Source organism: Bombina bombina, chromosome 4 (assembly GCF_027579735.1).
Source record: "Bombina bombina isolate aBomBom1 chromosome 4, aBomBom1.pri, whole genome shotgun sequence".
In the NCBI taxonomy this organism is placed as follows: Eukaryota; Metazoa; Chordata; class Amphibia; order Anura; family Bombinatoridae; genus Bombina; species Bombina bombina.
In genome coordinates this window covers 960,025,615-960,097,703 of record NC_069502.1, presented here as the reverse complement: position 1 = coordinate 960,097,703, position 72,089 = coordinate 960,025,615, and the positions used below count along the sequence as shown (strand labels likewise).

Sequence of the window (72,089 nt, the reverse complement as noted above, 5' to 3'; positions counted from 1 at the left end):
CTGTCACAGTCTTTCTCTAGATGAAGAGCGCTGCATGTAAATTCGCTTATTTTTTTGTTTATTATTTTTAGGCGCTAAGCTCTCTTTAACTTGGCCATGATTACTGGGCAAAATGGCACTTCACTCTTGTTATGCTGTTCGGGAGCTGGGGCACTTTTAGTGACCCCACACGCTGCTATGGTCGACACCAGCCGCCCCTTCGGTATTAAGGGTGCTACTGCTGTGGGAGCAGTTTGAGCGGTTCTGATGGTGTTTATAGTCACCGTTTTGCCGGAGCTTACAGTCTTTGCTGCCTCTCAGTTGCTCCGCCTCCAAGAAGTCCCTCTTCGAGTATATGTTAATAATAACGTTTTTTTTGTTTGTTTGTTTTATACATAGCATGGAGAACCATTTCCTACTTCTTTAATGCCATAATAATAAACGGCAGATTATACACCTTTACATCCAGAATAAACATAGCTAATATATTTAGGCCTGTAATATGCATTGCATACCTGTAAATATGCCTTAAAAAAGAAAATTAAAAATTATATATTTGGTACATTAGTTCTTGTCTATTAGGCATAAAACACATTGAAAAGAGGGGGGCGGAGCTTCGCCATGCTGGGACATGGCAGCGATTTGAAATAGTTCTGTAGCTGTCAGAGCATTGCTCAATTAGAATGGCATAATAAGTTAGATTGATGGCCTAAAAAAGTTTACCTTACAGCCGTAACAGTTACCCAATGACCGGAAAAGCCCTCTAATTTAAATTTCACAAGCCAGCCAGAGAAACGGCACAGAAGAAAACTGAGATAGCGCCCGGAGTTAACAGTACCCAGATGCACGGCACAAAACGGATTTCACGTCATATCGATCTCTAAAGAGGATAAAGTGGGTGACAGATCCTTAGGCGGACCCCCCAAAGCGTCGCTGATAGCGATAACGCACAGCTTAGCTGGACGAGGAGAAGGTGGGAGGCAGCTTCGGTAGGTTTAATTTGAGCAAGCATACAGAGAGCCGCTGCACTTAACATATATTCAAAGTCCTGCTACAGCTAATAACCGACCACAGTAGCAGTTAGATCACAGTAGTGCAGAGCATCAATTACTTTATCAGCACCTCAGTAACTTAGACATTATAAAGAAGGGGATACAACAGGGCTTCATTCCAGAATATTTTATAAAACCTCCTTAAAACTTCCCATCACAATATATACAGACTGCCTTGGTTCCAAATCTAGCTTTAGCCAATTATCTCACATAAGGGCCCCATTCCCTCTGCAGTAGAGCCCACAATCAAAATATTTTATCATCACTCCTGGCCTCCTGTACATACTATTTTGGAGACAGGAAATAGTATTGCCACCCACATGGGATAACGGAGTACATTCCTTTGCATAAAAATAAGACCAGGTCAAAGACACTCAATGCTGAGGGTAATTCATGTAAAAAATTACCTGGAGACCTCCCTCACCCTTGTGGTGCCTATATAAGAACTGCCTACATTATATTGGGGAAAAACTTATAACCCTCGGAGGAGTCTGACTCCGGTGGGCACCTTTAAAATCTGCACTAAAACTTCTTGTTTCCCTGCCTTGCCAATATAACATCCTGACAACTACTAGTAGTGATATGGCAGCTAAAAAAGGGAACAAATAAGAGGCATAATAAATGCTTCTCTAGCTCCATTAGTTTCTACCTTTTTTCAATCGCAAGAACAGTTAGCAACAGACAAAATACAGACTCAGGAGGTGTACCCCTCAGATATGTCTAGAGACCACCAAGATTCGTTGATAACTATTCAATCGCAATTAGCGAGCTTGCCATCTAAAACAGATATTGAATCCCTTAAATCCTTCATAAAAGAGGAAATCAGAGATTTGAAGAAGGACCTGAACAAACTGGGATCCAGAATTGACTGTCTGGAAGATGGCCAAGATCATCTAAACAACCTAGTAAGCTCTAACACGCAGCAATTATCCATTCAGGATTCAATGATCCAAAATTTGCAAGAAAAAAAATTGAAGATCTCGATAATAGAGGGAGGAGGAAAAACCTTAGAATCAGGGGAATACCAGAAGAGGTCCCCCAGGATCAGCTCAGATCATATGTGAAATAACTATTCCAATCTTTAACACCAAGGTCCCCCCCCTCTACAAAACGAAGACATAGAAAGAGTTCACAGAGCCTTAAGACCTCCCGCTAAACCACCAGCTCCTCCCCGAGACGTAATTTTAAAGCTTTTGAAATGTACTACAAAAGAAGAGATATGGCAGGTCTCCAGGTCCAGACAATCCATCTCATTCTGGGGTCACACCCTGCAAATATATCAGGAATTATGCCCTAAAACAATCCAAAGGCAAAAGGAGGTTTGCTTTATCACCAAGACCCTACAAGAGAATAACATTAGGTATAGGTGGGGCTTCCCCTTTAGCTTCATCGTCAGTCATAACGGATCCCAAATAATCTACAAGAGCTACAAGAACCTGGATTCTTTAGCTGCAAAGCTCAATCTCTCCTTTGAACCACCACCTGAAAGAATCAAACTCTCCATCTCCCCCTGTGGACATGGACAAAGAGAACTCGAAAGAACAGCGCACAAATTGGAACAGAGTGCTCTCAAACAGACGCAAGACGGGACCCACGTCCTCCTCAACTGATACATGAGCCCAGTGGACACAATACCTTTTCCGGACTTTAAGATGTATGAAGGCAGTGGTATGATCCTATAACGATACGAAATCTGTAGACTGTATGTTATAAAATACTTACACTACCCACTATGCACACTAGCACAACTGTTATATGATATTGCTTAGATAATACATATTTATTGGTAAAAGGCTTTACCCCCATTTGGATGTGGTGTGAATAGTGGTGCTTCATTTATTGCCCCTAAGGTGCTTAAGCCATTTGAAAGCAATTCCCAAAGATTATAGCATACTACGGAGTGTCTACACTGACCACTGTGGTCATAATTGATTTAAGCCAGTAATATTGATAGGTTTACTCTTATAATGAATAGCTATCAGCTTATATGTCTAAATCTTACAATGATATGCCCGTAAATAAGCTCTAACACTGTTAGAACAATGAGAATGCTAACTGACAACATTCGTCCCCCCGTAGAAGGTGTAGTACATGCAAAAGTACACATATGACTGTCAATACATTCTTGTTTATTATGTTTTACTTTAACTGTTTGTTCTACTCGCTTTGCTTGTTTTGCATGTGCAGGTTGTTCAGCTATAATTGAAAGAGTTAAACTGTTGGTATGCCCATCCCCATCAGGCCTATCAAGAATTAAACTATCTCCTGTATTGCGTCACTAGTTTAGGCCCTAGTACAAAACACAGAATATCTCCCCTTTGACTGGTCAGATCATGCTAGGTCAGTTCACTCTTATATGGCCCATCTCACAAATACAAGGATAGACTGGAGAATTAGAGTGAAACTCTATTAAGAGACCCATTCATATGCACTCAGAAAACTAAATCCATAGAGGGCTATTTAAAAAACAACAGTACAATAGATGTAGAGCCACAGATTATTTGGGAGGCACATAAATGTGTGATGAGTTGGAAATTATAGCTCTAAAAGCAGCAAAAAAACAAACACTCCAATTTTTAAAAACACTCGAGAAGATTTTAAGTAGTATTCTGGAAATACATAAACACAATTTCACAAAAATTTACTCCCTTATGGGAAAATATCCAGCACAAAAGAAATCAAATCTATATTTAGGAACAGAGCAAGAGCGTAGAGCCCTATTTCTTAAGAAGACCGTATTATGAAGGTGCCAATAACAGGCAGGGCAAAGCCTGGCTCTACTACTAAGGCAGAGGGCTAACAAGATTTATTATGATGATTTAAAAAACATAAGTTAATCGCTTACCTGATAAATTTATTTCTCTTGTAGTGTTATCCAGTCCACGGATCATCCATTACTTATGGAATATATTCTCCTTCCCAACAGGAAGTTGCAAGAGTCCACCCACCAGCAAAGCTGCTATATAGCTCCTCCCCTAACTGCCATAGCTCAGTCATTCGACCGAAAGAACATACAGAGAAAAGGAAAACCCATAGGGTGCAGTGGAGACTGTAGTTCAAATGAAAAAATTACCTGCCTTAAAGTGACAGGGCGGGGCCGTGACTGGATACACACAAGAGAAATAAATTTATCAGGTAAGCATAAATTATGGTTTCTCTTGTTAGAGTGTATCCAGTCCACGGATCAGTCCATTACTTATGGAATACCCTAGTGACCAAAGCTGAAAGTACACGGATGATGGGAGTGACAAGGCAGGTACTTAAACGGAAGTTACCACTGCCTGTAAAAAAAACCTCTCTCCCAAAAATAGCCTCCGAAGAAGCAAGGTATCAAATTTGTTAAATTTGAAAAAGTATGAAGTGCAGACCAAGACTCCCGTCTTGTAAATCTGTTCAACAGAAGCCACATTTAAAAAAGCCCAAGTGAAACCACAGCTCTAGTAGAATGAGCTGCAATCCCTTCAGGAGGCTGCTGTCCAGCAGTCTCATAAGCTAAAATGAATTATGCTTTTTAAACAAAAAGACAGAGGCTGCTGAAGTCTTTTGACCTCTCCTCTGTCCAGAATAGACAACAAACAAGGGGAAACGTTTGAATGAAAACTGTAGTAGCTTGTAAGTAAAACTTTAAAGCACGAAACCACGTCCAATATTGTGTAATAGACGTTCCTTCTTTGAGGAAGGATTAGGATAGCAAGCATGGAACAACTATCTCTTGAGTGATGTTCTTGTTAGATACCACCTTAGAAAAATCCCAGGTTGGTAACGCAGGACTACCTTATCCGTACGAAGGACCAGATAAGAGAAACTCATTGTAACACAGAGTAACTTGGAGACTCTACGAGTCGAGGAAATAGCTACCCAAAAGGAACTTTCCAAGATAAAGATTGATATCTATGGAACAAAAAAAGGTTCAAACGGAACTTCTTGAAGAGCCTTAAGAACCAGGTTTAGAGCTCCATGGTGGAGCAACAGTTTTAAACACAGGCTTGGATCTAACCAAAGCCTGACCAAATGCCTGAACGTCTAGAATACCTGCCAGACGCTGGTGCAAAAAAATAGACAGAGTAAAAATCTGTCCCTTTTAAGGAATTAGCTGACAACCCTGTTTCTCAAAAACATCTTGGAGAAAAGATAATATCCTGGGAATCCAGGCTTTACTCCATGAGTAACCCTTGGATTCATATCAATCAGATATTTACACCATATCTATGTTCAATTTTCCTAGAGACAGGCTTTCATGTCTTATTAAGGTATCAATGACTGACTCCGGAGAAGCCATGCTTGATAACATCAAGCGTTCAGTCTCCAGGCAGTCCATCTCAGATTGATTCTATTTAGAGTGGTTGAAATAACCCTGAAGTAGAGGGGACCTGTCTCAGAAGCAGAGGCCGTGATGGGAAAGGATGACATGTCCACCAGATCTGCATACCAGGTCCTGCGTGGCTACGCAGGCGCTGTCAAAAACACCAAAGCCCTCTCCTGCTTGTCTTGACCTCCGAAGGAAATCCCACTCCCCCGGAAGAAAAGTCTGACCGACTTAGAAAATCCACCTCCCAGTTCTCAACACCTGGGATATGGATAGCTGATAGACAAGAGTGAGTCTCTATCCAGTGAATTATTGTAAGACTTCTAACTTCACTAGGGAACTTCTGTTAGCCCTTGATGGCTGATGTAAGCCACAGTCGTGTATAATTGTCCGACTGAGTATGATGTACCGCAAGTTGCTAACTGAGGCCAAGTCTGAAGAGCATGGAATATCACTCCCAGAATATTTATTAGAAGGAGGGTCTCCTCCTAAGTCCACTATCCCTGAGCCTTCAGGGGAGTTCCAGACTGCATCCCAACCTAAAAGACTGGCATCCATTGTAACAATTGTCCCATCTGACCTGCGGAAGGTCATACCCTTGGACAGATGGACCCGACATAGTCACCAGAGAAGAGAATCTCTGGGTCTCTTGGTCCAGGTTCAACAGGGGGACAAATCTGTGTAATCCCCATTCCTCTGACTGAGCATGCATAGTTGCAGCGGTCTGAAATGTAGACGTGCAAACGGTACTATGTCCCTTGCCGCTACCTATTAAGCCGATTTCATTCATGTACTGAGCCACCGAAGGGCGCGGATGGGATGAAAAACACGGCAGAAATTTAGAAACTTTGACAACCTGGACTCCGTCAGGTAAATTTTCATTTCTACAGAAGTCTATCAGAGTCCCCTAGGAAGGGAAACCCTTGGATATTGGGGAGAGAGAACTCTTTCCTTTTCACGTTTCCACCCATGTGATCTCAGAAATGCCAGTACTACGTCCGTATGAAACTTGCAATTTGGGATTTTTGACGCCTGTCTCAGGGATGTCGTGCTAACTAAGGGGGCCACTTCTAGGCGCCCCGGGGCCTAAGGACCGCCAAAGCGACCCCAGAACCCTCCATAAGATTCTTGGGGCTGTAGATATCCCAAAGGAAAGAGCTACAAACTGGTAATGCCTGTCTAGAAAGGCAAACCTGAAAAACGAAGGTGATCTTTATGCATCACCATGTGAGGATAAGCATCCTTCAAATCCATTGTAGTCCTCTATTGACTCTCCTCGGATCATAGTTAAGATGGTACGAATAGTTTCCATCTTAAATGAGCAAGTCTGAGGAATTATGGTTAAGAGCGTTACATCCAAAATAGGTCTGAAGGTTCCCTCACCGTGGGAACCACAAACAGATTGAGTAAAAACTCTGTCCCTGTTCCTCTCTTGGAACTGGATGGATCTCGTACACAATGTAAGAATGCCTCCTTCTTTACTGGTTTGCAGATAATTGTGAAAAGCGAAATCTCCCCTTTTTTTGGGGGGGAATCTTTGAAATCCAGAGATATCTCTGGGATATAAATTCCAATGCCTAGTGACTCCTGGGCATCTCTTGCCCCACGCCCAGAGCGAAGAATGAAAGTCTGCCCCCTATAGGATCCGTTACCGGATAGGGGGTCCCGTTCCTTCATGCTGCCTTAGAGGCAGCAGCAGGCTCCCTGGCCTGCTTATCCTTTGTTCCAGGTCCAATTGTCTCCAGACCCGCCTTGGACCTGAGCAAAAATTCCCTCTTGTTTTGCCTTAGAGGAAGTGGATGCCACACCTGCCCTGAAGTTTTAAAAGGCACGAAAATTGAACCTTTTTTGGCCCTTGATGGCCCAGATAGGGTCTGCCCCTTGAAGGGAAGTTAAGTAGCTTATTTATTAAAGTCACGACAGCTGACCATGATATAACGCATAGCGCTCTGCACGCTCGTAGTATAGTAAAAAACAGAATTCTAGCCGTTAGTCTAGTCAAATGAACAAAGCATCTAGAAAACAAAGGATTCTGGCTAGCAGATAAGCTTGTCAGAATATATTCATCCATTGGAGTCGCTAACTGTAAAGCTCATCAAGAGACTTCAACCCAGAACCGCGCAGCAGCAGTGACAGAAGCAATGTATGCAAGGGGCTGCAGGATAAAACCCTGTTGAATAAACATTTTTTATCTCATTGGATCTAAAAAGCACAACGTGTCCCTCGCCAGAGGTAGTGGTACGCTTAGCTAGAGTAGAAACTCTTCTCTCCTACCTTAGGAACCTGTCTGCCAGAAGTCCCGTGTGTGGTAACTATTAGAAAACATTCTTCTAAAAAAATAGAGGGGAAGAGAACGGCACACCTGGTCTATCCCATTCCTTATAATAAAAAAAAAAAAAAAAAAAAATTTTTAGTAAACCTCTTTAGGTATTGGAAAAAACATCAGTACACACCGGCACTGCATATTATTTATCCAGTCTACACAATTTCTCTGGCCCCTGCGAATTGTACACATTCATTCAGAGCAGCCAAAACCTCCCTGAGCAACAAGTGGATGGTTCCTCAAGCATAAATTTTAAATGTAGAAATATCAGAATCAGGTTAAATCATCTTCCCTGAGTCAAAAAAATCACCCACAGACTAAGCATATTGTGAGGTAGTATCATACATGGTTCTTAAAGCGTCTGTATGCTCTGTATCTACCCCCAGAGCATCTGCTTTCCTTTAATTTCAGGTAGTCTGACTAATAGCTGCTGCCAGAGTATTATTCACCACCTTTGCCATGTCTTGTAAAATGAAACGCTATGGAAGCCCCTTGATGGTACTTGGGCGCCATTTGAGCATGAGTCCCTGAAGCGGGAGTCGAAGGGTCTGACAAGTGGGGGAGAGTTAATCGGCATAAACTTATCCCCTCGACAGAATCCCCTGGTAAAATAACGCTATGGGTGGCCCTTGATGTACATGGCGCCATTTGAGCGTGAGTCCCTAAAGCGGGAGTCAAAAAGGTCTGACACGGGGGGAGAGTTAGTGCGCATAACTACCCCCACGACAGAATCCTCTGGTGATAATTGTTTTTAAGACCAAAAAAATGATCTTTATTGTTTAACATGAATCAGTAGCATCTGGTACATCATTCTAAGATGGGGTTCCACCATGGCTTTAAAACATAATGAACACAGAGCTTCCTCTATGTCAGACATGTTAGAACAGACTAATAATGAGACTAATAAGCTGGAAAACACTTAAATCAAGTTAACAAGCAAATATATAAAACGTTACTGTGCCTTTAAGAGAAACAAATTTTGTCAAAATTTGAAAAAACAGTGAAAAAAGGCAGTAAAACAAACGAAATTTTTACAGTACATGAATAAGGTAACAGAGCATTGCACCCACTTGCAAATGGATGATTAACCCCTTAAATGCAAAAAACAGATCAAAAAAAACGACAGACGTTTTTAAAAACAGACACAACAAAACTGCCACAGCAGAGCTGTGGATTACCTTCCCTATAACGATTTTGGAAGTCTTTTTAGCCTTTAGAAATGTCCTGTAGTATTCATGGGACTGCTGAGGGAATCTGGATAATTCATTTTGTAATTTTAACTGCGCAAAAAAGCGCTAAATTAGGCCCCTCCCACTCATATTACAACAGTGGGAAGCTTCAGTTAACTGTTTCTATGCAAAAATTTAAGCCAGCCATGTGGAAAAAACTTAGGCCCCAATAAGTTTTATCACCAAACATATGTTAAAAAACGATTAAACATGCCAGCAAACGTTTTTAAAACACATTTTTTACAAGAGTATGTATCTCTATTAATAAGCTGATACCAGTCGCTTTTACTGCATTTAAGGCTATACCCAACATTACAGTGTTATCACCAATGTACGTTAAAAAACGATTTAAAGCATGCCAGCAAACGTTTTAAAACACATTTTTATAAGAGTATGTATCTCTATTAACATAGCCCCGTACCAGTCGCTATCGCTGCATTTAAGGCTTTAACTTACATTATTTCCGGTATCAGCAGAGTATATTTTTAGTCAATTCCATTCCTAGACAAAGTATTTTACTGCACATACCTTATCTGCAGGAAAACCCTGCACTCCATTCCACTTCCCCCCTCTGAAGTACCTCACTCTTCAGAATGTGTGAGAACAGCAAATGGATCTCAGTTACGCTTGCTAAGATCATAGAAAACGCAGGCAGATTCTTCTTCCAAATACTGACTGCCGAGAAAAACAGCACACTCCGGTGCCATTATAAAAATAACAAACTTTTGATTGAAGAATAAACTAAGTATAATCACCACAGACTCTCACGACCTCCTATCTATGTTGAGGCTTGCAAGAGAATGACTGAATATGGCAGTTAGGGGAGGAGCTATATAGCAGCTTTGCTGTGGGTGGACTCTTGCAACTTCCTGTTGGGAAGGAGAATATATTCCCATAAGTAATGGATGATCCGTGGACTGGATACACTTAACAAGAGAAATTATAAAGGTAAAACTTGGTCCTCTTCCAGAGACCTAGCTGACAAGTTTAGCCTCTACTATGAAAAAATTATATAATCTATATGAAATCATCAGCCCTCCAGTCAGAATGATATATCAAATTGCCTTTTCCAACTACGCCTCCGCTCCATCACTAAAGAACAGAAGAGAGAGTTGGAATCACACCCTTTCACTGAGGGAGCTCAAAAATGCAATACTGTCGTTCCTTGCAGGGAAAGCCCCAGGACCAGATGGATTTAGAAATGCTTATTATTCCAAATTTAGTAATATCCTAGCAACCCATCTTCTTTCCTACTATCAAGACATATACAATAATAAATCCTTTTCCCCCTCTGCCCCTACAGGCCCACATAACGTTATACCCAAACCAAATAAAACCCCAGACCTAATACCCAACTATCGCCCCATTTCCCTGTTGAACTCTGATGTTAAGATATATGCCAAGATATATTGACACAGACTTAATTCGATTTTGCCCCTGATAATACACCATGACCAAGTTTGGTTTGTACCTAACAGAGAGGCCAAGATAACAGTACGCAAACCTACATTTACTTTGGCACACTAAGGCAACAGGAACCCTGACCGTATGGCTTTCTACTGACGTGGAGAAAGCTTTTGATAGGGTCAACTGATCATTCCTAAAAGCAACGTTTGGGATATTCGGCTTAGGGAGCATAATGTTACACAGAATATTTGCGTTATATGACTCTCCTAGTGCCCGTATATCTCTTAATGGCATTCTTTCACCCCCCTTTTGTATCACCAATGGAACAAGACAGGGGTGCCCCCTGTTCCCCATTACTATTCATATGCTTGCTAGAAGCTCTAGCCACCAAAATAAGAACTAATCAAGAAATATCGGGTATAATAATCACAGGGAATAAAAAAAATTTCTTGTTTGCCGATGATGTCCTGTTCACGCTCACCAATCCTGATAAATCGATCCCTATATTGTTAAGGGAACTTGATCTATTTAACAATCTCACAAACTTTTCGATCAATCAGACCAAATCTGAGATTCTCAGAGTCTCTTTGCCCCCTCATATAGAAACATCAGATTAAGAACAACTGTCCGTTTCGATGCTGCAGGAACTCCTTGAGGTATCTTGGCATATATCTGGCAGAAGATCTTGACGCAGTCTTTAAGTTAAATTATGTTCCGATAAAGATTACTTTAACTTGTTATTTGGCTTCATGGAACTCCAGACATCTATCATGGATAGGTAGAATTAACGTTGTTTAAAATGAATGCCTTTCCCAGACTCCTTTATATCCTACAAGCTCTCCCCATCCCTCTTCCACCCAGATACACAGCACAAGTCCAACAGTTAATCAGTTCCTTTATCTGGAAAGGAAAACATCCAAGAATTAATAGATTAATAATGATGTGCTCAAAAAGTCAGGAAGGTCCTAGGGTTACTCGACAGATTCTTATAGGACAGCTATATTCCTCCAGCGTATTCTAGACTGGAAAATCCACGGAAACCAGAAGCGCTGGATTGAATTGGAAGAAAATTTAAACTTGAGGACAAATCTATCCGGCTTATGCTGGCATCTAAATTTTGGCCAAATAATCAAGTCTATAGCGAACCCCATCACAAAAGAAACAGCTCTCCAATGGGAGACAGCAAACAGATGAAATCCTTATATATCCTCAAGACCATCTCCTCTGACTTCCCTAGTTCATAATGACAAATTTTCTCTTTCCAATTTGGGAATACCTCATGACCCGAAGGGGCCGACTTCAGATGTGGTTATTCATAAACTAATAAATGAAGAACGCATTTGCTTCTCAATCACAATCAAGAAAAGGGACTTACGTGGACTCAGAATTCGTTTTACTTATAGGAAAATTCACCATTACCCAACGACACACAAATACAGTAACAAATATGTCCAGACCTCTTACCAATCTAGAGAGACTATTTGTTTAAAAAAAAACAATTAAGCATACGTTAACCAAGCTACACAGGACTCATGACCACACCCCCACCAGGCAATCTACCACAGTCTATAGAATCATGGGAAAGGGATTTGGGGGTTATTATACTCCCTCAAACAGCTACCAACATATTTAATAATACAAAATCATCCTCCTGCTCAGCCTCCATACTGGAATTAAACTACAAAATACTTCATAATTGGTACCTCACTCCCCAAAGAATACACAAAATATATCCTTTAACCAATGACAAATGTGGAAGAGGTGGTCATGTGGGTAGTGGCATGGGACACACGTGGTGGTGATGTAATAGTCTAAATCAATTCTGGAGGAACATAATCAAGGAAATTGAAATAGCCTTCCAAATACCCATCCCCCTAGACCCTTTAATAATGTTGCTTAATAAACATACAAAACTCCCTTCCAAAGCCCATCAAATTTTATTTAGATATTTACTAACAGTGCAAAAACACTCATAGCTTAGAACTGGAAGTCAGATGCACCCCATTCTCTCGATATGTGGCGACATAAGGTTACAGATTTGATAGAGCTAGAAGAATATAGATCTTATAAATTTGACACAAGGGACTCTTATTGAATCTCAAGCTATCTGGGAAAGACAACCTCAGGAGGATACATCTTTAATATGATCCACACCAGGGCCCAGGGATTAATGTCCGCCAGCAGGGGAGAGTACTTAGTTTTATTTAAGATTGCATAGACACACTCTAAACGGACACCTTTTATACACATTGAACACAACCCATATTCAACAGACTAACCCAAATACCTGTTTAGGCGAAACGGGAACAAGCCATTTTCTTTTCTTATATGTTTACATGTTAAAAGTTTATTTTGATGTTACAAAATTGAGAATCTCCAGTTATATGGACTAATTTGTTAAGATTCAATTTAATTTGTTTTATTCTGTATTACAAAGTACTGAAATATGTTTTCTCAATAAAAAGAATTTGGAATAAAACAAATTGAAAGGAAGGGATGAGATGGCTGGAGAGGCAGTCAGGAGACAACAGATATGGTTGGAATAAAGTATGGTTAACTAAAAGGACAAATTAATTTTGCCTTCACTGTCCTTTTAAATCTAAAAGAAATTAATTGTAAAATATGTTACATTTTTAACAGAAGTTTCCTATGCCAAAAATGTGTTGTCTATCATGTTACTGCCCACCAATGGAGCTGTAGGAGTTGTCCTTGTTAGCCAATAGATAATCTATCCCATAGACAAATTGTGCACCGACATGGTCTTCCTATAAATTTAGAAAACAATTGAAACTGCTTTAATATAATGGACTCAATTTCTTAATGTGCAGAATGACAGGTTCCCAATTAGTGAATCTGTCTGTGATCGCAGCCAGCGGGCAAGATTGTGCTCATTGTACAATGCCACCCCCTGCTCTCACACGCGAGCAGGGGCTGTCAATCACCTGGTCAGACTTGAACGAGGTGATTTTAATCCACCAGATTAGAGCTACGGGATAGGTAAGGAAAACCGCGGTCCGAAGATCGTTGCTTCTTAACAATTGGCTGCAGGCTTGTTAATGAGAGCCTACACCGAAGGAGATACAAAGTTGCAGCAGCATAGCTTGATAGATTGAAGCCCAATGTGTTTTCATGTAACTTTTTAGCTCATGTTCACCAGCACTGATATAATCCAGGCCCGAAACATTGCTGTTGACTGTTTGACCCATGATGAAATAATAATAGAAGTCTTTTTTTTTTACTTGAAGAGCTGGAGGACTTTGTTACTTTTTATGGGCTATTTGAGACTTGGTAAGTCTCCTCCGTGCACTCCTATAACAAGTGCTGTCCCCATTTGTGATTTTCTGTAAATGCTGTTAGTAAGTGAACAGTGGGGTTTACATGTATTTAAAACAAGGGCAACATCTATTTATAAAAAAGGCAATAATTCATAATGATTGACTTTGTAAAAGCTAAAATGTACCGTTTATTCTGTATAGTGTTTTGGAGATCTGTTTATTTGATTTACCGCACTGCTCTACTATTTTGGAACTTTATTTGCGTAAGTAACAGCTTCCAAATTAAGAATCAATTGCGGGGAACAAATAGACATTATTATATTGATACAGATAATATCCTCTAATTGTTTTGCTCAGACATAAGTTTGTTGAACGCAAAGTCTGCAACATCCTCCTCCATCACTGAGAATTCTATTTCACTTGATCCGGTGTGAGTCTTTTGCCAAGTCGACAGTGGGGTGTATCTTAATTTTTTTCTTCAATTTTTCAAATAAATAAAACAATTTTAAACAACTTTCCAATTTACTTTGCTTCTTTCTCTTGGTACCCTCTGTTGAAGAAATGGTAATTATCATTAATTTGTATAGCGCCGCAAAATTCCGTAGCACTGGGTACAGTGATGGGGGTATACAATGACAAGGATTTGTGATAAAATACAAAACATAAAACTAAACAAATCTAGTTCAGGAGGAAGAGGGCCCTGCTCTGGAGAGAGCTCACACTCTACAGGATGCACATGGGTGAGCCAATAACATAAGCCATATATGTGCAGTCACTATTAAGTAGCTCCTAGGCCTACCTAGGAATACTTTTCAACAAAGCATACCAAGTGAACAAAACAAATTAGATTATAGAAGTAAATAAAAAAATTGTATGCTCTTATCTGAGCTAGGAAAGAAAAAAAAAAGGCAAAAGCAATTGATGTGGTAACAAGTCCATATTGGATTATCTTAATAAAGCAAGAGGTGGAGAGAGTTTGGCCATTAAGTGCAGAAAACAGGGTGCAATTATATTCAGAAGTGTTTTGCATTGGGAAGGTGTATAAATGTATTACAAAACAGCATCTAGAAGTATTGGCACAGTGTTTTATGTCCCCACAATGATATGGCATTAATAAATAAAAACAAAACATGCCAATAATACCAATGATTTTATTTTTTTTAGAGTTTAGATTATATTACTTAACTCAAACGCATTTAGATTACATCATGTTTTCATCACTAATCAAATTAAAATAGATAGTGCTGCATATTCATTGCCATTAAAGTGAAAGTAAATCCTAACGTTTTACAAATGCTAGGATTTACTATTGAAACAAATAAAGGGCACTTTCATTCATGAAGTATAAGATACTTCATGTCGAAAGCTCCTTTATTTGATTAAATCAAATTGCTGCTCTTAGCTCCTACAGCAGCCCACGGCTAAAAAAAAAATTGGCTAAGAGGTGACTTTTCACCTCTTAGCCAATAGCCGTGCGGTAAATCCGGCTTGGTGCCCATGGGAGCCGGATTTACCACACGGCTATTGGCTAAGAGGTGAAAACGTCAAAAAATTTTTTAGCTATGCGCTGCTGTAGGAGCTAAGAGCGGCGATTGGTTGAATCAAATAAAAGGAGCTTTCTATATGAAGTATCTTATACTTCATGAATGAAAGTGCCCTTTATTTGTTTCAATAGTAAATCCTAGCGTTTGTAAACTGCTAGGATTTACTTTCACTTTAATTTAAACTGTTCACATAGTACAACTATTGTAATGTGTCCTGAAAATATAATTTTTTGTACCTTCACTTTTGAAACTATTTTATAAATTATAACAATATTAATGAACATCAAAAGAAACACAATGTAGGTCCTAGTAATCTAAAAACACAAAACGTAAAATATACATCTAAAATTTTAAGAAAAATATTCAAATAATATTGATTTGAATGTTTTTTTCTATTTAGAGAGATGTATTGAGCAATAATTTGCTATTAGGCATCTTCTATCTACTTTAAAGTGATAGTACATATTTACCATTGCAACAAATAAAGGGGACTTTCAGTCATGAAGTATAAAATACTTCATGCTGAAAGTTCCTTTATTTGTCTGAAGCGTTAGCCGTGCCGAGTGCCTCAGGCAGCCCACAAAAGAACGCTATTTTTCAATGAGGTAATGTTTACACCTCTTAGCCAATAGCGGTGCAGGGCAGCTAGCATAATGCCAGATAGCTAGCACACTATTGGCTAAAATAGTGTTCTGCCATGGGCAGCCTGGGGTGCTCAGTGCGGTGAACACTGCAGGCAAATAAAGGAACTTTCAGAATGAAGTATTTTATACTTCATGACTAAAAGTCCCCATTAATTGTTGCACTGGCAAATCCTAGCGTTTCACAAACGCTAGGGTTTACTATCACTTTAATGAGCAGTTATATATTTTTGTTCTTTAAAGGGACACTGTACTGTAAAATAGTTTTCCCGTTAATGTGTTTCCAATGACTTGTCATACCAGCAGCAGAGTATAAAATGTATGTGAAAATGTCCCTTTATGTTTTTTTGTATATGAAATAGCTGGTTTTATTATGCATGAAAATTCATGAACTTGCATGAAAATTCAATCTCAAGGTATCACTTTCAATATATATATATATATATATATATATATATATATATAATATATATATATATATATATACATACATATATATATATATATACATACACACACACACATACATATATACATACACATAATATAAATGTATATATATACACACACACACACACATAGAAATAATATAAGGAAGCAGGTGTGTGTATGTATGTATGTATGTTAGCATATCAAAGCCCAATACATAGAGACCAAATTAAATTTAGCATGTTATTGCTTATCTCTCCTACCTTCCACTGGAGTATAATTTATTCTACTGGCTAATTTTACATAGATTTTATATAGCCAATGTTTAACTATCGAAATTTTCAGTATAGGTGGTGATACCACTAACAAAAAAAAAAAAGCTATTTAAAATGTCAAAATGAAGGTTAAGGAGCTATTTGTAAACAATTTATACCCTTCAGCAGGTAAATGGATTAACTAGGAATACATTTAAAAGAGAAACATTTAGAGTACACTGTCCCTTTAAGTTATATCACAAACTAAATTGAAGTCCTATCAAAATATATATATATACAAAAAAAAAAACACAAAACACATGAAAGATCACCTGATCTAAGTGATACAAAATGCAATTCAAAACAATTCTTTATGTCAACATTACTGCATACAGTCACTGGGAAAATAGAGATATTTTTATTAAATATGTTTACCATCCTTGAGCTGGGATATTATAAAGACCACGGGTAGGTAAAGGCTTCAGTTTTTTATGTGCATGCAAATGTCTGAAGTAAATTAACAGTCTTGTATATTAATGCATGGCTACCTTACGGTGATGCAATATGGTGAGACCCAGGGAGCTTACAAACATCACTCATACTATAGTCACAATGATGTCATTATACCAGAAAAAAAAGCAATAACTTTCAGAATGGTACAAAATCTGCTGTCTGGACGCAAGAAGCTTTTGATTTGTTTAGGGCCGAGCCCAAAGCTGACAAAGCAATTAGTGAAAACTTCAAAAGACTTTTTTTTTTTTTTAAATGCCATTGTGCTTTGGGGGAAAACATTCAATATATTCTTTTTATACTTCAATGATTGACTAAAAGGCAGCTACCAACACGTTATACTTATGAAATATAGAGTAAAAGGATTTATAGATTTTCTTCATACAAGTTTTTTTTTTTGTTTGTTTTAAACTTAAATGCTCTGTGTATGCCAATATGAAGAGGACATCACATTTCAAGTGTATTCTTTGTTGAAAGCTAAGCCTAGGAGGGTATATATGCTAATTTCTAAGCCCTTGAAGTCGTCCCTTATCTCAGTGCATTTTGACAGATTTTCACAGCTATATAGTGCTAGTTCATGTGTGTGTGTGTAGATAACATTGTGCCCACTCTGGTGGAGTCATATACGAGTCAGCACTGCTTGGCTAAAATGCAAGTCTGTCAAAAGAACTGAGATAAGGGGAGCAGTCTGCAGAGGCTTAGATACAAGGTAATCACAGAGGTAAAAATGGTATTCGTATAACTGTGTTGGTTATGTAAAACTGGGGAATGGGTAATAATTATCTATCTTTTTAAACAATAACAATTGTGGAGTAGACTGTCCCTTTAATATAAACAATGTTTGTTAAGCACTTTTAATCCGTGTTCTTTATAGGTCAAGCACCCATTATAGGAATCAAGTAATTGGCAGAAGGTATCAGCTTACCATAGATTGTATCAGGTGGAATATGGACAAAGTGTTATTACTAAGAGTCAGAGAACAATAAATAAACAGGGTATAACAACTTGTGTCTGCCACTTTCATTACGTAAATTTGAGATTATTCCTTACTCTTGCAGTTTGCAGGTACGTTGGCTACCTTGGCTCTTATTGCTTAGGGTTTACTGTCTGAACAAGATTATGAGAACAAGTTCAATACACAGAATAAGCTTCGGGAGGTAATGTTACTCATCCGTAAACAAAGTCGTTACGCATAACCACAGCTACGCTGTCTACACTCAGTACCAACAGAGACATCTTCACACGTGGCCTCAATTGGTAAGAATGTTGCTGCTCACTCAGACAGATCCACTCTTCCAGGTATAATTAGGTCTATCATATGCGTCTTGACAATAAACAGGCTCCTTGTGCAATTTAAACGTCCTGAAGATTTAACTTGCAAATAAACGGAGAGCGGAAGGATCCAATATACAAGTGTCCATCGTGTTCATGAGCTTCACTGATAAAGGGGGCCACTTCTCCATTTGGATCATGAAAACTTCTCTTGTAAGACCCCTTCTCTCCCAGCTCCACAATCAGGCTATACCTGGGAACAAACTTCATCACTGTTTCGTGACTGAACAGCTGAAAAGGAAAGAAGAAAAAAAAACACCTTTAAATTATACAGTCAAATAAGATTGTGAGGTTTTATAAAAGGTAACCTAGAATAATAAGCAAATCATAGTTTCTTTATATAAAACTCTGAGGCCTAGTTTCCATTGATGTGGTAAATTTTGGAAACTGGCGATAAAAACATTTAATTTCATTAAAGCCTATGGAGAATTTTTATGTTGCCACCAGTTTCCAAACGTTACCGCCTCAATGAAAACTCGGCCTAAATCTCTATATAGATATTTATTGCAGAGGCTGAAGAAAAATTATTTCTAGATCAGGAGATATTGAGGAATATTGAGGGGACTTTTTATATGGACAACAGCTTCTGTATACAGAAATGAAACCAGATTTATGCTTTGCCAAAAAAAAATACATTTGTAGCAACAGCATCATAGGAAAAAAGTTAGTTTTGGTGCTAAAATGATTATAAGGAAAACGCAATCACTAAGAATCAAAGACTACTTAACCAACCTGTTAAAAGGGACATAAAATCCCAACATTTCCTTTCATGATGATTCAGATCCAGCATACAATTTCCAATTTACTTTTTTTTTTTTTTTTTAAATAAACTTTATTTTGAAAATTGGAGACAATCCAGTATTGACATGTCACAAAAATGTAATAAAAATATTGACAAGTAATTTGCAGATCACAACTAAGTGACAAGATTTACATATAAAAAGAGTGAAAACACAGGTCACAGTTATTAAAATTTTCAATCACACATTTTCTGTATATACATTTTCAACCATATAGTGCAAAACAACGAGTTAACCTTAAATGTAAATATTTCGTATGATGAAGATAGAGAGACATCCCCTCCACTAATATTTTATCTCTCTTCACAGGAATTCCGAATCAGCCCTAAGATAAATACAACTCCATTCATTCTTAAAGAGGCTGTCAGTAAAAACTCTGGAGAAATGGCTGTCTCTGAAGGGAGATGCTACAGGTTTCGATTTGCCATTTTTTTTTATTTTATTTTTAAAAAGAGAGGGAGTCTATGCCTGGCATCTAATTTCACGTCTTGTTGTTCAATAAACAGTTGTTTTGTAGCTCCCAGTAATGCATTGCTGCTATAGAGCCTATGTATGCTTTTTTTTTAACAAAGATTCCAAAAGAACAAAGAATATTAGGAAGTTGTTTAAAAATGCATGCTCCTATATGAATCATGAAAGTTTAATTTTCACTTTACTGTCCCTTTAAGGAATTGGTAACCTGATACAGAAGACTGTAAATCTGAGGAAGAAGCCAAGTAGTTCTCTCTTGTCCGAAAAATTAGGTCAGAACAAGACCAAATTTTCTTGGGCCACAAAGCACCAGAAAAAAAAAAAAAAAATCACCCTTGATATTCTGAATAATTTATAAGAGTAAAACAATTGATTTAAAGACAAAATAGTCTGAAGCTGTCATGCAATAGTATTTCATCCAGGGCAACTCTCCTTCAGATACCTGCAGTGTGACATTGGTTCCAAAATGGCAGCAAATATGATTACAGGGAGGTGCATGAAAAGTATTTAGTGTTTAATGTCCCTTTAGCAAAATCAGCTGATGAGTTGCAGAAACTACCCCAAGTAGGATTTCTGAGCACCCACAGATGTCTGCATGATGTGTCCCATCTGAATATCACCATTACACTGCTTCAAAAGGCCCTCCAGAGTCTTAAGAGCCCAAAACAATGCTCTGGGTTTAAAAAATGTTTAAAGCAAGTAGACCACTTTCCCTTGCTGACCTAATTCACATATAAACCAAAAAAGACATCTTTGGATATGACAATACAGTTTTGCTGCTGCAAACCTGAGGGAGAGTCACCTCTTGGACGTCTCTAGCTCTGGCCAAAATATCTGAGCCCAGTAAATTAAGAAACATTTATTTAAAGAAAAATATGCCCACGTGAAAACAACCTCTGTGCTTAAGAATGTGAGAGATTTGAAAGCCCATGTTTCCAGACAACTTACTCTTTAAAAAGGATTTACAAGACCCAGACTTGACCTTATAGACCTGGGAACAACACCAGAAAGTAGACTCAAAAGGGCTAAACCATCATAATACCTGTATAAGGATTTGTTAACATCTGAAACATTGTTTGTGGGGTATTTAACTTTTTGAAATGAGGGGCCACTTCAAAATTTGAAACACATTTTATGAATTCTGTTAATCAAAATAATAAAAAAATATATATATCTTTAGAGAAACTCCAAGTAAGCAGTAGTAAAATGAACACCTACATATAAAAAAACCTCAGTATAACATAATAATGGATACCCACAGAGATGAATAACCCAAAGTGAAACATCATATGGGATCCATTAGTGGTCTCTAAAAGACTGTAATGGCATCAATGTTTTCAAGTAGGTAAAATAATCATTATATAAATCAAATAGAGCTTAAAGGGACACTGAACCCAATTTTTTTTCTTTCGTGATTCAGATAGAGCATGAAATTTTAAGCAACTTTCTAATTAACTCATATTAGCAAATTTTCTTCATTCTCTTGGTATCTTTATTTGAAATGCAAGAATGTTTAGATGCCGGACCATTTTTGGTGAGCAACCTGGGTTTTTCTTGCTTATTGGTGGATAAATTCATCCACCAACAAAAAAGTGCTGTCCAGAGACTGAACCAATAAAACAGCTTAGATGCCTTCTTTTTGAAATAAAGATAGCAAGAGATTTGATAATAGGAGTAAATAAGAAAGTTGCTTTAAAATTGCTGCTCTATCTGAATCACGAAAGAAAAAACGTGGGTTCAGTGTCCCTTTAAGCCACTATTTGTTATTTGCTCACCTTGAATATTAATTTTTTAAGCCACGGTTTGTCAGACAAGAAATCTATCATGGAAAAGCCAGGATTCAGTCTCACAGCAGACATTGAAACCCAGTATCCTCCAGTGCTGCTAGGCCGAATGTTATCCGGAAAACCTGGCAAGTTCTCTACAAACATGTCTGCTCCTCCTTTCGTCAGACCAGACACATAATACCTAGAGAGAGAATAAAAAACAAGAAATTGTGTGTTTATTTCTACTACAGAGAAGTTCATTAGGAAACATCCAATACATTTACTTATATCGTAATTAAAGGGACAGTCAACCATAGAATTGTTATTGTTTTAAAAGATAGATAATCCCTTTATTACCCATTCCCCAGTTTTGCATAACCAACACAGTTATATTAATATACTTTGTACCTCTGTGATTACCTTGTATCTAGGAACCTTCTTTCAGCCCCCTGATCACATGACTGTGACTGTTTATTATCTATTGTCTTGCAGTTAGCATTGTGTTGTGCTAAATCTTAAATAACCCCCTTTGCCTGAACACAGTGTTATCTATATAGCCCACGTGTACTTTCTGTCTCTTTGTGTTGAAAAGAGATTTAAAAAGCATGTGATAAGAGGCAGCCCTCAAAGGCTTAGAAATTAGCATATGAGCCTACCTCTGTTTAGTTTAAACTAAGAATACCAAGAGAAAAAAGCAAATTTGATGATAAAAGTAAATTGGAAAGTTGATTAAAATTAAAGTCCTATCTGAATAATGAAAGTTTAATTTATACTTGACTGTCCCTTTAAGCAGGTTTGCCAAAACTTCGCATGAGCAGATTTCACCAAATCTCTAAAAATGATATATAAAATTTTCATTGTACTGCTATTTGCTTAAAGGGACAGTCAACATCAGAATTTGTTGTTTAAAAAGATAATCCCTTTATTACCCATGCCCCAGTTTTGCATAACCAACACGTTATATTAATATACTTTTTAACCTCTGTGATTACCTTGTATCTAAGCATCTTCTGACCGCCCCCTGATCACATGACATTTTATTTATCATCTATTAACTTTCATTTTAGCCAAATAGTGCAGTGTCTGTCACAAGCCACAGACGTGATCACAATGTTATCTATTTGGCTCACATGAACTAGCTCTCCCCTTTTGTGAAATGCAAATAAAAAAAAGCATGTGATAAGAGGCGGCCTTCAAGGGCTTAGAAATTATCATATGAGCCTTCCTAGGTTTAGCTTTCAACTAAGAATACCAAGAGAACAAAGCAAAATTGGTGATAAAAGTAAATTGGAAAGTTGTTTATAATGTCATGCTCTATCTGAATCATGAAAGCTTTTTTTGGACTTGACTGTCCCTTTAATATGCCATTTTTTGGAGAGAAAAAAACTTGCCAGCAGAATACATGAAAACTGTGAGAGAAATTTAGACACACCCAAAGAAATGCTCCTGAACAACTCAATCACTGAGAATGTGAGACCTATTTTACATTGGAAAAAAACAAATTGTTAAACTTTATTATGAAATTAAGATTTTTACTTTGTGTAAGGAAAAGGAAATTTATGCTTACTTGATAAATTTGTTTCTTTTTAGATACGATGAGTCCACAGATTTCATCTTTACTTATGGGATTACGCCTCCTGGTCAGCAGGAGGAGGCAAAGAGCACCACAGCAGAGCTGTATATAGAGCTCCTCCCTTCCCTCCCACTCCAGTCATTCGACCGAAGTTAGGAAGAGAAAGGAAAAGCCAAGGTGCAGAGGTGTCTGAAGTTTAACAAAAATAAAGACCTGTCTTATAAAAACAGGGCGGGCCGTGGACTCATCATATCTAAAAAGAAACAAATTTATCAGGTAAGCATACATTTCCTTTTCTTTTTAAAGATACAATGAGTCCACGGATTTCATCCTTACTTGTGGGATACAATACCAAAGCTATAGTACACAGATGAAACGGAAGGGACAAGACAGGTAACCTAAACGGAAGACACCACTGCTTGAAGAACCCTTCCCAAAAACAGCCTCAGCTGAGGTAAAAGTATCAAATTTGTAAAATTTAGAAAAAAAAAAAAAAAGTGTGAAGAGAAGATCAAGTTGCAGCTTTGCAAATCTGTTCAACAAACGCATCATTTTTGAATGCCTATGAGGAAGCAATGGCCCTAGTGGAATGAGTCGTAATTCCTTCAGGAGGCTGCTGTCCAGCAGTCTCATATGCAAAACGGATGATACTCTTCAGCCAAAAAGAAAGAGATAGCCGTAGCTTTCTGACCCCTACGTTTCCCTGAAAAAATAACAAAACAAAGAATACGATTGTCGAAAATCCTTAGTCGCTTGTAAGTAGAACTTTAAAGCATGAATTACATCTAAATTGTGTAACAGACGTTCCTTCTGAGAAGGATTAGGACACAAGGAAGGAACGACAATCTCCTGAGTAATATTCTTGTTTGAAACAACCTTAGGAAGAAAACCAGGTTTAGTACGTAACACCACCTTATCCGAATGAAAACACATAATTTATGCTTACCTGATAAATTCCTTTCTTCTGTAGTGTGATCAGTCCACGGGTCATCATTACTTCTGGGATATTAACTGCTCCCCTACAGGAAGTGCAAGAGGATTCACCCAGCAGAGTTGCTATATAGCTCCTCCCCTCTACGTCACCTCCAGTCATTCGACCAAGGACCAACGAGAAAGGAGAAGCCAAGGGTGTAGTGGTGACTGGAGTATAATTTAAAAAATATTTACCTGCCTTAAAAAAAACAGGGCGGGCCGTGGACTGATCACACTACAGAAGAAAGGAATTTATCAGGTAAGCATAAATTATGTTTTCTTCTGTTAAGTGTGATCAGTCCACGGGTCATCATTACTTCTGGGATACCAATACCAAAGCAAAAGTACACGGATGACGGGAGGGATAGGCAGGCTCTTTATACAGAAGGAACCACTGCCTGAAGAACCTTTCTCCCAAAAATAGCCTCCGAGGAAGCAAAAGTGTCAAATTTGTAAAATTTGGAAAAAGTATGAAGCGAAGACCAAGTTGCAGCCTTGCAAATCTGTTCAACAGAGGCCCCATTCTTAAAGGCCCAAGTGGAAGCCACAGCTCTAGTGGAATGAGCTGTAATTCTTTCAGGAGGCTGCTGTCCAGCAGTCTCATAAGCTAAACGAATTATGCTACGAAGCCAAAAAGAGAGAGAGGTAGCAGAAGCCTTTTGACCTCTCCTCTGACCAGAGTAAACGACAAACAGGGAAGACGTTTGTCGAAAATCTTTAGTTGCCTGTAAATAAAATTTAAGGGCACGAACTACATCCAGATTGTGCAAAAGACGTTCCTTCCTCGAAGAAGGATTTGGGCACAAGGATGGAACAACAATCTCCTGTTAGTGACTACCTTAGGTAAGAACCCAGGTTTAGTACGCAGAACTACCTTATCCGAGTGAAAAATCAAATAAGGAGAATCACAATGTAAGGCTGATAACTCAGAGACTCTTCGAGCCGAGGAAATAGCCATTAAAAATAGAACTTTATATCAATGGAATGAAGGGGTTCAAACGGAACGCCCTGTAAAACGTTAAGAACAAGGTTTAAACTCCATGGTGGAGCCACAGCTTTAAACACAGGTTTAATCCTGGCCAAAGCCTGACAAAAAGCCTGAACGTCTGGAACTTCTGACAGACGCTTGTGTAACAGAATGGACAGAGCTGAGATCTGTCCCTTTAAGGAACTAGCGGATAACCCCTTTTCTAAACCTTCTTGTAGAAAAGACAATATCCTAGGAATCCTAACCTTACTCCAAGAGTAACCTTTGGATTCGCACCAATATAGGTATTTACGCCATATTTTATGGTAAATCTTTCTGGTAACAGGCTTCCTAGCCTGTATTAAGGTATCAATAACTGACTCAGAAAAACCACGCTTTGATAAGATCAAGCGTTCAATTTCCAAGCAGTCAGCTTCAGAGAAGTTAGATTTTGATGTTTGAAAGGACCCTGAATCAGAAGGTCCTGTTTCAGAGGTAACGACCAAGGTGGACAGAATGACATGTCCACCAGATCTGCATACCAAGTCCTGCGTGGCCATGCAGGCGCTATTAGAATCACTGATGCTTTCTCCTGTTTGATTCTGGCAATCAATCGAGGAAGCATCGGGAAAGGTGGAAACACATAAGCCATCCTGAAGGTCCATGGTGCTGTCAAGGCATCTATCAGGATCGCTCCCGGATCCCTGGATCTGGACCCGTAGCGTGGAAGCTTGGCGTTCTGTCGAGACGCCATGAGATCTATCTCTGGTTTGCCCCAACGTCGAAGTATTTGGGCAAAGACCTCTGGATGAAGTTCCCACTCCCCCGGATGAAAAGTCTGACGACTTAAGAAATCCGCCTCCCAGTTCTCCACTCCCGGGATGTGGATTGCAGACAGGTGGCAAGAGTGAGACTCTGCCCAGCGAATTATCTTCGATACTTCCATCATTGCTAGGGAGCTTCTTGTCCCTCCCTGATGGTTGATATAAGCTACAGTCGTGATGTTGTCCGACTGGAACCTGATGAACCCCTGAGTTGTTAACTGGGGCCAAGCCAGAAGAGCATTGAGGACTGCTCTCAATTCCAGAATGTTTATTGGAAGGAGACTCTCCTCCTGATTCCATAGTCCCTGAGCCTTCAGAGAATTCCAGACAGCGCCCCAACCTAGTAGGCTGGCGTCTGTTGTTACAATTGACCAGTCTGGCCTGCTGAATGGCATTCCCCTGGACAGATGTGGCCGATAAAGCCACCATAGAAGAGAATTTCTGGTCTCTTGATTCAGATTTAGAGTGGGGGACAAATCTGAGTAATCCCCATTCCACTGACTTAGCATGCACAGTTGCAGTGGTCTGAGATGTAGGCGTGCAAAAGGAACTATGTCCATTGCTGCTACCATTAGTCCGATTACCTCCATGCATTGAGCTACTGACGGGTGTTGAATGGAATGAAGGACACGGCATGCATTTTGAAGTTTTGTTAACCTGTCCTCTGTCAGGTAAATCTTCATTTCTACAGAATCTATCAGAGTCCCCAGGAAGGGAACTCTTGTGAGTGGAAAGAGAGAACTTTTCTCTTCGTTCACTTTCCATCCATGCGACCTTAGAAATGCCAGTACTATCTCTGTATGAGACTTGGCAGTTTGAAAGCTTGAAGCTTGTATCAGTATGTCGTCTAAGTACGGAGCTACTGAAATTCCTCGCGGTCTTAGTACCGCCAGAAGAGTGCCCAGAACCTTTGTGAAGATTCTTGGAGCCGTAGCCAGTCCGAATGGAAGAGCTACAAACTGGTAATGCCTGTCTAAAAAGGCAAACCTTAGATACCGGAAATGACTTCTGTGAATCGGTATGTGAAGGTAAGCATCCTTTAAATCCACTGTGGTCATGTACTGACCCTCTTGGATCATGGGCAAAATTGTTCGAATAGTTTCCATCTTGAACGATGGAACTCTTAGGAATTTGTTTAGGATCTTTAAATCCAAGATTGGCCTGAAGGTTCCCTCTTTTTTGGGAACTACAAACAGATTTGAGTAAAACCCTTGTCCTTGTTCCAACCGCGGAACTGGATGGATCACTCCCATTAATAAAAGATCTTGTACGCAGCGTAGAAACGCTTCCTTCTTTGTTAGGTTTGTTGACAACCTTGACAGATGAAATCTCCCTCTTGGGGGAGAGGATTTGAAGTCCAGAAGGTATCCCTGAGATATGATCTCTAACGCCCAGGGATCCTGAACATCTCTTGCCCAAGCCTGGGCGAAGAGGGAAAGTCTGCCCCCCACTAGATCCGGTCCCGGATCGGGGGCCCTCAATTCATGCTGTCTTAGGGGCAGCAGCAGGTTTTCTGGCCTGTTTGCCCCTGTTCCAGGACTGGTTAGGTTTCCAGCCTTGTCTGTAGCGAGCAACAGCTCCTTCCTGTTTTGGTGCAGAGGAAGTTGATGCTGCTCCTGCTTTGAAATTACGAAAGGAACGAAAATTGGACTTTCTAGCCTTGGCTTTGGCCTTGTCCTGAGGCAGGGCATGACCTTTACCTCCTGTAATGTCAGCAATAATCTCTTTCAAGCCGGGCCCGAATAAGGTCTGCCCTTTGAAAGGAATATTAAGCAATTTAGATTTAGACGTAACATCAGCTGACCAGGATTTCAGCCACAGAGCTCTGCGTGCCTGAATGGCGAATCCTGAATTTTTAGCCGCAAGTTTAGTTAAATGTACTACGGCATCTGAAATAAATGAATTAGCTAACTTAAGGAATTTAAGTTTGTGTGTGATGTCATCTAGTGTGGATGATTGAAGTGTCTCTTCCAGAGACTCAAACCAAAATGCTGCTGCAGCCGTGACAGGCGCAATACATGCAAGAGGTTGCAATATAAACCCTTGTTGAACAAACATTTTCTTAAGGTAACCCTCTAATTTTTTATCCATTGGATCTGAAAAAGCACAGCTATCCTCCACTGGGATAGTGGTACGCTTAGCTAAAGTAGAAACTGCTCCCTCCACCTTAGGGACCATTTGCCATAAGTCCCGTGTGGCGGCGTCTATTGGAAACATTTTTCTGAATATAGGAGGGGGTGAGAAAGGCACACCGGGTCTATCCCACTCCTTAGTAACAATGTCAGTAAGTCTCTTAGGTATAGGAAAAACGTCAGTACTCGTCGGTACCGCAAAATATTTATCCAACCTACACATTTTTTCTGGGATTGCAACTGTGTTACAATCATTCAGAGCCGCTAATACCTCCCCTAGTAACACACGGAGGTTCTCAAGCTTAAATTTAAAATTTGAAATGTCTGAGTCCAGTTTATTTGGATCAGAACCGTCACCCACAGAATGAAGCTCTCCGTCTTCACGTTCTGCAAACTGTGACGCAGTATCAGACATGGCCCTTGCATTATCAGCGCACTCTGTTCTCACCCCAGAGTGATCACGTTTACCTCTTAGTTCTGGTAGTTTAGCCAAAACTTCAGTCATAACAGTAGCCATATCTTGTAATGTGATTTGTAATGGCCGCCCAGATGTACTCGGCGCTACAATATCACGCACCTCCTGAGCGGGAGATGCAGGTACTGACACGTGAGGCGAGTTAGTCGGCATAACTCTCCCCTCGTTGTTTGGTGAAATATGTTCAATTTGTACAGATTGACTGTTTTTTAAAGTAGCATCAATACATTTAGTACATAAATTTCTATTGGGCTCCACTTTGGCATTAACACATATAGCACAGAGATATTCCTCTGAATCAGACATGTTTAACACACTAGCAAATAAACAGCAACTTGGAAATACTTTTCAAAGTAATTTACAAATAATATGAAAACGAACTGTGCCTTTAAGAAGCACAGAAAAAAAATTATAACAGTTAAAATAATTAAGTTATAGCATCAATCTTTGTCAGAATATACAGTTTTAGCAAAGGATTGTTCCCCTCAGCAATGATAACTAACCCAGGCAGCAGAAAAAAATACACAAATAAACGTTTTGTTTTTTTTTTATCACAGTCAATACAATCAGCACAGCTCTGCTGTAATGATTACTTCCCTCAAAAAAGGCTTTGGAGATCCCTGAACTCTGTAGAGATGAACCGGATCATGCAGGAAGAAAATGAACCTCTGACTGAGTTTTTTTGATGCATAGTAAAAGCTCCAAAAACGGCCCCTCCCCCACACACATAACAGTGAGAGGGATCAGTGAACTGCTCTAATTTAAATCAAAACTATTGCCAAGTGGAAAAATAGTGCCCAAAACATTTTTTCACCCAGTACCTCAGAGAAAAAAACGTTTTTACATGCCAGCAAAAAAACGTTTTACCTCAATAATTAATTGTCATTTAAAACCTATTGCAAGTCCCTGCAAATTAGGTTAAGTCTATGTATACAGTCTAAAAACCAGGAAGTACCATTCCCCAGAAAACTGAAGTGTAAAATATACATACATGACAGCCTGATATCAGCTACATCTACTGCATTCAAGGCTGAGTTTACATTATAACGGTATGGCAGGATTTTCTCATCAATTCCATGTCAGAAAATAATAAACTGCTACATACCTCTTTGCAGATTAATCTGCCTGCTGTCCCCTGATCTGAAGTTTACCTCTCCTCAGATGGCCGAGAAACAGCAATATGATCTTAACTACTCCGGCTAAAATCATAGAAAAAACTCAGGTAGATTCTTCTTCAAATTCTACCAGAGAAGGAATAACACACTCCAGTGCTATTATAAAATAACAAACTTTTGATTGAAGATATAAAAACTAAATATATCACCATAGTCCTCTCACACATCCTATCTAGTCGTTGGGTGCAAGAGAATGACTGGAGGTGACGTAGAGGGGAGGAGCTATATAGCAACTCTGCTGGGTGAATCCTCTTGCACTTCCTGTAGGGGAGCAGTTAATATCCCAGAAGTAATGATGACCCGTGGACTGATCACACTTAACAGAAGAAATAAGGTAAGGGGAATTATATTGTAATGTCGAAATAAAACTTTCCGAGATAATAACTTAATATCTTATGGAATACATAGGTTCAAACGGAACCCCTTGAAGAACTTTAATAACTAAATTCAAACTCCAAGGAGAAGCAATTAGTCTAAACACAGGTCTGATTCTAGTCAGAGCCTGACAAAAAGATTGCACAACTGGAACATCTGCCAAACGCTTATGTAACAAAATAGATAAAAGCAGAGATCTGTCCCTTTAAGGAAATTGCTGATAACCCTTTCTCCAATTCTTCTTGGAGAAAAGACCAAATCCTGGGAATCCTAACCCTACTCCATGAGTAGCCCTTGGATTCACACAAAGAAAGATATTTACGCCATATCTTATGGTAAATTTTCATAGTAACAGGCTGACGTGCCTGAATTAAAGCATCTAAGACCGAAGCAGAAAAATCTCGCTTGGAAAAATTAAGCGTCCAATCTCCAAGCAGTCAGCTGCAGAGAAACTAGATTCGGGTGAAGGAAGGAACCCTAAATGAGAAGGTCCTTCCTCAATGGAAGTTTCCATGATGGCAGAAATGACATGTCCACCTAGTCGGCATATCAAAACCTGCTAGGTCACGCAGGACCAATGAGGATCACTGACGCCCTCTCCTGTTTGACTCGAACAATAACCCGGGGAAGGAGCGCAACTGGGGAAATACATATGATAGGCTGAAGGACCAAGGAACTGCCCAGGCATCTACCAGCTCGGCCTGGGAGTCCCTAGACCTGGACCCGTATCTCGGAAACTTGGCATCCTAACAAGACGCCATAAGGTCTAACTCCGGCCGACCCCATCTGAGAATCAGGTTTGAAAATATATCCGGGTGGAGTCCCCACTCCCCCGGATGAAAGGTCTGCCTGCTCAGAAAATCTGTCTCCCAGTTTTCTATCCCTGGGAGGTAGATCGTCGATAGATGGCAGGAGTGATTCTCCGCCCACTGAATTATCCTGGCTACTTCGTTCATCGCTAAGGAACTCCTTGTTCCTCCCTGATGACTAATGTAAGCCACTGTCATTATGTTGTCCGACTGGAATCTGATTAATTTGGCCGAGGCCAACTGAGGCCTAGTCTGAAGCGCATTAAATATCGCTCTGACCTCTAGGATGTTGATGGGAAGGAGAGACTCTGCCTTAGTCCATACTCCCTGAGCTCTTAAGAAGTTCCAGACTGTTCCCCATCCTAACAGGCTGGCATCCGTTGTCACATTCTCTCCTGGGGGCCTGTGAAAGCATGTCCCCTGGGATAGATGATCCCTAGACAACCACCGTAGAAAAGATTCCCTCGTCTCCTGAGCTATGGATATTCGAGGAGACAAATCTGTATAATCACCATTCCGCTGCCTGAGCATGCCTCGTCTCCTGAGCAAACGGTATGATGTCCATTGCCGCCACCATCAATCCGATTACTTCCATGCACTGAGCCACTGACGGTCGAGGATTGGGCTGAAGAGCTTGATATGTATTCAGAATCTTTGACTTTCTGACCCCCGTCAGAAAATTCTCATGGATATAGAGTCGATGAGAGTTCCCAGGAAGGGTACCCTTGTCTGTGGAATTAACAAACTCCTTTCTTGATTTACCTTCCACCCGTGAGTTCTCAAGGAGGATAGCACAATGTCGGTATGGGACATTGTTAGTTGATAAGATGACGCCTGGATTAGAATATCGTCTAGATAAGGCGCCACCGCAATGCCCCGCGGTCTTAGAACCGCCAGAAGAGACCCCAGAACCTTAGTGAAAATTCTGGGTGCCGTTGCCAGACCGAAAGGAAGAGCCACAAACTGAAAATGTTTGTCCAGAAAGGCAAAACCTCAGGAACTTGTTCCTATCCACAGAGATCATCACATGAAGATATGTATCCTTTAGATCCACTGTCGTCATAAATTGACCCTCCTAGATCAATGGAAGAATGGTACGAATAGATTCCATCTTGAAAGATGGAACTCTGAGAAACTTGTTTAGACTCTTGAGGTCTAAAATAGGTCTGAAAGTTCCCATCTTGGGGACTACAAACAGATTTGATAAAACCCCTGTCCCTGTAATGGAACGGGACAGATTACTCCCAAGGGAGAAAGGGCTCTCCCCACAATGTAAGAAGTCTCATTTTATCTGGGTTGCAGATAATTGTGAAAGAAGAAATCTTCCTCATGGAGAATTTCCAAAATCCAGTTTGTATCCCTGAGACACTATTTCTATAGCCCAGGGATCCTGAACATCCTGCACACAAGCCTGAATGATAAGGAAGTCTGCCCCCTACAAGATTCGGTCCCGAATTGTGGGCAAAATCCCTCATGCTGACTGTAATCAGCAGCGGGTTTTCTCAAATTATCTACCCATGTTCCAAGAATGGTTGGGTTTAAAGTGAAATGTGTCACACCCATTCCTGGATTGAACCAGGGACTCCTGATTATGCAGCTTGTAGCCTTGTCTCTGCTCCACCAGAGTGCTCTGGCTATCCCAGTGGGCTTGAATTGCGAATAGATTCCCTCTTGCTCAGAAGAGGAGAGGATTCCCTTGCCAGGTCCAAACAAAGTCTTTCCCTTGTAAGGAATTGCCAGGAGCTTAGACTTTGATGATACATCCGCAGACCAAGACTTCAACCAAAAGGCTCTGCGGGCTAGAATAGAAAAAAAAAAAAAAAAAAAACTGAACTCTCGGCAGCCAATTTAAGAATTTGCAGGGCAGCATCTTAATAAAGAATTGGCTAAATTCAGAGCTTTAGTCCGATCCTGGATTTTCTTTAAAGAAGTCTCAGTCCTAAGAGATTCTACAAGAACATCGAACCCATATGCTGCCGTACAAGTGTGTACGCAGCCGGTTGCAATAGCAAACCTTGGAGAACATAGATCTTTTAAAGTAGACCCTCCAACTGCTTGTCCATAGGGTCTCAACTATCCTCAATAGGAATAGTAGATTGCTTGGCCAAAACGGAAATAGCCCCCTCCACCTTAGAGACCGTCCGTCCAGATTCCCTGACAGCGTCAGCTATCAGGAACATCTTCCAGAAAATCGGAAAATCCCAAAGTATCTCCCTCCTTCGGTAATATGGAAGAATCATTGGACATAGTAACTACTGAAAAGCTTCCTCTAGGAATGTTTCCTACCTCGTGGAAACAAAACATATAAAGGCATCATAACTCCGAATGGAGTGTAAAAGGAAGCGCAGGGCACTGTACTGAAAACAGTCTCATTAAGTCTTAAAAAGAAACCTCATTTTGTGCGCCTTTGTTCCATCCCAAATCACAAAGGATGAATGAACAAATAAACAACTGAAATTCTTTGATAAAATTTGCACAGAAAAAAACGTTACTGTCTCTTTAAATCTTGAAAGAAAACTGTCTTTTTTGCGTGCATTTGTTCCATCCTAAGACACAAAGGATGAATTAACAAATAAACAGCTGAATTCTTTTAATAAAAATAACAGATGAAAAAAACGTTACTGTCTCTTTAAATACTAAACAGTAACTTTTTCTTTATACATGCAGGGTTGGAAGGATTAACAAAGCAATCTGCAGCAGCTACTGAAAATTTCAGAAATCATGCTGAAGTGCCCAACCAAAATGTAAATTTAATAGGGCTCATTAAGTACTTCATAGAGTAATGCCTATTAATCCTTATTTCCTTTTGTGAAATATACATTGAGAAAAACGAGATACACAAAAACAGTCAAACTGCACTCTCAGAGTGTGTTATATCAGCAATGAAAAGGTAACAACACTGAGATGCTCTGCCCCCGATACATGAAGGAGAAGAGCGAAATCCCACACAGTTGTCACAGAGCTCCGCCCCTCGTGGGCGTGAAGACGCTCCAACTCCCGGCACTTGTATGACTATGCCCTAGAGATAGATAAAAGCGCCGAAAGCGGCGCGAACTAGCAACTCCGCCCATCGTGGGCGTGTAACAAACAAACAATCTCCCGGTCGCCATTAAACTTTGTATAGATAGGCCACCAGGAGCTAGTTAAACTGTAGCCTCAGATACATATTGGGGACGATCAGGCTACCGCATGTCATGTAGCACTATAGACCAACAAAGAGTGACCCATACACCATTTCCAAAATGATAAATGTGATAGTATCGCCACCTTAACGTTTTCAGCTTGTAAACCCAAAACGGAACCAGCTCCTGGACGTTATAGTCATAAACTGACATTAACGTCAGTGTCTGCATAAAATTAGCTGCCATGTACCTCTCCTACTAGGAGAGTTAACTTGTCCCATCACATTAAGAGCCCTATTTCTCAGTCCTTGCTTATGTGACTGTCCAGTAACGTAGTGCTCACATAACTTCTGGATTTTTAGCCCCTGCTAAGAATGTGCTGTCCGAATGTCCCTCCCTTTACATGTAGGAGTCCTGACCACATAAATAAAATGCTCCACTTCTCTGAGATCCATTAATTGACCCAGAATAAAAAGTCAGCACTTACCTTGAAAGCTGTGCGACAGCATGGCAGTCCAGCAGGTTTTCAGAGATCCTCTCCCTCCCATAGCCCTGTGGACTAAGATTAGCCTGAGTTAAAAGTGCTTAGGCTATATGTATTAGGGCAGCAAATATGTACAGGAGGCGCAGTGAGAATTATGTCCCACCAGTTCCTTTTGCTTTAAAGCCACCAAATGCTCTACTGTAGAGACTGATCAGGTCTAGGCTACACCCTAGAACAAAGTAGCACTCACTGGCACTACTTTAAACATAATAAACTCTTGATTGAAGAATCTAACACCTCACTTTACCTCTTCCTATCACTAACACAGGCAAAGATAATGACTGGAGTGGGAGGGAAGGGAGGAGCTATATATACAACTCTGCTGTGGTGCTCTTTGCCTCCTCCTGCTGACCAGGAGACGTAATCCCACAAGTAAGGATGAAATCCGTAGACTCATCGTATCTTTAAAAAGAAATTATGATTTTATAGTTTACTTTCTTTATGACTTTTGGTGCTTATTTTACAGAGCACTATACTATCATTTTTGTTACACCCCTTATAGAGATACATAGCTCAGAAACATGTGAACACATCTTTTTAGATACTCTCTCCGCGGTCACCCCCAACAGGCCAGGTTTTCATTATAGCTGAACCAGTGCACAGGTGAAGTAATAACTTGATCAGTAACCATGGTTACTAACCTGCTTTCACCCCTAAGCTGATTATTTCACATGTGCACTGGTTCAGCTATAATGAAAACCTGACCTACTCTGGGTCCTTGAGGACAGTGGTTGAGGAACATTACCATGGGTATTAAAGCATGTGTATTTTTACCAAATTTTGTAAATCTGTGCCATTAATACAGTTATTTTTTAATTATCTAAAATCTACAGTCCTCAACATAAAAAAGGTCTGAATGCCTGCCGCCATCCTAATAAAGGGACAATGAACTTCAACAATTTCTTAAACAGGTGTTAATTAATACAAGCCGGCCTCTGATCAGTCAGCTGCCTTAACAAACAAGACCTACATTAATTGCGTGAACACATCAAAATATTTTTTTCCTGCACTAGCTTTGCTACAACAATTAATTCATGTACACTACTAAAACATTACTTAGCAGACACACTGGAGCCTTTAATAGGAGCACAATACATACCTCCTTACACGTGCCATTGTGGTTTCTGCCACAAGCAAAAAGTCTTCTGCAGGAGACAGCTGAATTCCATTGGCGAACCTCAATCCGCCCATCAAAACCTTCACTTCTTTTGTGACTGTATCATATTCAAGCAAGCTAAAGGCAACACGTAATTACAGGATTAATATGATTCAGTATTATCCAATCAATGTCATATGTAAGAATAGATAGGGCTTTATTACTGTCAGGGGTTTATTTTCTACTGAAATTCAAAAGAGAAAAAGCTGCAATGTGTCCTTTAAAAGCTATATAAGTTAACAAAGCACAGCTGAAGGTTTAAAATTAGACACTTATGTACACTGATGATTTGATATACAAGAGAAGCTCAGGTCAGGCTAAACATAAAGAGACTGGACTGTACTGTGAAGTCAGGATCAGACTGATATGCTTCAGGAAAGTTCTTCTTTGTGAAAGTCACATGTTGAGCAAAAAGAGGCTGCTTCTTGGGTGGTAACTAGCCATAGAACAAGCTATTATGCTATTGTTCGTTTCTGGGTTGAGCGCTTCTCTCTTTTTATTTAAACATAAAGAGAGTCTGCTCACAAAACATAATTCACTAATTAGAAAAGAGACTTAGATGAGGATATTTTTTTTTAGCCATCTTTGATTATAATCATATATTGCTAAAAATCGCGTCACTTTTGCCTTTCTCCTTTTCCCTTTTTCTTCCACAGTACTTTGATCAAGTGTACTGACTATGTGACTGAATATAGTTTGTGATGATTTCTAAGTCTGTAAACGCATGTATACATCTGACACTGTGGGGCTTGGTTAGAAGTCTGAAAATCATCACAATGTTATTAAAAAATAAGCAAAACTATACATTGTTACAAAAACACTCCCAGATGGGCTATATAAATGGATAATCTACAAAACATTTTTCCAAAGAAAAAGTGTACAATGTCCCTTTAAATAAAACTATTTAAATTGTTATTATTAAAAGGTAATTATTTTTTTTACCTTCCAATAAAGAAAACTGGGGATAGTTCACCTCCCAATCATTTCAATTATCTATTTATGCATTTTTAATGATATATATAACCACATCAATAATGGTCTGATATAACCGGAATAATAATTTGAAAAGTTTCTATTCTGAAAATGAAAACCATTATTTAATATGATTTAAAATCAGTCTTACTGACTAGTAATTTAAGCCGTGATTTAAATCAATTTGATTCATATCAAATCTACCCCGCTTGTATTATTAAAATACTTGCCGTCCATCATCTGTGCCCTCCATAGCTAAATATGGATAATCCCGCCTCTGCCATTTACTGCTGGAATCAGTGAAGTATATCTTTCTCCCATCACTGGTAACAACAAGATCATTTACAAAAGACATTTTCTTTCCCTGGACTGGAATATGAGAAGACACCAGCAATTCCACTGACCCTAAAAAAAAAAAAAACAACAACAATGAACAATCGGTATAACTTTATGCTATTATACTTATCATATAATAATATCATGTTTACATATAAAATATACCTGTAACAGGGTTAACTTCAAATATTCCTTGGTAAGCATCTGCAATAAAAAGTGTACCATTTGGGCCAACGCGAATTCCTAAAGGCCGTCCGCACGTAGGTTCATTCTCCCTGGTTCCTAAGGAAAACAAAACATACACGCTCATCTAGCAAGACAGCAAAAATAGCTACTAAAAAGTATAATCTCTCTAACAATAGGTGGGTTAAAACGAAAGTAGTTACAAATTTAGCCCAAGGAATTACAAAACAAACTCATTTTTGGGGGATTATGAAGATTTCTGATACAATTTCAGCAGATTTCCTTATCTGTCACAACTTGCCAATTTCCACTTCTTAATTTTTGACATGAACAAACACCTCGGGCTTCCTACATATAGATAATATGCAAGATTATCTGGCAATTCAAACAAATGTATTGTTTGGATGTATTTAGCACAATGGAAACCTGCCTCAGAGAGAGAAAAAAAAACATGTCCAATCGTCTGTTACACAAACATTATCTATAAATCACAGCTTGATCTGATATTTTACAAAAATAACCTCAGGCACGGTCTTGTCCAGGCATGTCTGATAATACAGTCTTGGGCTAACTGTTCATGTGCTTCAACAAACTTTTATTTTATGCACTGCTTTTTTGATAGATTTGTGCCAAGTAAAATCTATTACAAAAAAAAGTAATTAGAATATTTATTTTCAGTAATAACATGCTTACCACATGGAGGAGTTCCTAGCCTGGCGATTGTGTGAATATTATCATCTTCAATTTTCAAAATCTGGCCATCAGCTGTGCCCGTGTATAGGACGTCTACAATAGAATCAGCAGCATTACATGTGCAGAATAATAAACTAACATTTTCTGTAATGCAACTGTAGGGCTAACACATTACAAATTAGAGTGTGAGAGTGAGTGATAGAGATTACATACTCACTGATAGACACAGGAGTAAATCAACAGACAATGATTTTGCTGGACCTTTATTCAATAGTGAATATTTGAAGCCTTTCCTTTCTTTAATGTGATGGTTTTAACCATATAGACTTAACAAAATCTTACTGTCATATGCATTCATTTGTAAACTCATTAAAAGAGTTTTATGGTATTTCTGACAAATGCAAAAAATAGTGAAACTGACAATTTTAGACCACTGGTTTTCAAACCTGTCCACAGGCCTCCTTTACAGGCCAGATTATGAGGATATCTGAACCAGATAACAGGTGAAACAATCAGTTAGTAAACATGGTTATTTTACCTGCTCTCACCTAAGGTAATCCTTAAAACCCGGCCTGTTGGGGAGACCTAAGGACGGGTTTAAAAAACAGTTGCAGAAAATGAGCGAACATGTCTACTATACAGTACTACAAGCAAATCTTTACACCATCACTGTACCCATATCCTGTCCCTTGAGAGCAACGCTCAGTGTACAGATGAGCACTTTGGATCAAGTGATACTTTTATTTATTTTTTTAAAAGCAAATGAAAGTAAAGCTGTCTGATACAGCATATGACTGGATATCTACAGTTAAGAGTATATTTTTCATACACTAAATATTTTGTATTTTTTATCCATGTACGTTTACGAAATCTAAAGATGTCACATTGAGTACAAAACTATTATCTGCATATAATCTGAATGTGTAGCTATGATTTATGTCTTTCACAGAGTAGGGTTGTCATATAATTTTACAGAATACTTGCATATTACGGTGTCTTTAACCCTAACAAAAAGGGTTATACACAGATTAAGTCAGTTCTGGAGCAGCAATGCACTATCTAGCAGCTACATACATGTCCCTTGTGATTAGCTTAGCAATCAGTGTCCAGCTCAGGATCTGCAGTGCATTTCTACTGCGTAACTGACTAACTTTGTGTTTAACCCCTTTGTTCAAGTAATAGTGCAATAAGAAAATATAACCCATTACAGAAACTTTGTGTTGTAATTGTATATCAAGCCCACATTTTTTTCTTTCATGATTCAGATAGAGCGTGCAATTTTAAGCAACTTTCTAATTTACTCCTATTATCAATTTTCTTCATACTCTTTGCATCTTTATTTGAAAAGCAGGAAAGCTTAGAAACCGGACCAATTTTGGTTTAGCACCTGGGTAGAGCTTGATGATTTAAATTTCTATGCTAAAGTGCCCGGTTTTTAAAAATTCGATTTAAAAACAGGGGCACTTTAATTCATCAAAATTTAAATTTCACTCCTGTTGTGAAAAAAATACTTACCTTTTAAACTTGACAGCCGCTCCAGCTTCCTCCGCCCGTAGCAAAGCCTCTTCCTGGGTCTAAAATGAGGAATCCGGCTTCCTCCAATCACTGCGTTGAATCAGACACTGACTCCCCAGGGGGGGGGGGGGGGTTGATCCGTGATTGGAGGATGACCTATCCATCATTTCCGACGTCAGAAATAGCTTGCGATGACCAGAGAGCTGCTGTCAAGTTTAAAAAGGCAAGTATTTTTTCACAACAGGAGTGAAATGTAAATTTTGATGAATTAAAGTGCCCCTGTTTTTAATCAAATTTTTAAAAACCGGGCACTTTAGCATCAAAATTGACATTCAGTTTAAGGCTAACAGTAGACACTAATCAGCAAGCGCTACCCAGGGTACTGAACCAAAAATGAGCTGGCTCCTAAGCTTTCATTCCTGCTTTTTCAAATAAAGATACCAAGAAAATTTAATAGGAGTAAACTAGAAAGTTTCTTAAAATTGCATGCTGTATCCGAATCATAAAAGAAAAAAAAACATAATTTATGTAAGAACTTACCTGATAAATTCATTTCTTTCATATTGGCAAGAGTCCATGAGCTAGTAACGTATGGGATATACAATCCTACCAGGAGGGGCAAAGTATCCCAAACCTCAAAATGCCTATAAATACACCCCTCGCCACACCCACAATTCAGTATAACAAATAGGCAAGTAGTGGGGTGATAAAGAAAGGAGTCAAAAGCATCAAAAAAAGGAATTTGGAAATAATTGTGCTTTATACAAAAAATCATAACCACCATAAAAAGGGTGGGTCTCATGGACTCTTGCCAATATGAAAGAAATGAATTTATCAGGTAAGTTCTTACATAAATTATGTTTTCTTTCATGTAATTAGCAAGAGTCCATGAGCTAGTGACGTATGGGATAGTAATACACAAGATGTAGAACTCCAAGGAAGAGTCACTAGAGAGGGAGGGATAAAAATAATAACAGCCATTTTCCGCTGAAAAAATTAATCCACAACCCAAAATAAGTTTATTCTCATAAATGAAAAGAAAAAAAACTTAAACATAAGCAAAGGAATCAAACTGAAACAGCTGCCTGAAGAACTTTTCTACCAAGAACTGCTTCCGAGGAAGCAAATACAACAAAACGGTAGAATATAGTACATGTATGCAAAGACCACCAAGCTGCTGCTTTGCAAATCTGATCAACTGCAGCTTCATTCTTAAAAGCCCACGAAGTGGAGACTGATCTAGTAGAATGAGCTGTAATTCTCTGAGGCGGGGCCTGACCTGACTTCAAATAAGCCTGATGAATCAAAAGCTTTAACCAAGATGCCAAGGAAATGCCAAGGAGATGCCAAGGTTTCCTAGAACCAGAAAAGACAACAAATAGACTAGAAGTCTTCCTGAATTATTTAGTAGCTTCAACAGAATATTTCAAAGCTCATACAACATCCAAAGAATCTAAGGATCTCTCCAAAGAATTCTTAGGATTAGGACACAAAGGAGGAACAACAATTTCTCTATTAATGTTGTTAGAATTCACAAACTTAGGTAGAAATTTAAATGAAGTCCGCAAAACTTCCTTATCCTGATGTAAAATCAGAAAAGGAGATTCACAAGAAAGAGCAGGTAATTCGGAAACTCTTCTAGCAGAAGAGATTGCCAAAAGGAACATTTTCCAAGAAAGTAGTTTAATATCCAAAGAATGCATAGGCTCAAAAGCGCATGTAAAGCCTTCCAAACCAAATTAAGACTCCAAGGAGGAGAGATTGATTTAATGACAGGCTTGATACGGACCTGTACAAAACAGTGAATATCAGGAAACTTAGCAATCTTTCTGTGAAATAAAACAGAAAGAGCAGAGATTTGTCCCTTCAAGGAACTTGCAGACAAACCTTTATCCAAACCATCCTGAAGAAAGTGTAAAATTCTAGGAATTCTAAAAGAATGCCAGGAGAATTATGAGAACACCATGAAATATAAGTCTTCCAAACTTGATAATAAATCTTCCTAGAAACAGATTTACTAGCCTTTAAAATAGTATTAATCACTGAGTTAGAGAAACCTCTATGACTAAGCACTAGACGTTCAATTTCCATACCTTCAAATGTAATGATTTTGAGATCCTGATGGAAAAACGTACCTTGAGACAGAAGGTCTGGTCTTAATGGAAGTGGCCAAGGTTGGAAACTAGACATCCGAACAAGATCTGCATACCAAAACCTGTGAGGCCATGCTGGAGCTACCAGCAACACAAACTATTGTTCCATGATGATCTTAGAGATCACTCTTGGAAGAAGAACTAGAGGCGGGAAGATATAAGCAGGTTGGTAACACCAAGGAACTGCTAATGCATCCACCGCCTCCACCTGAGGATCCCTGGTCCTGGACAGGTACCTGGGAAGTTTCTTGTTTAGATGGGAAGCCATCAGATCTATTTCTGGAAGACCCCACATCTGAACAATCTGAAAAAACACATCTGGATGGAGCGACCACTCCTCCGGATGTAAAGTCTGACGACTGAGATAATCCGCTTCCCAATTGTCTTCACCTGGGATATGAACCGCAGAAATTAGACAGGAGATTGATTCCGCCCAAGAAAGTATCCGAGATACTTCTTTCATAGCTTGGGGACTGTGAGTCCCACCCTGATGATTGACATATGCCACAGTTATGATATTGTCTGTCTGAAAACAAATGAACGGTTCTCTCTTCAACAGAGGCAAAACCTGAAGAGCCCTGAAAATAGCACAAAGTTCTAAAATATTGATTGGTAACCTCGCCTCTTGAGGTTTCCAAACCCCTTGTGCTGTCAGAGATCCTCATACAGCTCCCCAACCTGAAAGACTTGGGGAGCTGTTGTGATCACAGTCCAGGTTGGAGGAACAAAAGAGGCCCTTTGAACTATACAATGGTGATCTAACCACCAAGTCAGAGAGAGTCAAACATTGGGATTTAAGGCTATTAATTGTGATATCTTTGTATAATCCCTGCATCATTGATTCAGCATACAAAGCTGGAGAGGTCTCATATGAAAACGAGCAAAGGGGATCGCGGCCGATGCTGCAGTCATGAGACCTAAAACTTCAATGCACATAGCTACTGAAGGGAATGATTGAGACTGAAGGTTCCAACAAGCTGAAACCAATTTTAATCGTCTCTTTTCTGTTAGAGACAGAGTCATTGACACTGAATCTATCTGGAAACCTAAAAAGGTGACCCTTGTCTGAGGAATCAAGGAACTTTTTGGTAAATTGATCCTCCAACTATGTCTTTGAAGAAACCACACTAGTTGATTTGTGTGAGAATCTGCAGAATGTAGAGACTGAGCTAGTACCAAGATATCGTCCAAATAAGGAAACACTGCAATACCCCGTTCTCTGATTACAGAGAGTAGGGCACCGAGGACCTTTGAAAAGATTATTGGAGCTGTCGCTAGGCCAAATGGAAGAGCGACAAATTAGTAATGCTCGTCTAGAAAAGAGAATCTCAGAAACTGATAGTGGTCTGGATGAATCGGAATATGAAGATAAGCATCCTGTAAGTCGATTGTGGACATATAATGACCTTGCTGAACAAAAGGCAGAATAGTCCTTATAGTCACCATTTTGAAAGTTGGCACTTACAAAACAATTCAAAATTTTCAGATCCAGAACTGGCCTGAATTAATTTTCTTTCTTTGGGACAATGAATAGGTTTGAATAAAACCCCAGACCCTGTTCCTGAAACAGAACTGGTATGATTACCCCTGAAAGCTCCAGGTCTGAAACACACTTCAGAGAAGTCTGAGCCTTTACTGGATTTGCTGGGATGCGTGAGAGAAAAAATCTTCTCATAGGAGGTCTTACTCTGAATCCTATTCGGTATCCTTGAGAGACAATACTCTGAATCCATTGATTTTGGACAGAATCTGCCCAAATACTTTGGAAGAATCTTAATCTGCCCACTACCATCTGAGCTGGAATGAGAGCCGCATGCAGACTTGGGGGCTGGCTTTGGTTTCTTAAACGGCTTGGATTTATTCCAGCTTGAAGGTTTCCAATTGGAACAAGATTCTTTGGGGGAAGGATTTGGTTTCTGTTCCTTATTTTGTTGAAAAGGAAGAAAAGGGTTAGAAGCTTTATATTTACCCTTAGGTCTTTTATCCTAAGGCAAAAAAACTCCCTTCCTCCCAGTGACAGTTGAAATAATTGAATCCAACTGAGAACCAAATAAATTATTACCTTGGAAAGAAAGAGATAGTAATCTAGATTTAGATATCATGTCAGAATTCCAATATTTGAGCCACAAAGCTCTTCTAGCTAAAATAGCTAAAGACATAGATATAACATCAATTTTGAGGATATAAAAAATGGCATCACAGATAAAATGATAGCATGTTGAAGCAAGCGAACAATGCTAGACAAATCAGGATCCGTTTCATGTTGCGCTAAACTTTCCAACCAAAAAGTTGATGAAGCTGCAACATCAGCCATAGAAATGGCAGGCCTGAGAAGATAGCCAGAATATAAATAAGCTTTCCTTGGATAAGATTCAAGTTTCCTATCTAAAAGGGTCCTTAAATGAAGTACTATCTTCCATAGGAATAGTAGTACGTTTGGCAAGAGTAGAAATAGCCCCATCAACTCTGGGGATCTTTTCCCAAAACTCCAAACTAACTGCTGGCAAAGGATACAATTTTTTAAACCTTGAAGAAGGGATAAAAGAAGTACCAGGCCTATTAATTCCTTAGAAATCATATCAGAAATAGCATCAGGAACTAGAAAAACCTCTGGAGTAACCATAGGAGGTTTATATACAGAGTTTAAACGTTTACTAGTTTTAATATCAAGAGGACTAGTTTCCTCAATATCCAACGTAATTAACACCTCTCTCTTTTAACAAGGAACAAATATACTCCATTTTAAATAAATAAGTAGATTTGTCAGTGTCAATACCTGATGTAGGATCTTCTGAATCAGATAGATCCTCATCAGAGGAGGATAATTCAGTATGTTGTCGGTCATTTGAAATTTCATCAACTTTATGAGAAGTTTTAAAAGACCTTTTACATTTATTAGAAGGCGGGATAGCAGACAAAGCCTTCTGAATCGCATCAGCAATAAAATCTTTTATATTCACAGGGATATCATGTACCTTAGATGTTGAAGGAACAGGCATTGTACTATTACTGATGGATACATTCTCTGCATGTAAAAGCTTATCATGACAACTATTACATACCACAGCAGGAGATATAATCTCCACAAATGTACAACAGATACACTTAGCTTTGGTAGAACTGTTATCACGCAGCAGGGTTTCAACAGTGGTTTCTGAGACAGGATCAGATTGAGACATCTTGCAAATGTAAGAGAAAAAAACAACATATAAAGCAAAATATCAATTTCCTTATATGGCAGTTTCAGGAATGGGAAGAAAATGCAAACAGCATAGCCCTCTGACATAGAAAAAGGCAAGAGGCACATAGGAATGGGGTTTTAAATAATGAAATTATTTGGTGCCAAGTATCACGCACAACGCAAAATAAAACTTTTTGGCGCTAACAACATCCGGAAATGACACACTCGCGTCATTGCAGACGCAACCTTGTACAAGGAACTCTGCGTCAACTAAGACGCCAGAAATGTTGAACTTGCGTCACCGGATGTACCTTTGCGCTAAAAAAAATCCTTGCGCCAAGAATGACGCAACAAACATCAGCATTTTGAGCCTTTGCGAGCCTAATTTTGCCTGCGAAAATTTAATGAAAAAGCAGTCAATTTGAAGAAAAAAAAAAAAGACTAAACCCCAGGTAAGAAAAATATTTTCCTAAATATGTTTTTTCTCAAATATGAAACTGAATAGGCTGCAAAAGGAAATATACATAAACCTGACTCATGGCAAATATAAGTACAATACATATAGTTAGAACTTTATATTAATACATAAAGTGTCAAACCATAGCTGAGAGTGTCTTAAGTAATGAAAACATACTTAGCGAAAGACACCCATCCACATATAGCAGATAACCGTTTCAGTACTGGTTTGGCTATCAGTAGAGGTAATGGTATATGAGAGTATATCGTTGATCTGAAAAAGGGAGGTAGGAGATGAATCTCTACGACCGATAACAGAGAACCTATGAAATAGATTTCCCGCGAGGAAAACCGTTGCATTCAATAGGTGATACTCCCTTCACATCCCTCTGACATTCACTGTACTCAGAGGAATCGGGCTTCAAAATGCTGAGAAGCGCATATCAACGTAGAAATCTAGCACAAACTTACCTCACCACCTCCATAGGAGGCAAAGTTTGCAAAACTGAATTGTGGGTGTGGTGAGGGGTATATTTATAGGCATTTTGAGGTTTGGGAAACTTTGCCCCTCCTGGTAGGATTGTATATCCCATACGTCACTAGCTCATGGACTCTTGCCAATTACATGAAAGAAATGTGGGTTTAGTATCCCTTAAAACACCCTGAACATGCTATAACAGGAGGTAGCACCTCACAAGAAAAAAAACTTGTGTACTGTTAAATGCGGGCAGTGGACTCAAACAGGTAGGCCCACCAATGATTTGATAAATAAGAGCAAAAAGTACTCAAATTACATGCACACTTCTAAACCTATCTGGATATGCTCTCGTGGAAAGGAGCACAGTGTCCAAAGGAAAAAGTAAAACTGAAGTAAAACTGGAATCCTGAAAGTTTCATTATGAATTTTACTTCCTTTTAAATGAAGCCTGAAACGAAACGTGTGCTAATAGTAAACATTCATTTAAAAGGCATGCATGTAGATCTGTTTGTAAACATTATGATCTTCTTGACTTGATAACAAACTAGCACAAGAATTAATCAAAATTAGTATGGGAATCTAATAGGATCTTTTATAGCAAAGGTATTTAAAAAAAAAAAAAAAAAAAACTATTTTGAAAAACATTTACCTCCAATATTTACAATTGACTCAGGTCCCACAAGCTGACCTTCATACAACCGCTCAGCTTTTCTCAGCTTGGTATTTGCCTCAAGAGCGCCAGTCATAAGGGGAGGAACTTGAAAGCTGAAAAACAAATGTAACATCAGAAAATTCCAACTATTATACATAAATTAAAAGAAACCGATTAAATCAAATACACAGGTGCTTCTTTTGGGGGGGGGTTATCAACCACGTAAATATGTCTTTATTTTTGCTTCACTGGCTCATTAAGGTGGAAAATAATAGAAAAAATAAGCATCCTTGACAGAGGGGGTGATCGCAGTAGATTACTACTCAAACAGCTATATATATATATATATAGAAAGGTTAACAATATGGATAGCAAAAGTTACAGTGGTGACTATAGGGATTCAACGTTAGATACATGAAAGATATTATTGTATCAAGTAGTATTCTGATATGTGTAAAAGAGTTAATATAGAGAAACACATAATTATTACTATTTTTCTGCACCCTTGATGTTCATTTACTATCTTTATTTCAGCTACTGAGCAGTATTGAATTCTGTGCTATTTTGAGAAAACCGTGATGCTAACAGTGACATTGCAGTGATTGGGAGGAGTTGGAAGAGCGGACATACACAGACAGAGGAGGAAGCGAGGTCCGTCTATTCCATGAGGAATAGACGGATCTGATCGTATCACAACCTGGAGTCCGTTAAGGATACCAACTTCCCCTGCACAGTGAGTACCGCTATTGGTCCCATACAATATGTTACGCCGTCACATGCTATAATGGACACTGGCTTCACTATAATTACTATATTGATACAAACTATCATTGCATGGCATTCTTATATTCACTTCTTACATTTACTACTACTGATTGAATCAGTCTATTGTGCCGCTTGTGTATTCGGGGCTTTCCTTTGACTTACTTACTTCATTTCTGACTCCTACACTTCTGTCTGTATTATGTTACAAACATATATACACAAATACCTTCATATAAAAACTGCAAAGCTTGATCTACTGTGAGATTGTCCCAGCATCTTAAAGGCCAAGTTTTTGTTCTGCACTTATTTAATATTCTGTGTATTGAAGCATAAAGTTAGGAACTGAATTATGACTTTAATTATTTCATTAAAACAGCAATACTTAAAATCAGCAGAAATATTAAATTACTGCAAATTATGCCCTTGAGAATTACAATCAAACTTTTGTGAAATGCTGCGCTTATCTATGAAGTCTTACTAAACAGTTTATGCACGGTAAATAAATATTACTCAGAACATTTGTGCACACAGCTAATTAAATATTGATAGTGCACATGACAAGGATTGCATAACAACCACTGGTAGTATTAAAGGGACACAGAATGCTAATTTTGTAGTGTCAAAACTGTATAGCTTTTTTTATTTACTTGGATAAAAAATGTGCCCCTGTACCATAAAGCTCTCCTCTCCCTTTAATGTTCCAGTACAAATAAAAAACACACATATTTAATATGTTTGTGTGCTCTAGGATTATACACAAAGATATTATGAGGAAACTTAACACATAGGGAAACTGTCTTTTTTAAAATGATGAAAATAGATGGGGGTGCATACTACATAAAAATAATACTCCATAAAAACAATGCTGCAATATGTATGTAAATGCCAGCAGAAAAATAAGGAGATGTTAAAGTGATATAAAAGTCAATATTATACTTTATGGTTCAGGTACACTTTTATGTACCTTTAATGTCCATTTAAGTTTAGAATGAGAAGAATGATTTAAATAGGGATGTTGAATCTGCTCTTGTAGTTGCCTCTTAGTTAAATATGTATAAAACATCCTGTTTCTTTGTTGAAATAATAAAAGCATTAAGTAGTGGGATTAATAGAAATCATTGCAATATATATTATTCGTCAATTTAAAAAGATTTCATTACTTCCTGCCACAGTCGCACAATGAGGCTGTGGTATCTACACGAACACAAAGGAATAAAAGATAACTGCACTAGCTCCAGTCAGTTTCCTTCCCATGTTCAGTAGAGAACTTTTACTGCAAAAAGCATAACGTAAGTTTTATCATAATAGCTCCATTATCTTAAAACAACTAAGTTTGTTTAATAAAAAAAAGGGAATATATATATATATATATATATATATATATATATATATATATATATATATATATATATATATATATATATATATATATATATATATATATATATATACACACACACACACACACACACACACATTCACATTTACAAAAACACAGTGTATATAGCATTTGATTAAAACCTATGATAATAACATTGTAGTCATAACTATGTTTTATCATCACATCTTGACTTACCTTAAAGGCTGTGGTTCTATAGGACTCTCAAGGAAGCAAACAGCAGCTAAAGATGGGACGACCAACATTAGAGCCAGAAACGTGAATGTGGCACGGAAAACCTTTCCACTGTACGTGCTACAGATACAACCAAATGTAGAAGTTACATGCTGTTGAATATCCAAATGCATCATTGAACAACTTTATAACGTGGATACAAAGGACTGAAACACTTATTAAGATCAGACCAAGTTCAACTGTCTATAGAGCAGATAGAGTATGTTGTTTTTATATCAGCTCAAAAATGTTAGTCAAGTATAAACAAAAAGAAAATTACGCAATACCACAAATTCCCTGACTTTACTGTGAATACCTCTAATCTGCTGATAGAACATTCCTGTCTAAACATAAAAGCATAAATTCTTGTCAACTCTATTTTATTTTAGAGAATTTGTTTAACCAGGGAACAACTTATGTTAAACTTGTATGTATCCAACTTATGAAATGCTACACAATCTGCCCGCAATTTACAAATAAATAATAATAATAATAATAATAATAATAATAATAATAATGATGATTAAAGTGACATTGAAGGGTCAGTCAATGTTAAAGGGACAGTCTAGTCAAAATTAAACTTTCATGATTCAGATAGGGCATGTCATTTTAAACAACTTTCCATTTTACTTTTATCATCAAATTTGCTCATTTCTATGATCTTGATGGCTGCCTCTTCTCTCAGTGCATTTTGACAATTTTGCACAGCTATACAGTGCTAGTTTATGTGTGTCATATATATAAGATTGTGCTCACTGCTGTGGAGTTACCTAAGAGTCAGCACTGATTGACTAAAATGCAAGTTTGTCAAACAAACGTAAATAAGAAGCAGTCTGTAGAGGCTTAGATACAAGGTAATCACAGAGGTAAAAAGTATATTAATATAACTGTGTTGGTTATTCAAAACTGGGGAATGGGTAATAAAGGGATTATCTATCTTTTTAAACAACAACAATTCTGGAGTAGACTGTCCCTTTAATGAAAAGCTTGCAGCATCTAATTCTTAACTCCAAGCAAACCCCAATACCCCTTTCACAAACATCCCTTTTTTCACCCCAACAGCAGCTCGCTCCTGCTGTCAGACAGAGCAGGAGCGAGCTGCACTAAGTGTTATGGCGTGGTCGGGCCGGGCTGTGACTATACAGCTGGCCCGATGCGCTGTGTAATAAAAACAGACCCGCTCAGAAGAGCACAGAGAGCTGGTCTGAGATACAGTCATATTTATAAAAAATTCTAAGGGAATATTAAGTTTTATAACGATAACACTAATATAATGTTATATAATTCTGCACTATGTGCAGAATTATATAACATTATTTTTTAGGTTTACTGGCCCTTTAAATTTGAAATAGCAGCTAGCCATTCTGCCAGTCCTGCTGGGACTACTCATCCCTAAGACTTCCTCCAGCAGTGCTAAGACACAGAGATGAAGCTGCAAGCACAGGTAAAAATAAGATTTCATGCTGCAAGCTTTGGATTTTGCACCGATCAAGCAATCACTGTGTATAACGTTGTAGGGGGATTTCTGCTTTTCACAAAAGGTACTCCAACACCTCTGGAGTAGTGGGAAAGAGTGCAGTTAAATGGACAGGGAAGGGAACCCCAACATTTTCTTTCATGATTTGGATAGAACATATAATTTTAAACAACTTTTTAAGAAAGGAGCAACATTGCCCTACTAGCAGCTAGCTGTGCACATCTAGTTAGCCAATCACAAGAGACAAATGTGTGCCGGCACCAATCAGCAGTGAGCTCCCACTAGTGTAGGATATGTGCATATTCTTTTTCAACAAGGGATACCAAGAGAACAAAGCACATTTGAAAATAGAAGTGAATTTAAAAGCGTCTTAAAATTACATGCTCTATCTAAATTGTGCAAGTTTAATTTTGACTTTCCTATTCCTTTAAATTGCAGGAAAATTAAACAAAATGAATCATGAAAGAAAATGATTAAGTCTTGTACTATGCGCACCCCCTTATTTTGTTTCTTTCCTTTGAAACCTTTTTAAAAGGGACATAAAGCACTACATACATGTTATAAGCACAGTATTGGGGTTATGCTCCGCCTCCCACTAGTCATGGGTGCTGCCATGCATTATAGTGCTGATGCGTTTGCACAAGCGCAGTAACTCTTCCTTCAGATACCTGCAGTGTAACCTTGGTTCCAAAATGGTGCCACCCATGATTAAAGAGAGGTGGGTTAAATAAATTTAAGAGTTTAATGTCCCTTTAAAGGTAAATTAAATCCCAATTTTTCTTTCACGATTCAGAAAGAGCGTGCGATTTTAAACAACTTTCTAATTTACTTCTTTTATTGAATTTTCTTAGTTCTCGTGGTAACTTTTGTTGAAAAGCAGGGATGTAAGCTCAGGAGAATGCATGTGTCTGGAGTACTATATGAAAGCAATTTTGCAAGAGCACTAGATGGCAGCACAAACCTACCTAGGTATTTCTTCAACAAAGAACACCATGAGAATGAAGCAAGTTTGATAATAGAAGTAAATTGAAAAAATTAAAATTAAAGGGATACTAAACCCAATTTTTTTTCCTTTAATGGTTTGGATAGAGCATGCAATTTTAGGCATCTTTCTAATTTACTCTGATTATCAATTTTTCTTCGTTCTCTTACTATCTTTATTTAAAAAGAAGGAATGTAAAGCTTAGGAGCCAGCCCATTTAAGGTTTAGCACCCTGGATAGCGCTTGTTTATTGGTGACTACATATAGCCACCAATAAGCAAGTATAACATAGGTTCTGAACCAAAAATGGGCTGGCTCCTATGCTTAACATTCCTGCTTTTTTAAATAAAGATAGTAAGAGAATGAAGGAAAAAAATTTAATAGGAGTAAATTCGAAAATTGCTTAAAATTGAATGCTCTATCTGAATCATTAAAGTGAATGTGAATTTTGCTGAACCAGTGCCGGGTTTTTAATAATCCTATTAAAAACAGGGGCACTTTCATTCATCAAACTTTGGATTTCACTGGTTTTGTTAAAATACTTACCCTTTCTTCGTGAAAGCCGCTCCAGCGCTTTCCCCGCACGTCGCAAGCCTCTTCCTACGTCAGAAATTATGATCCCGGCCTTCCTCCAATCACGGCGTTGCTTTAGGCAATGAATCCCCCGGGGGAAAGCCGTGATTGGAGGATGCCGGAAATATCATTGCTGACGTATGAAGAGGCTTGCGACAGGCTGGAGAGGCTTTCACGAAGAAAAGGTAAGTATTTTAACAAAACCATGATATGTTTTTTTATTGAGGCCTCTTCTCCTTATGTGCCCTACTCTTCAAGCAAGGTCATTTGCTCAATGGAAACCACAAATGGTTAAAAAGGGACAAGGAAAGGTTTGTGTAAGAAATAATCATAAAATGCTTCCCTTTGTAGTCAGTTTTTTTTTTTTTTTATTTATTTCAAAATCTCCATGTAACAAAAAAAAAATTGTAATAACTGCCAACGACCATATTTGTCAATCAACATAACCTATGAGGAAACAGGAGTTTTGAAATTCAAGTGATTCATTCAGGTTGAAGTATAGACTTGTACTTTATAGTATCACTAACTATAGGCAATCCGCATTTAAAGGGATAGGAAAGTCAAAATTAAATTTGCATGATTCAGAAAGAACATGTAGTTTTAAGTCACTTTTAAATTCCCTACTGTTTTCAAATGTGCTTTGTTCTCTTAGTATCCCTTATTGAAAAATAATATGCACATATCCTACACTAGTAGAAGCTAGCTGCTGATTGGTGCCTGCACACACCTGTCTCTTGTGATTGGCTAACTAGATGTGTTCAGCTCGCTGCCAGTAGTGCAGTGCTGTTTCTTCAGCAAATAATTACAAGAGAATGAAGCAAATTTGATAATAGAAGTAAATTGGAAAATGGTTTACAATTGTTCTATCTGAATCATAAAAGAACATTTTGGAGATTAATGTCCCTTTAACTCCTTAAAGGGACAATAAACTATTTATAGAACATTATCTTAGCGACAGCTTTCAAAATGAAAGGATTTTAGCTGTCAAAGTTGCACTTACCTGTTCTCTCCATGATCTTCTGATTAGGTCTCTTTCAAAAGCACTTGACGGGCGCATTGTCTAATCACAGAGCGCCCGATCGCGCTATTGAACTGAATGCAGCGCGATCCCGCTCTGGTAGCGGGAGCACACTACATTCAGCCCAGGTAGGGGAATACAATCTGGCAATTTTAGGGTGCTTGCAGATAAATGTCTGTGATGCACTCAACCTTAGCTGCATTAGTACAAAATAAAATGATAAAAAGTGTAAGGCCAAATGGTCCAAGTACCTGAATGTGAAGATACATTTTACCATCCCCTAAACAACTCACATACCTCAACAACTTAGCATTACTTCTGCTTAAAAGGAACAGTAAAGTCAAAATGAAACTTTCAAAATTCATATAAAGCATGCCATTTTAAAGGGACACTGTACCCAAAAATTTTCTTTTGTGATTCAGATTGAGCATGAAATTTTAAGCAACTTTCCAATTTACTCCTATTATCAAATTTTCTTCATTCTCTTGGTATCTTTATTTGAAATGCAAGAATGTAAGTTTAGATGCCGGCCCATTTTTGGTAAACAACCTGGGTTGTCCTTGCTGATTGGTGGATAAATTCATCCACCAATAAAAAAGTGCTGTCCAGAGTACTGAAACAAAAAAAAAAGCTTAGATGCCTTCTTTTTCAAATAATAATAGCAAGAGAACGAAGAAAAATTGATAATAGGAGTAAATTAGAAAGTTGCTTAACATTGCATGCTCTTTCTGAATTACAAAAGAAAAAAATTGGGTTCAGTGTCCTTTTAAAGAACTTTACTAATATTATCAAATGTGCTTCCTTCTCTTAGAACCATTTGTTGAAGAATAGGCTCCACAAAGGATATATTAAATATTCTTGCTCTACAATAATAAAGTGCCCACTTTGTTCTTAAACGTAGGACTGGTACTTGCATTTGGATATGTGCATTAGCGGTCATCACACGTGCATCTGCTTGTACACATGCATAAAGACTGCACTGACACGTTTTACTATAAGGTGGGTTGCAAAAGCTTTGATACACACAGCTATTTGAGTTTGATCCAAAAAAAAAAAAAAGTCTATGTGCTGCCTCAATGCAACACTGCACATCTCTGCAGGGGCATCCTACAGTAAGTGCATAGTTAGCCTTATGGAAGTAAGTTAGCATTTTCTATTTATTTTTTTGCAAAAATTAACATGCAGAATGTTTTTTTTTTTTTTTTTAAAGTAAGCAATGCATCAATATTAACATACCAATACACTTAAAGGGACACTGAACCCAAAATTTTTCTTTTGTAATACAGAAAGAGCATGCAATTTTAAGCAACTTTCTAATGTACTCCTATTATCAAATTTTCGTCGTTCTCTTGCTATCTTTATTTGAAAAAGAAGGCATCTAAGCTTTTTTGGGGTTAAGTACTCTGGACAGCACTTTTTTTTTTAATTGGTGGATGAATTTATCCACCAATCAGCAAGGACAACCCAGGTTGTTCACCAAAAATGGGCCGGCATCTAAACTTACATTCTTGCATTTCAAATAAAGATACCAAGAGAATGAAGAAAATTTGATAATAGGTGTAATTTGGAAAGTTGCTAAAAATGTCATGCTCAAACTGAATCACGAAAGAAAATTTTTGGTTACAGTGTCCCTTTAATCTATAATGAAAATTATGAGAACTGGAAAGAGATAGTTTTGTATAACAAACTCTTGCAATATTACAATGACTAATAGTCTTAGTATTCCAGTATAAGGAAGGAGTTTCATATTAGAAGAAGAAGAAAAAAATGCAGTTTCACAACTCATATTTTGCCAATTCGCAAATTGTGCATTTAAAATAAAAAATACTGTATGTGACATTTACCAAAAAAAAAATGCATGTATATACAGTTACTTAAAGGGATATTCCAGCCAAAACTGGAAGGCACATTGGTGCATTTCAATTCTGAATAAAAGCATTTTGCAGTATACCTGTATTATTAAAAATGCTTCTAGTAAAGGCTTTAGCGGTTTTAAAAGTGAATTTAAAGGGACATTCCAATCAAAATTTAAATGCATAGTTTAATTACATCTTTGAATAGAAACATATTTGCAATATAGCTGTATTGGCAAAAATGCTTCTAGTAAAAGTTATCACCGTTTTAGTTTTAACATTTTTCTCTGCACATGCATGTGACACATAACTAGATATTCTCAGTGCACCTGCACTTAAAATACTGCAGCTGCTCAGAGAAACAGTGGGTCTTGTATCATTACCATATGTTACAAGCACCTTAGCCATTATGAGCAAGTGCTGTGTTTAAAATCCACACTTTTGAAACTGCTATAGCTTTTATTAGAGGCATTTTTGCAAATACGTGTATATTACAACAATGATTATGTTTAAAACTGAAAGGCATCCATGTGGATTAAAATATTGGATGAAATGTCCCTTTAAGTATGCTTTGTGCACCAGAATTGTAAACACAGCACTTGCCCAGAGAGTCTAAGATGCGTGTATCATCTGGTATTGACTACATAATTACAAGCCCCACTTGTGCTCTGAGCAGCTGGGGTATTTAAAATGTTGGTGCACAAAGAATATCTTGTTATGCTTCACATGCACGCGCAGAGAAAATGCTAACACCAAAACAGTGATAACTCTTACCAGAAGCCTTTTTGCCAATACGTGTATATTGCAAATATGTTTCTATTCAAACATTTAATGAATCTATAAACATTCAAATGTTGACTGGAATGTCTCTTTAATTGGATGAACACCAAACAGCAGGCAACAGAACAGCAACATAGCATTATTTGTCTCGGATATAGTGTGAATAGGAATATCGCTGTGCATATAAACATCGCCCTAGTGTGCTGCAGATTTCACCTCCCAATCACTATGACATATCATCCTTGTGGACACTTCCTTAGCCAATGAATGAACATATACCAATTCTAATTCTATCATACTCGCATTGAGTACGCACTCACCTGCTACTTTCCGATTCTTGCACGACGTTTTCATCCGTGATGACCTGCGGCCGAATAGGCCTCCGCTGCCGCAACCCTTCTCCCTCCTCCATTGTCGCCCGCTCACACTGCCCTACACAACACTCGGATGGAACCAGTCAGTGGCTGCCAACTAGAGCTGAACGACGTGACCTCAGTTCAGCCAATAGAATGTTATCTGTCACAGTAATCTACCAATAGAAAGACGTGCCGTATGTGTTATCTATTCAGCCAATAGGAGGAAACGGAGGGGACAAGGCAGGCGGATATTATTGAAGTTACTAAAACAAGTATTCCGACCTCTGTTGATCGGGGAGGGCATGACCTTCTGAGGGCGCTCTTTATAAAATTATGTACGACTATGGAATGTTTTTATTGTTATTTTGAAAGGGATTAAAACATGTTTTCTGTTTTTCAATTAGCTACTCTTTATTTTATAACATTATTTTACTAATGAGATTGTACAGGGGCAGATGGGACCTATAAGCTTATATCAAGCAACTGAGTCGTGAAAAGTTTATGTACGCGTTGAGCTAAAAAAAAAATTAATACATATTTTTTTTTAATTATTTATTTATTATAAACGACACTTTTTTTCCCCTCTAAACTGAGTTTACAATGACTGTCTGAAATTACTGCTCTGGGACAGTCACAGAAACTATTGCTGTTCCAGAGGAAGACTGTTGAATATATGTTTGTGTGCTGAGATAGTACAGTGAGTGGGAAATGACCCAGGCAATTAGATGCTAAAGTAGTTTTTGATAGTCCTGCTAGTTACAAAATTTCACTAAAGTACAATAGTTCTAAAAGCTTTAAGGGACAGTCAACACTTGCAGTAACATTATTTGATATTGAAAAATAAAAAACGAAGATCCGCCTGCACTATACACTTTCTGCCTTGCCGCCTTGTTTCTTGTTCTAATCATCATCGTTAACTTCTTTAATATCAGGTAAATATGGCAGCCGAACTCCCCCCACAGTTACGTAGCTACCTTCTTCTTCAAATGATCAGCAAATCAGAATCCAATCCTCGGTCAGAAATTGCAAGCACGTGCAATTTCTGACTGAAGATTGGATTCTGATTTGCTGATCATTTGAAGAAGAAGGTAGCTACGTAACGGTGGGGGGAGTTCGGCTGCCATATTTATCTGGTATTAGAGAAGTTATCAACGGTGATTAGTACAAGAAGCAAGGCAGAAAGGGTATAGTGCAGGCGGATCTTCGTTTTTTATTTTTCAATATCAAATAATGCTACCGCAAGTGTTGAGTGTCCCTTTAAAACGCAGAAATGACGGAGTAAACAATGGCAAATTAGAATAATATATGTTGACAACTACAGTATTATAGTTTTGTGTTCGTATTTAGAAAACACTTTTTTTCATAGGGTAATACACAATCTGTTATGCATGAATGATCTAAGCCTTATTTTCATTGCATTTGATAAGGTACAAGGGTGATATATACTATATATATGAATGATATATATATATATGTTATGGGTAAAGTTAGATATTGGGTAATTCTAGGATTACCCTGGTAAAACGGACATTATCCAAGGCTGTGGGTAAAGCCTGATGTAAGATCATAACTCCCCTCAGAGTGCATGTGCTTCATCGAGTCACTGCATCAAACATATATATATATACGATGCACTGTAATTCCCTCATCTTCACTATCTTTTTTTACTCCTCCTGGGGGATTCAATGGAAGACAAGCCCCCCTTGTAAACCTCATCCCCCCGTTAATCCTAATAACTGAAGTCACGTGACTTAAACTTAACCCTGCATGGGGATCTGAACCATATAAGTCAATTCAGAAACATAGTGTGCAGCTTAAAACACTTTCACCTCTCACCATATATCGCTAAAGCTACACCCAGCTGCTCACAGAACCCTTGTAAATCAAAGGGCTATATCTGGGCAGGTATGTTATTAGGGATCTAAGCTTACCAATAGATTGTAGAGGTGTACTCGTCAATACGTTCTTGCATATCAAAGTGTATATAACACAATTTCACCTCTCACTGCATATCGCTTCAGCTACACCCAGCTGCTCACAGAACCCAAATAAATTAAAGGGCCATTTCTGGGCAGGTATAATTAAAGGGATCTAAGCTTGGCGATAGAGTTGTAATATAAATATACATTAACAACAAGGATTATAAATATGCAATATTGTATGCAGCACAAGAGTACAAATATGTTGCAAAAGTACGTGTGTCAAGATATATAGTATCACAGTTCTAGATAGCAACAAAATTTCATTTGTTGGCTGGCAAACAGGTCTATTCCATTAGACACTCCACAATGCGGTATTGCCAGTACATGTGAAAATTTACTATCTTAAGTCACTTATCTGGATGAAATTGCAGACGCTGTGATTCCTTTAGGATATCCTGACAAATAATCCAAGTAGTAGCGGTGCAGTGAGAAAGTTCCAGCCGTATTGCGGCAGACAAGCGCCAAATCGTATGGCGTAGCAAAACAAACAAACAAACTTCCACAGGCAGGTAAGTCACATGTTCCTTCAGACCAATGCCGACGATCGTTTCACCCCAAACGTCATGTTCAAGACGGGGCTTCCTCAGGGAAGATGCCCCGTCTTGCACATGACGTTTGGGGTGAAACGATCGTCGGCATTGGTCTGAAGGAACATGTGACTTACCTGCCTGTAGAAGTGTGTTTGTTTGTTTTGCTACGCCATACGATTTGGCGCTTTTTTTCAACACAAAATTATTTATTTGGCAGTGACGTTTCGGGGCATTCACCCCTTCCTCAGACACTTGGAGTCTATATATATATATATATATATATATATATATATATATATATATATATATATATATACTGTATATATATATACATGATTAAAGGAATTCTGTACACAAACAAGGTTTCATTCACATTTAAGCATGTTGACATTTTTTGATATGAAGTATCAAATGTTTAAGCTTAAACTAATGTACCAGTATAAGTTGTTATTTCCTACTATTGCCTGTCAGCCAATGATGATTTGCTAGGAGTACACAACTGATAACAGCTGTGTTTGTTTCAATTTACATTTAAAAAGCATTTACAAGTCAATATGTTTAGAGGCTACCTTTTAATATGGAGGACAGGACGCTTTCGTGTTGTGTCCCTTTAAAGGGACATTGTAGTTTAAAATGTTCTTGCCTTTAATGTGTTCATAAAGGGACATTTTAATTGATAGAGTGTTTAATTTTCTGCAAACAGCTCCTTTACCTTTATTTTGTTAGTTTAAATATATGCTTTGCCTGTAGAAACTACCTATACTAAAAATATGTATAATAAATGTATTCTATATAGAAAAGCTATGTAAACAGGAGACAATAGATTTAATTCATTTCACAGGTGGTGGGTAGGAGATTTTTCTATGTGAAATAGATGGCTGTGCTCATTTAACCCCTCAGCCATAATTAGTATTTCAATACCTATCTATCTATTTAGGATGTGTGATTAAACATTAATAACATTAGCAAGTCCGCTTTACCATACATTTAAAACTCTGTAGTAGGTATAACATGTAATTTGGAACACATTAAGGAGAAACAAATTGTATAGTACATTGTCCCTTTAAGTAGATCTCATAACTGCCCTGAGATTTAAATGCTTTTGCACTTACATTGGCCTTTACTATAAATAAAGTCCCGAACAGGCAGACTTAAAATCTTATTCTTTATTTGCAATTAATACTCCTAACTGCCCTGGATCCAGTGAGATTGTCACTGGTTTGAAGGTCTGGCCCACGTCCTACTTGGTCAGGGAAAATTTCACAGGACATACCTTGTCCCACCTAAAACATGTCTCAACCCCCACAACCTCACCCTTGCAGTTGTGGGCCCCACCAACAAAATGCACGTAAGCTTTAAAATTCTCTACTTCCCCATCCCCGACACAAAGTCTGGCCAGACGAGTAGTGATGTGTTCACTGGTGATACCACTGCTTTTAATTCCACTCTAGCAGTTCAAGTATTGTTTTATTGACTTTGTGGCTGCAGCATACTTGTCCGTCTTGTTTCATCCTTGATTTTGTATGGATGTTCCATTTTTGGTTAATTTTGCAAACAAAAGTTGTTGTTTTTTAAAGTGTATATACCAAACAAACAAAGGAGCCTGGCTAACAGAAAGGATACTTCACAAATCTTCACCAACCTCTCGGTTCAGGGACATCCATGAAGGGAAAAACACACACACCGGTCAGTATACTTAAAAACAGGATCTTTATTGGAGTGGATAAAAACAAAGTAGGAGACAAGGCTCCATTAAACAGGAGAAAAGGCTACAGCGTGACTGACTGCAGACATGTTTCGCGTGTGTCTACACGCTTGTTCACTGCTGTCTGTCAGCTGTACAATTTGCCTCTATTTAAAGAGGCCTGTCTCAATTAAAATCAAATTTGCAGTTAACCCTTTCCCTTCTGGTTTGATTGATGGTACACAGAATCAGATGAGAAACAAAGTCAGATACTAAGATCATATACATATAAATAGTTAACACTGGAAAGACTAAGAAAAACTCTATATGAGTAAATATTTGATGTTTTAAAGCTGTATGAGGTTAAAGAGCTCTTAATATTTTCTACAGATATACCTTAATGATGAATTCTTACTTGGATTTATTAAATAAATAAATTAACATCGCTCTCCTTATTGATACCATTAGGGTGACTGGTTTTTAACTCAAAAATCCACTTTGCTTCCTTGAAATTGAGTCTATATTCCCTGTCTCCCCCTCTTTTATGTTTCTTCACATAATCAATTGCCTGTATGCAAAGCAATGAGGCATCCCCCTGATGCATATTTTTAAAGTGTCTTGAGACCGGTGTATCTCTGTCTGGGTCCTCAATGTCTCGTATATGTTCTTGTTTGGTATATACGTCACAAGTGTACGCCGGAAGCGGAGGCGTTAGGACCAGAGCTCCAGGAAGCATCACCGGACGAAGGACATGTGCCTACGCTGAAGCGAACGCAACCTGAATGCACGGATCCCTGGAAGTGGTAAGCGCCAACCTTCTTCTTTCTTCTGTTTTTTAAAGTGCTTGGTCTACTGGAAAAAAAATTATGATTTGTGTGGGTGACACAATAAAAGCACTGGACTTTAAGAATAAATGTAACAAGTACATACTGTATATCCTATGGGAATAGGACCCTCAATTCCTCCTGTATGTGTTTGTAAATTTTGTCCTGTCTCTTACAAGTTTTATATTATTGTTTTATTTAAATTAACTGTATCCATGGACAGCGCTGCGAAATATGATGGCGCTTCATAAATAAAGTACAATAATAATAATATCCGAAAAGGCTGGGGGAGACACCACACAGAGCTCTGTATAGGGGCTACAAAGCTGGACAATAAGGGAAACCAGTCGTTGGAGTTGTGGGTGTTATATGGGGACACAAGGAGGGTGGAGGCAGAGTCATTGATGTTCCATTAGCAGAGCTTGGCAGTTTGGACAAGTGGTTAAGTGGTTGGAGACAGGACTTGTTGTGAAAGGAGAGTAGGAAAGTAAAAAGATTGAGATGCTTTTGCACCCTGTAGATCTGCCAATGTTTACACCCTTCATGTTTCACAGTTTATTTTATCCAGCAGAATGCCCGGCACCTGAGTTACAGCCAATCAAAAGCTGTACCAAACACACTAATAGCATGAACTCCGCCCGCCTTCTGTTTCTCATCTACTTTCTTTTCAGAAAAGCATGTAGTTGAAAATGGGCTAAGGCCAGAACCACTGTGATCAAATCATTAGAGAGCAACATGAATATAGATGCACACACAAATATAATTCATCCACTTATTTAAAAAAAACATAACATGCCTAGTAAATCTAGATCCCAAAACCCTTAACCAAATGTATGAAGGAGGCATTCAGTGGACTTTTTTTGTACATGCTTTTAAAATCCAGAGTCCTGTATCCCTTGGGTCCACCATGATGAACATTTTTGGGATCTATAGACAAAGACAGATAGGAAGATAGATAGATGATTTATAGATAGATAATAGGATAGGTTAATAGATAATTATAGATAGATAATGTGTGTATATCTTACATGAGAGTCAATAAATATTTATTTCTATTCTACCCTATTTTTTTGTTCAGTTTCTAGAAAAAAAATAGTATACAGGGATCTCTCATTATTCATGTTGTATAGAACATTGATACTTTAATACAACCTTGTAATTGTTTTTGGTATCTGAACCTCATTTGTGTTTTTCTGACTATCCACCCCTTAAGGAAATACTTGACTCACATTATGAAGTTGGTAATCCCTTTATCACTTTAAATCTAATCCCCTTTGTAATTGCAGAAGTTGATTCAAGTATGACAAATTTTCTCTTTATAGGTCAAAAGAACAAGTCATATGATATCCGCCTCAGGCTAGAGGGTATGCAACACAGATATATGTAACTATGTACTTTGTACTTCATTTAAAGGTCTTCAATTACATTCATGTTTTCTGAAATCCGTAATTACACTGGTTTCAAGAAAATTTGACCGTCAGTAACTCAGGTATTTTGCTATTTAAAATTCCAATAAATATATATATATATATATATATATATATATATATACCTTCAGTATTATATATTTATATTTTACCCTTATATTGATTTTATGCTACACAAATAAACACTTTAAATGTGGTCTATAAAAGTGAACTTCCAGTTAAAGAGAGTTCTATAAAAAATATAATTAGCAGGTAGTTTACAAAAAACATTCTGTTCAATCTGAATAAAAACTGGTTCTCTATTTTAAATAGCTTTTAAACAAATTCAGTAACTGGATTCCACATATTCTATCTTGTCTAGAGCAACTTGGCATAATTTAGTTTTGTAAAAACAAAATGATAATCATAAATGAATAGCTAAATTAACAGTGGGCAGATTTAATTTTGACTTTGAAACCACCCAGCCAGTCTTAATTAATAAGTCTTAATTGTTAAAGGGATATTCTAGTCAAAAATAAACTTTCATGATTCCGATAGCGCATGCAATTTAAAGCATTTTTTCTAATTTACCCTTATTATTCATTTTTATTTGTTCTCTTGGTATTTTTATTTAAAAAAAGCTGGAAAGTAATCTTAGGAGCCGGCCCATTTTTCAGCTCAGCACCTGGGTAGTGCTTGCTGATTGGATGGCTACATTTAGACACCAATAAGCAAGCACTACCCAGGTGCTGAACCAAAAATGGGCCACCTTCTAAGCATACATTCCTTGTTTTTAAAATAAAAATACCCAAAGAACAAAACAAAAAAATGATAATAGGAGTAAATTAGAAAGTTGCTTAAAATTGCATGCTCTATCTGAATCATGAAAGTTTAATTTTGACTAGACTATCTCTTTACAATATCTAGTCAATCAGGATTGAACTTTTTTAAAAATTGAAAGGAACAAAAATAAGTACCAGAACACAGGAAGATTCACCATTGCTGCTGCCTGGAAGAGTTTGAAGAATGAAGATTACTTAACTGGATATTTCGTAAATCGTCTATTGAATTATTTAAACGTTTTGTGTTTTTTTTGTCCATTCTTGACATCATTAAAAATTATAATAATTCTAATAAATATATAATTTTTGTGCTTCTGGCTTGTAGCAGTAGCAGTAGCTACTACCTTTTATTCAAGTTTAAGCTGCTCTACAGCTGCTCCTCTGAAGATGTTTTCCATAGGAAGTTATGGATGAATTAATTTTTGTTAACTAAGGCCTAGATTTTGGCGTTAGCCATGAAAACCAGCGTTAGAGGCTCCTAACGCTGGTTTTAGGCTAACTCCGGTATTTGGAGTCACTCAAAAAAGGGTCTAACGCTCACTTTTCAGTCGCGACTTTTCCATACCGCAGATCCCCTTACGTCAATTGCGTATCCTATCTTTTCAATGGGATCTTTCTAACTCCGGTATTTAGAGTCGTGTTTGAAGTGAGCGTTAGAAATCTAACGACAAAACTCCAGCCGCAGAAAAAAGTCAGTAGTTAAGAGCTTTCTGGGCTAATGCCGGTTTATAAAGCTCTTAACTACTGTGCTCTAAAGTACACTAACACCCATAAACTACCTATGTACCCCTAAACCGAGGCCCCCCCCACATCGCCGCCACTCGATTAAATTTTTTTAACCCCTAATCTGCCGACCGCCACCTACGTTATACTTATGTACCCCTAATCTGCTGCCCCTAACACCGCCGACCCCTATATTATATTTATTAACCCCTAACCTGCCCCCCACAACGTCGCCGCCAACTACCTACAATAATTAACCCCTAATCTGCCGACCGCAAAGCGCCGCCACCTACATTATAGCTATGTACCCCTAATCTGCTGCCCCTAACACCGCCGACCCCTATATTATATTTATTAACCCCTAATCTGCCCCCCACAACGTCGCCTCCACCTGCCTACACTTATTAACCCCTAATCTGCCGACCGGACCGCACCGCTACTATAATAAAGTTATTAACCCCTAATCCGCATCACTAACCCTATAATAAATAGTATTAACCCCTAATCTGCCCTCCCTAACATCGCCGACACCTAACTTCAAACATTAACCCCTAATCTGCCGACCGGAGCTCACCGCTATTCTAATAAATGTATTAACCCCTAAAGCTAAGTCTAACCCTAACACTAACACCCCCCTAAATTAAATATAATTTTAATCTAACGAAATTAATGAACTCTTATTAAATAAATTATTCCTATTTAAAACTAAATACTTACCTGTAAAATAAATCCTAATATAGCTACAATATAAATTATAATTACATTGTAGCTATTTTAGGATTAATATTTATTTTACAGGCAACTTTGTAATTATTTTAACCATGTACAATAGCTATTAAATAGTTAAGAACTATTTAATAGTTACCTAGTTAAAATAATTACAAAATTACCTGTAAAATAAATCCTAACCTAAGTTACAATTAAACCTAACACTATACTATCATTAAATTAATTAAATAAAATACCTACAATTACCTACAATTAAACCTAACACTACACTATCAATAAATTAATTAAATACAATATGTACAAATAACTACAATGAAATAAACTAACTAAAGTACAAAAAATAAAAAAATATTTACAAACATAAGAAAAATATTACAACAATTTTAAACTAATTACACCTACTCTAAGCCCCCTAATAAAATAACAAAGACCCCCAAAATAAAAAATGCCCTACCCTATTCTCAATTACTAAAGTTCAAAGCTCTTTTACCTTACCAGCCCTGAACAGGGCCCTTTGCGGGGCATGCCCCAAGAAGTTCAGCTCTTTTTCCTGTAAAAAAAACATACAATACCCCCCCCAAACATTACAACCCACCACCCACATACCCCTAATCTAACCCAAACCCCCCTTAAATAAACCTAATACTAAGCCCCTGAAGATCATCCTACCTTGTCTTCACCTCACCAGGTATCACCGATCCGTCCTGGCTCCAAAATCTTCATCCAACCCAAGCGGGGGCTGGCGATCCATCATCCGGTGGCTGAAGAGGTCCAGAAGAGGCTCCAAAGTCTTCATCCTATCCGGGAAGAAGAGTAGATCCAGACCGGCAACCATCATCTTCCAAGCGGCATCTTCTATCTTCATCCGATGACGACGGGCTCCATCCTGAAGACCTCCACCGCGGACCCATCTTCTTCCGGCAACGTCCAACTGCAGAATGACGGTTCCTTTAAGGGACGTCATACAAGATGGCGTCCCTCGAATTCCGATTGGCTGATATGATTCTATCAGCCGATCGGAATTAAGGTAGGAATATTCTGATTGGCTGATGGAATCAGCCAATCAGAATCAAGTTCAATCCGATTGGCTGATCCGATCAGCCAACCAGATTGAGCTCGCATTCTATTGGCTGATCAGAACAGCCAATAGAATGCGAGCTCAATCTGATTGGCTGATCGGATCAGCCAATCGGATTGAACTTGATTCTGATTGGCTGATTCCATCAGCCAATCAGAATTTTCCTACCTTAATTCCGATTGGCTGATAGAATCCTATCAGCCAATCAGAATTCGAGGGACGCCATCTTGGATGACGTCCCTTAAAGGAACCTTCATTCGGCTAGTAGGCGTCGGGAGAAGAGGATGTTCCGCGTCGGATGGAAGATGATGGCTCCCGAAGAAAGAAGATTGAAGATGCCGTTGATAGAAGACTTCATCCGGATCATGGACCTCTTCAGCTCCCGCTTGGATGAAGACTTCATCCGGATCATGGACCTCTTCATCTCCCGCTTGGATGAAGACTTCAGCCGGATCATGGACCTCTTCAGCCCCCCGCTTGGGCTTGGATCAGGACATCGGAGGAGCTCTTCAGGACAGATCGGTGAACCTGGTTTGGTGAAGATAAGGTAGGAAGATCTTCAGGGGCTTAGTGTTAGGTTTATTTAAGGGGGGTTTGGGTTAGATTAGGGGTATGTGGGTGGTGGGTTGTAATGTTGGGGGGGTATTGTATGTTTTTTTTACAGGCAAAAGAGCTGAACTTCTTGGGGCATGCCCTGCAAAGGGCCCTGTTCAGGGCTGGTAAGGTAAAAGAGCTTTGAACTTTAGTAATTTAGAATAGGGTAGGGAATTTTGTTATTTTGGGGGTCTTTGTTATTTTATTAGGGGGCTTAGGGTAGGTGTAATTAGTTTAAAATTGTTGTAATATTTTTCTTATGTTTGTAGATATTTTTTTATTTTTTGTAACTTAGTTCTTTTTTATTTTTTGTACTTTAGTTAGTTTATTTCATTGTAGTTATTTGTAGATATTGTATTTAATTAATTTATTGATAGTGTAGTGTTAGGTTTAATTGTAGGTAATTGTAGGTATTTTATTTAATTAATTTAATGATAGTATAGTGTTAGGTTTAATTGTAACTTAGGTTAGGATTTATTTTACAGGTAATGTTGTAATTATTTTAACTAGGTAACTATTAAATAGTTCTTAACTATTTAATAGCTATTGTACCTGGTTAAAATAAATACAAAGTTACCTGTAAAATAAATATTAATCCTAAAATAGCTACAATGTAATTATAATTTATATTGTAGCTATATTAGGATTTATTTTACAGGTAAGTATTTAGCTTTAAATAGGAATAATTTATTTAATAAGAGTTAATTAATTTCGTTAGATTAAAATTATATTTAATTTAGGGGGGTGTTAGTGTTAGGGTTAGACTTAGCTTTAGGGGTTAATACATTTATTAGAATAGCGGTGAGCTCCGGTCGGCAGATTAGGGGTTAATAATTGAAGTTAGGTGTCGGCGATGTTAGGGAGGGCAGATTAGGGGTTAATACTATTTATTATAGGGTAAGTGAGGCGGATTAGGGGTTAATAACTTTATTATGATAGCGGTGCGGTCCACTCGGCAGATTAGGGGTTAATAAGTGTAGGCAGGTGGAGGCGACGTTGTGGGGGGCAGATTAGGGGTTAATAAATATAATATAGGGGTCGGCGGTGTTAGGGGCAGCAGATTAGGGGTACATAAGGATAATGTAAGTAGCGGCGGTTTACGGAGCGGCAGATTAGGGGTTAAAAATAATATGCAGGGGTCAGCGATAGCGGGGGCGGCAGATTAAGGGTTAATAAGTGTAAGGTTAGGGGTGTTTAGACTCGGGGTACATGTTAGGTGCAGACTTAGGAAGTGTTTACGCATAGCAAACAATGGGGCTGCCTTATTTATCCACCCAAAAATATGAATTTACTCCATATGCAGTATTAAATAATCTACATTTTTTTCCTATTAAGCTTATGTTTCATCCTATTGTGAAATAAAGTAAAATTTTCTTAATTTCCTTTCTCAGACAGACACGCCCCAAACACACAACATGACATGCAAATTGTTTCACTTATTAGTGAGTAATTTTCTAAAAGCAGCAAAATTCTGAAGTCTGAAATACGCCTAAGTCCTGTGAATATACTCCTACACTTCTAATTTTGTTTGCATACAAGACATAATTATAAAAATACCAGACATCATTTATAACTAAATTTATGTTGTCATTGCTGGATATGAATGCAACTACAAAATACAAAGACATAGATACCCAAAAAAGGGTGTCCAACAGTGGGGGCGCACCTAGGATTTGAACAATGGTAATGAACAATGATGAATGAAAAATTGAAAAAATACAAAATACCAATGCAAAAATAAAATAAAAATACTTAATTTGATGATACTGTGAAGTTCAAAAAAATTCTGAAGACAGAACATCCAATGTTCAATTTAACAGCTGCTGTTTGCAGTATGGCTGTGGTAAGTAATTCCTCAGTGGAAATGACAAGAGGCTGCTCCGCTGACGATTCCAGTGTGTGGAATTATCTAGAAAAACGAAGGAAGAGGGCGCCTCATAGTGTATTACATTCAATGGAACTGCTTAAAGTTAACAGATAATATGCTCACCAGAACAAATTGCATCGTGCTGGGACCGATGCTTGATGGCTAGTACACTGTGAGCTGTTCCTTAGCTGAAGCTCTCTGTGGTAACTGGAGTCAGATGGCCCAAACGGAGGTGCTACCGATTGTGGAGAAATTTCAGCATACAAAGGACAACTTCCAAAGCGTTAGTAAAAACAAACACTTTATTTTCTATTTATAGCTTGTATTTGTTTTTTGCATTTGCCTGAGGAAACGACCACTGAGCGGTCGAAAATTGCGTTGCAGCAAAAAGAAAATAAAGTGTTTGTTTTTACTAACGCTTTGGAAATTGTCCTTTGTATGCTGACTCTCCACAATCGGTAGCACCTCCATTTGGGACGACCATCTGACTCCAGTTACCACAGTGAGCTTCAGCTAAGGAACAGCTGACAGTGTATTAGCCACTGTATTAAGTGCTAGCCTGCATTCAAGCATCGGTCACAGCACAATGCAATTTGTTCTGGTGAGCATATTACCATGCAACTACAAAATGGCATTTCATAAATCTAATACAAGTTCCCTCTGATAAATTTAGGAAAAAAAAAAAGTTTGGGTAACTTCTATAACAGTTGAAAAAATATTACTAAATGTATCGTCTAAAATTATCATAAACCTTAATAAAAGTTTTTTTGTTTTTTTAAAAAAACATTAAAACTTTCAACAAAAATAATCTACCCTACTCTGTTTGAGAAAAAAAAAAGTTTATAATATATATATATCTTTTTTTTATGTGCTCCTATTTTATACTAAGGGCTCAATTTATCAAGCAAGGTCTGCCAGGGGCGGACAGATTTGCCCCTGTACGCCCCAGCTCTCTTCTGATGGGCAGCAATTCGCTGCCGGAATGTAGCTGCACACACGCGATATTTTGCGTTTGCATGCAACACCGCCCCCTGCCTGCGCACAGCCAATCATGCGCAGGCAGCAGCTGCCAGAGGAGACCGGGGAGATTGAAATTCCTGACTGCAGGTTCTCTTGTGAGAACCTGCAGTTGAAGAGAGGAGAAGGGCTTGATAAACTGAGCCCTAAATGAGCAGATTCACTAAGGCCAACTTAATAAACAGGAATCTATAATGAATGACACGTTGGTGGAATAAAAATAGGAACATCAGACTTCACTTAGCTACTATGTTTATTCCCTTATTTGTGACCCAGTCCTTTGAGTTTTTGATGACTTACAGGCTGGTCTAAACTATTTACACAAGCTTTTTATGAATCTTCATATCAAAGGGGTCAGTTATATAATTGCAGCTTGTCACATATAATGGGTACAGTCATAGGATGCTGTCACTATTATGTTCTATTAGCTCCCAGAGAAAGTAATAGCTGTTACTATTTCTATGGGGCTATTACTGAGCTTGAGCTATTTAAATGAACTTCAAAGTGAAAATTAACCCCTTAGTGACCAGACCATTTTTCAATTTTCTTACCGTTAGGGACCAGGGCTATTTTTACATTTCTGCGGTGTTTGTGTTTAGCTGTAAATTTCCTCTTACTCATTTACTGTACCCACACATATTATATACCATTTTTCTTGCTATTAAATGGACTTTTAAAGATACCATTATTTTCAGCATATCTTATAATTTTCTATACATTTTTTTTATAAAATATGATGAAAAAATTGAAAAAAACACACTTTTTCTAACATTGACCCCCAAAATCTGTTACACATCGACAGCCACCAAAAACACCCATGCTAAATAATTCTAAATTTTGTCCTGAGTTTAGAAATACCAAATGTTTACATGTTCTTTGCTTTTATTGCAAGTTATAGGGCAATAAGTACAAGTAGCACTTTGCTATTTCTAAACCATTTTTTTTTTCAAAATTAGCAATAGTTACATTGCAACACTGAGATCTGTCAGGAATCCCTGAATATCCCTTGACATGTATATATTTTTTTTAGTAGACAACCCAAAGTATTGATCTAGGCCCATTTTGGTATATTTCATGCCACTATTTCACCACCAAATGCAATCAAATAAAAAAAAAAGTCACTAACTTTTTCAAAAACTTTAGGTTTCTCACTGAAATTATTTACAAACAGCTTTTGCTATTATGGCAAAATGGTTGTAAATGATTCTCTGGGATCCCCTTTGTTCAGAAATAGCAGACATTTATGGCTTTGGCATTACTTTTTGGTAATTAGAATGTCGATAAATGCCGCTGTGCACCACACTTGTATTATGCCCAGCAGTGAAGGGGTTAATTAGGTAGCTTGTAGGGTTAATTGTAGCTATAGTGTAGAGATCAGCCTCCCACCTGACACATCCCATTCCCTGATCCCTCCCTGACCCCCCTCAAACAGGTCTCTTCCCTCCCCCACATCACAATGGTCACCCCCATCCTAAGTACTTGCAGAAAGTTTGCCAGTACTAAAATAAAAGGCTTTTTTTTATATGTTATTCTGCAGTGTTGGAGCCCCCCTTAGCCCCCAACCTCCCTGATTCCCCACAAACAGCTCTCTAACCCTCCCCCTCTACCTAATTGCCACCATCTTGGGTACTGGCAGCTGTCTGCCAGTACTCACTATGCAATAAAATTGGGCTGTTTTTTTGTTTTTTTTTATCGCAACCTTTTTTATGTTACCCCATCATTTAGGTAGCCCCCCCTCCCAGATATCTTTCCCAACATTTATTCCCCCCTCCCTCTCCCCCCTTCCCTTACACTTGTTCACTTTACTGTGATCTTAAGCGGGCGCGCTCCCGCGCACTGCCGTAACTCAGATCCCCGATGGCCGGAACAGCTCCAGCGATGGGCCGCCCACCCACCTCCCTGCTATGGCTCCCACCCACCAAAGATCGGCACCACAGCTGTCTGATGCAGAGAGGGCCACAGAGTGTTAACTCTGCAAATCTATTTCTGCAGTGCCCCACTCATGGGGCATGCAGAAATAGTGCGATCATGCTTATTTGAGATTGCGGCAGAGAGAAGCCCAAGACTGCAGCGATGTACAGGGTACGTCGCTGGTCCTTAATGGCATAACGACCAGCGTCCTACTGGGTACGGCGCTGATCGTTAAGGGGTTAAGAGACTTTAACCAAGATTACAAGTTTTGCAGTATGGTGCGGTAAGACTATCCCGCTGAACAATTGGCCATTTTAACTATTTTAAGAAAAGAAAATAAACTACAAATAAAAAAACCTAAATTACAAGATTAAAATAACCTAACACTAAAAAAAAAAAAAAAAAAAAAAAATGACAAATTTAAAAAATCTAACACTACGATAAAAAATAAATAAAATCTAACATTACCAAAAAATAAAAATGCTAAAATTACGGAAAATAGAAAAATACTAAGATTACAAAAATAATAATTGAAATTATCCAAAATAATAAAAATTACACCTAATCTATTAACCCTATAAAAACAAAAAAGCACCCCAAAACAAAAACACCCCCTAACCTAACAAACTAGCTCTTAAAAGGGCCTTTTGTAGGGCATTGCCCTAAGTTAAACAGCTCTTTTTCCTTTAAAAATTACTAAGTCAATAGTAATTGAACAGCCAATAAGATTTAAGTAGCTCTCATCCTATTGGCTGATTTGAATTTTTCAGCCAATAGGAATGCAACGGTACCCCAATATAAAAAGGTTATCTTGCATTCAAGCTTCAGTGTGCAGCGGTCGATCACATGAAGAGGACGTTTCATGCTGGATGTCGCCGTCGGTTCTGGACAGCTCTGCTCTGTGCCGCCACAGCTCCACGCCACCGGGATGAAGACGGAAGATGCCTCCACTATGGAGGAAGATGTTGCCGCCTGGATGAAGACTTCTCACCACCTGGATCAAGATGGATGTCCGGACTTCAGGAACTGGGCTTAGAGTTGTTTTTTTTTTTTTTTTTTTTTTTTTAGAATAGGGCTTTTTTATTTTAATGGGCAGTAAAATATCTGAATGCCCTTTTAAGGGCCAAAGGGGCAATGAGTAATTTAGGATTTTTTAGAGTTAGGTTTTTTTTTATTTTGAGGGTTTGGTTACTTTTTGGTAATTAGAATGTCGATAAATGCCGCTGTGCACCACACTTGTATTATGCCCAGCAGTGAAGGGGTTAATTAGGTAGCTTGTAGGGTTAATTGTAGCTATAGTGTAGAGATCAGCCTCCCACCTGACACATCCCATTCCCTGATCCCTCCCTGACCCCCCTCAAACAGGTCTCTTCCCTCCCCCACATCACAATGGTCACCCCCATCCTAAGTACTTGCAGAAAGTTT

General features: G+C 38.2%; 1 protein-coding gene across 1 annotated transcript; it reads right to left on the bottom strand.

Annotated features, from left to right (window-relative positions):
- Positions 1 to 14,702: 14,702 nt before the first annotated feature.
- On the bottom strand, positions 14,703 to 55,586 carry APMAP (adipocyte plasma membrane associated protein). Its single transcript, XM_053711977.1, has 9 exons — positions 55,442 to 55,586; positions 48,403 to 48,519; positions 46,059 to 46,174; positions 37,627 to 37,719; positions 36,916 to 37,032; positions 36,645 to 36,819; positions 35,386 to 35,520; positions 21,328 to 21,520; positions 14,703 to 18,512 (listed from the first exon to the last, which is right to left on the bottom strand). The coding sequence occupies exons 1-9, from the start codon at positions 55,531 to 55,533 to the stop codon at positions 18,303 to 18,305; spliced, it is 1,248 nt and encodes a 415-aa protein (XP_053567952.1). The 5' UTR covers positions 55,534 to 55,586; the 3' UTR covers positions 14,703 to 18,302.
- Positions 55,587 to 72,089: the final 16,503 nt, after the last annotated feature.

Coding starts and splice junctions, on each gene's coding strand:
- APMAP (XM_053711977.1), bottom strand. CDS start 55,533: ATGGAGGAGGGAGAAGGGTTGCGGCAGCGGAGGCCTATTCGGCCGCAG. Junction 48,520..55,441: donor CAAGAATCGGAAAGTAGCAG/GTGAGTGCGTAC, acceptor TTGTATCTGTAG/CACGTACAGTGGAAAGGTTT. Junction 36,820..36,915: donor TGAAGTTAACCCTGTTACAG/GTATATTTTATA, acceptor TTTTTTTTTTAG/GGTCAGTGGAATTGCTGGTG.